General features: G+C 41.4%; 3 protein-coding genes across 5 annotated transcripts; 2 read left to right on the forward strand and 1 right to left on the reverse strand.

The window, feature by feature from the left end:
• The first annotated feature begins 424 nt into the window (after positions 1 to 424).
• Positions 425 to 15,483, forward strand: gtf3c6 (general transcription factor IIIC, polypeptide 6, alpha). 2 transcript variants are annotated; one of them, XM_061916813.1, is made up of 6 exons: positions 425 to 584; positions 701 to 781; positions 6,050 to 6,113; positions 9,105 to 9,149; positions 9,230 to 9,337; positions 14,208 to 15,483. In XM_061916813.1, exons 1-6 carry the CDS (start codon positions 561 to 563, stop codon positions 14,288 to 14,290), a joined length of 405 nt encoding a protein of 134 aa, XP_061772797.1. In that variant the 5' UTR covers positions 425 to 560; the 3' UTR covers positions 14,291 to 15,483. The 2 variants fall into 2 exon arrangements, with proteins under 2 accessions (XP_061772797.1, XP_061772798.1); XM_061916814.1 differs by having other exon boundaries at positions 14,211 to 15,483.
• Positions 15,484 to 18,634: 3,151 nt separating this feature from the next.
• On the forward strand, positions 18,635 to 34,389 carry calub (calumenin b). 2 transcript variants are annotated; one of them, XM_061916812.1, is made up of 7 exons: positions 18,636 to 18,787; positions 24,017 to 24,257; positions 28,467 to 28,660; positions 28,727 to 28,893; positions 28,972 to 29,032; positions 31,357 to 31,556; positions 33,588 to 34,389. In XM_061916812.1, the coding sequence occupies exons 1-7, from the start codon at positions 18,655 to 18,657 to the stop codon at positions 33,690 to 33,692; spliced, it is 1,101 nt and encodes a 366-aa protein (XP_061772796.1). In that variant the 5' UTR covers positions 18,636 to 18,654; the 3' UTR covers positions 33,693 to 34,389. The 2 variants fall into 2 exon arrangements, with proteins under 2 accessions (XP_061772795.1, XP_061772796.1); XM_061916811.1 differs by having other exon boundaries at positions 18,635 to 18,787; positions 28,467 to 28,893.
• Positions 34,390 to 39,153: 4,764 nt separating this feature from the next.
• On the reverse strand, positions 39,154 to 57,494 carry LOC133562963 (cadherin-related family member 5). Its single transcript, XM_061916816.1, has 16 exons — positions 57,284 to 57,494; positions 57,104 to 57,194; positions 56,829 to 57,043; positions 53,847 to 53,903; positions 53,689 to 53,781; positions 53,525 to 53,611; positions 53,345 to 53,455; positions 53,098 to 53,268; positions 50,432 to 50,522; positions 50,259 to 50,365; positions 49,979 to 50,179; positions 49,763 to 49,894; positions 46,423 to 46,501; positions 46,166 to 46,356; positions 46,052 to 46,072; positions 39,154 to 40,399 (listed from the first exon to the last, which is right to left on the reverse strand). Exons 2-16 carry the CDS (start codon positions 57,156 to 57,158, stop codon positions 39,554 to 39,556), a joined length of 2,457 nt encoding a protein of 818 aa, XP_061772800.1. The 5' UTR covers positions 57,159 to 57,194; positions 57,284 to 57,494; the 3' UTR covers positions 39,154 to 39,553.
• Between the last annotated feature and the right edge of the window lie 3,445 nt (positions 57,495 to 60,939).

A 60,939-nucleotide genomic window follows, 5' to 3' on the forward strand; every position in this document is an offset into this window, starting at 1 on the left:
TATATATATATGTATATATATATATATATATATATATATGTATATATATATATATATATATATATATATATATATATATATATATATACATATACTTATTTATTTATTAAAAGTAAATTGAGCAAATTGACTATTTCTGGCATGTTTTTTAAGTGTGTATCAAACTGGTAGCCCTTCACAATAATCAGTACCCAAAAAGTAGCTCTTGGTTTCAAAAGGGTTAGTGACCCCTGTCCTACACTATCTCCACACTCTCAACACTAGTGTGCCGCGCACAGTGGTTGAAAAACACTGTGTTAAAAGGTTCAATTCAATTTTAAGCTACTTTATATCCGTGGGAGGTTTTTTTTTTATTACAGCAGATGGTCCTGAGTAACGTCCTGTAATTCGGTTTTTATGAATATAGTTTTCACAATAAAAGACTAATATGTCATTTCGCGTCTGGCAACCTCACGTCGGCCTCCGTAGACCTTCGCGGAAGTAAGAGATATCCACCATGTTTAGTTTTGTTAGCGAGACTTGCTAATGTTGACGTTGTTTTAAGTAGTGCGACTAGAGATATGGACGATGAATGGGAAGAGGAGGTTCGTCCTTTTGTCCACCTATGTGTGCTTTTAAACTAGTGCAGCGTTTGTAACGGAGCTGCTAACAATGCTGGCGGGTCCACGTGTTGATTATCTTGTTTACTCTTTGTGTGCAGGAGCAGCTTGTTGTTGTGGAGCTCTCCGGAGTGATAAATAACGATATTATGTCCAAACCTGGGGCTACTTGCAAGATACTGGTTCGTTTGGACTATTCTCTTTATATTCAGAGCCCTACTTGCCAACCTTGAGACCTCAGAATTAGCGAGATATTCAAAAGGTCCGCTATATATATATATATATATATATATATATATATATATATATATATATATATATATATATGTATATGTATATATGTATGTGTATATATATATATATGTATGAGATGCGCGGATAGGCAATTATATGATCCGAAACCGCATCACAAAAGTCGTCATCCACCCGCACCAACATTTCATCGAAGCCAAACCCAGCCGCCCGTTGTTATTTATTTAATATAGACGATGCAAGGCATTAGTGAGGTTAGAAAGTGTAATTCCCTCCAAATAGCACAGACACGATGGCTTTATTGAACTGATTTATTTGAAGGCTTTCTTTCCATTCAAATTCACCGTGAAAACTGTAATAAATTAAGCATGTTACAAACGTAAAAATAATAACATGCACAGCATGTGGATCAAACATTTTACCAAGTAAAATACCAACAAATGACAAATACTTCGAGTCGTTGGCCATACCCGGAAGTAGCTTCCATACATCCGCCGACAGACCAAACAAGACACTTCAAAATAAAAGTATGCCCACATACTGTTTCAAAGAGTGCTGCTCGTTTTTTGTATGTGGGTAACAACATTTAACTATTTATAAATGATTGATTTCTATAGGATAGTAAGGTAAAGTGTTGTACCTGACAAGTTTAGGCTACCTTGCTTCTGCACCCTTCATCAGAGGTGTCACGTGATGTTAGCGTGACATTGTCTGTGACGTGTCATATGGATTGTACCATCAAGAGTTGTCAGGTACAACACATTACCTACTAGCCGGTATAAATCAACCATTTATAAATACACGTCAGTAGGCTAAATGAACCTCTTCAACATAACATTTAACTATGTATAATGTAGCGGCTGGCTGTGGGGTGTTAGCCAATGACTTTGGCTGGGGGGCGGGACTTCCGGGAGAGATAGGGAAGTGACGTTGAGTACAGGAAGTGAGAGTTCGAGTTGTCCCGGGAAAAGCGTTAGAGACATGAGAGCTGTTGTGTGGTTGTATTACATCTTGTGCAATAGAGACAAGCCAAACGAAGAAGTTTTATGAGCCTACATTCCTGGGATTATTACAATATATATTTCCGAATTGGTTCAACCGCCACCCGCCCGAATCTATTTAAAATATATTTTTTGGTCATGTCACCCGGCCCGGTCTGCCAATCCAGAGGTACCGCCCCCGATGTCCACGCGATGCTGCAGAGTCTTGTCCACCAAGACAGCCCCACAGCATCCAGAGCCTTAAGGAACTCCGGGCGGATCTCGTCCACCCCCGGGGCCTTGCCACCGAGGAGCTTTTTAACTACCTCAGCGACCTCAGCCCCAGAAATAGGAGAGTCCACCACAGATTCTCCAGGCACTGCTTCCTCATTGGAAGACGTGTTGGTGGGATTGAGGAGGTCTTCGAAGTATTCCTTCCACCTATCCACAACATCCGCAGTTGAAGTCAGCAGAACACCATCCGCACCATACACTGTGTTGATAGTGCACTGCTTCCCCTTCCTGAGGCGGCGGACGGTGGTCCAGAATCGCTTCGAAGCCGTCCGGAAGTCGTTTTCCATGGCTTCCCCGAACTCCTCCCATGTCCGAGTTTTTGCCTCAGCGACCGCTGAAGCCGCACACCGCTTGGCCTGTCGGTACCTGTCCACTGCCTCCGGAGTCCTATGAGCCAAAAGGACCTGATAGGACTCCTTCTTCAGCTTGACGGCATCCCTCACTGCTGGTGTCCACCAAGGGGTTTTAGGATTGCCGCCCCGACAGGCACCAACTACCTTGCGGCCACAGCTCCGATCAGCCGCATCGACAATAGAGGTGCGGAACATGATCCACTCGGACTCAATGTCCAGCACCTCCCTCGTGACATGTTCGAAGTTCTTCCGGAGGTGGGAATTGAAACTTTCTCTGACAGGAGACTCTGCCAGACGTTCCCAGCAGACCCTCACAATGCGTTTGGGCCTGTCAGGTCGGTCCGGTATCCTCCCCCACCATCGCAGCCAACTCACCACCAGGTGGTGATCGGTAGAAAGCTCCGCCCCTCTCTTCACCCGAGTGTCCAAAACATAAGGCCGCAAATCCGATGACACAACTACAAAGTCGATCATGGAACTGCGGCCTAGGGTGTCCCGGTGCCAAGTGCACATATGGACACCCTTATGTTTGAACATGGTGTTTGTAATGAACAAATGGTGACGAGCACAAAAGTCCAATAACAAAACACCACTCGGGTTCAGATCCGGGCGGCCATTCTTCCCAATCAGCCTTCCCGGTAAGGTTTATTCAGGTGTACTGGAGAGGAGGCTACGCCGGATAGTCGAACCTCGGATTCAGGAGGAACAGTGTGGTTTTCGTCCTGGTCGTGGAACTGTGGACCAGCTCTATACTCTCGGCAGGGTTCTTGAGGGTGCATGGGAGTTTGCCCAACCAGTCTACATGTGCTTTGTGGACTTGGAGAAGGCATTCGACCATGTCCCTCGGGAAGTCCTGTGGGGAGTGCTCAGAGAGAATGGGGTATCGGACTGTCTTATTGTGGCGGTCCGCTCCCTGTACGATCAGTGCCAGAGCTTGGTCCGCATTGCCGGCAGTAAGTCGAACACATTTCCAGTGAGGGTTGGACTCCACCAAGGCTGTCCTTTGTCACCGATTCTGTTCATAACTTTTATGGACATAATTTCTAGGCGCAGTCAAGGCGTTGAGGGGTTCCGGTTTGGCGACCGCAGGATTAGGTCTCTGCTTTTTGCAGATGATGTGGTCCTGATGGCTTCATCTGACCGGGATCTTCAGCTCTCACTGGATCGGTTTGCAGCCGAGTGTGAAGCGACCGGAATGAGAATCGGCACCTCCAAGTCCGAGTCCATGGTTCTCGCCCGGAAAAGGGTGGAATGCCATCTCCGGGTTGGGGAGGAGACCCTGCCCCAAGTGGAGGAGTTCAAGTACCTAGGAGTCTTGTTCACGAGTGAGGGAAGAGTGGATCGTGAGATCGACAGGCGGATCGGTGCGGCGTCTTCAGTAATGCGGACGTTGTCCCGATCCGTTGTGGTGAAGAAGGAGCTGAGCCGGAAGGCAAAGCTCTCAATTTACCGGTCGATCTACGTTCCCATCCTCACCTATGGTCATGAGCTTTGGGTCATGACCGAAAGGATAAGATCACGGGTACAAGCGGCCGAAATGAGTTTCCTCCGCTGTGTGGCGGGGCTCTCCCTTAAAGATAGGGTGAGAAGCTCTGCCATCCGGGAGGAACTCAAAGTAAAGCCGCTGCTCCTTCACATCGAGAGGAGCCAGATGAGGTGGTTCGGGCATCTGGTCAGGATGCCACCCGAACGCCTCCCTAGGGAGGTGTTTAGGGCACATCCAACCGGTAGGAGGCCACGGGGAAGACCCAGGACACGTTGGGAAGACTATGTCTCCCGGCTGGCCTGGGAACGCCTCGGGATCCCCCGGGAAGAGCTAGACAAAGTGGCTGGGGAGAGGGCAGTCTGGGCTTCCCTGCTTAGGCTGCTGCCCCCGTGACCCGACCTCGGATAAGCGGAAGAAGAAGATATATATATAGCTGAACCCATCCATCCATTTTCTTCTGCTTATCCGAGGTGGGGTCGCGGGGGCAACAGCCTAAGCAGAGAAGCCCAGACTTCCTTCTCCCCAGCCACTTTGTCCAGCTCCTCCTGGGAGATCCCGAGGCGTTCCCAGGACAGCCGGGAGACAGTCCTCCCAACGTGTCCTGGGTCTTCCCTGTGGCCTCCTGCCGGTCGGACATGCCCTAAACACCTCCCTAGGGATCTGTTACGGTGGCATCCTGACCAAATGCCCGAACCACCTCATCTGGTTCCTCTCGATGTGGAGGCGCAGCAGCTTTACTTTGAGCTCCTCCCGGATGGCAGAGCTTCTCACCCTATCTCTAAGGGAGAGACCCACCACCCGGCAGAGGAAACTCATTTGGGTCGCTTGTACCCGTGATCTTGTCCTTTCGGTCATGACCCAAACCTCATGACCATAGGGGAGGATGGTAACGTAGATCGAACAGTAAATTGAGAGATTTGCCTTCCGGCTCAGCTCCTTCCTCAGCACAACAGATCGATACAGCATCCGCATTACTAATGGCCTGTTGATCTCACCGTCCACTCTTCCCTCACTCATGAACAAGACTCTTAGGTACTTGAACCTGAAGATGGCGCTCCATCCTTTTCCGGGAGAGAACCATGGACTCGGACTTTGAGGTGCTGATTCTCATCCCAGTTGCTTCACACTCTGCTGCGAACCGATCCAGTGAGAGCTGAAGATCCTGGCCAGATGAAGCCATCAGGACCACATCATCTGCAAAAAGCAGAGACCTAATCCTGCAGCCACCAAACCGGATCTGTAATTCTATAATTTCTTTACACATATATATATATATATATATATATATATATATATATATATGTATAAATATTTGTGTATATATATATATATATATATATGTATAAATATTTGTGTATATATATATATATATAAATATTTGTGTATATATATATATATATACATATGTTTATATATACATATATATGTATATATATACACACATATACATATATATATATGTATTTATATGTAAATATATATGTGTATATATATATATGTATATTTATATATATGTATATATATATATATATATATATAATAAATATGTAAACATCCGCAAATGAGATCCGGAATGTTGCTTGCAGATGCCAGCATAGCCATCTTTGACTCGGCATATGTTACACCCTCGGGTCTCCATTTCGCAAGGTGGCCCATAACACTGGCCTGTGACCGGCCTTGTGCTTCTTTGACTGTTCATGTGTGAGTATATCCACTCGGCCACCGTGTTCAATGGAGAAGTCTGATCTACAAAATTTGCAGGCAGCATACCCCTTCCCCTTCGAGCTGTCCTGGATGAAATGAAATGATTTTATCCAATCATTTTGGAACTTGCAAAATGATTGCCGCGCTTGACTTCGAGGTGTAACCGTTAATATTGTCCGGCCGGAAACGGCGCCCAGTGAAGGATGGTTTAGCAATATTGTTGACCGGGTGGAAATCAGGAGAAATTCGTTAGAATTGTGGTCCCAGGAGATTTTCGGGAGGGGCACTGAAATTCGGGAGTCTCCCGGGAAAATCGGGAGGGTTGGCAAGTATGTTCAGAGCTACAATCTGATTAATTTTTACTGTTTTTTTTTTTCAAAGGATATAGACAGTGAGCAGCCTATGATGCAACTGGGCCAGAATGTGTTTGCAGGACAATATGAAGGTAAGAGTTAACTTGACTGCGATGAGGTGGCGACTTGTCCAGGCTGTACCCCGCCTTCCGCCCGATTGTAGCTGAGATGGGCTCCAGAGGCCTCCCCGCGACCCCGAAGGGAATAAGCGGTAGAAAACGGATGGATAGAGGGAGTTAACATGATTAAAATTAGGCTTACACCATCTCAGTAGAGTGATGTCAGTCAACAAAATACAGTAATACCTCGGCTGACAAGAAATGCATTTTATTGGTGCTTGCTACGGAGTCCCTAAAGGGACATGGGGGAGAACATTGTTTTAGAAAAGTATCAAAATCCATCCATCCATCCATCTTCTGCCGCTTATCCGAGGTCTGCTCGCGGGGGCAGCAGCCTAAGCAAAGAAGCCCAGACTTCCCTCTCCCCAGCCACTTCGTCCAGCTCCTCCCGGGGAATCCCGAGGCGTTCCCAGGCCAGCCGGGAGTCATAGTCTTCCCAATTAGTTATGGGTCTTGCCCGTGGCCTCCTACCGGTCGGACGTGCCCTAAACACCTCCCTCGGGAGGCGTTCGGGTGGCATCCTGACCAGATGCCCGAAACTTCTCATCTGGCTCCTCTCCATGTGGAGGAGCAGCAGCTTTACTCTGAGTTCCTCCCGGATGACAGAGCTTCTCACCTCTAAGGGCGGAGGAAACTCATTTGGACCGCTTGTACCCGTGATGTTGTCCTTTCGGTCGTAACCCAAAGATCGTGACCATAGGTGAGGATGGGAGCGTAGATCGACCGGTAAATTGAGAGCTTTGCCTTCCGGCTCAGCTCCTTCTTCACCGCAACGGATCGATACAGCATCCGCATTACTGAAGATGCCGAACCGATCCGCCTGTCCATCTCACCATCCACTCTTCCCTCACTCGTGAACAAGACTCTGAGGTACTTGAACTCCTCCATTTGGGGCTAGATCTCCTTCCCAACTTGGAGATGGGTTAGTTTATGTCTGTTGGTGCTTGCCTCAGTATGCCAGAGTCTTGTTCACAAGTGAGGGAAGGGTAAAATGAAAGCTTACTGTACAATCTCTTCTCTCACTTTGATGACGACTGATAGGATGTCCATATCTTCCTGTTTATATGAACAATTAATCTTGAAGCACACAAAGGGTTAACAAGGAAGTCTCCCTGTAGACTTGTCTTGGTTGTCTCCATCTCCGGGTATATATTGAATGTCACAGATGAACAACTTCTAGATTAATTGATAAATCCTCCTATTATCCAGATGAGAGGCATGATTCATAATCTAGAATAACTTTGAGGAGCTGAGACGTGACGATGCGGTAGCAGCAGGACATGGCTGCCTGCTCCCAGCACAGGGCTACTTAGCTGTTTTTTTTTTTAATGATTGAAACTTTTATTAGTAGATTGCACAGTACAGTACATATTCTGTACAATTGACCACTAAATGGTAACACCCGAATAAGTTTTTCAACTTGTCTAAGTCGGGGACACATTAATCAATTCATTCTGTCTATAATCATTGCGCCGCTAAGATATAGTTTTTTTTGTGTTAGCGCTTACAAGATTATTTTTGGCAGGTTTTGGTTGGTTATTGAGAGCAGTGTTTTCAAACCTCTGTGCCGCGGCACACTAGTGTGCCATGAGATACAGTCTGGTGTGCCGTGGGAGATGATCTAATTTATACCTTTTTGGGTTTTTGCAAACCATTAATTATAATCTGCAAATAATGTGCCGTTGAGTGTCTGTGCTGTCTGGAGATCGGCAGACTTACGACGTTATAGTCTTCCATATAGGTGGCAGCAGGTAGCTAATTGCTTCGTAGATGTCGGAAACAGCAGGAGGCAGCGTGTAGGCAAAAAGGTGCCTAATGCCTAAAGCAAACAAAAGTAAAAGGTGAGTGCCCCTAAGAAAAGGCATTTAAGCTTAGGTAAGGCTATGCAGAACCAAACTAAAACTGAACTGGCTACAAAGTAAACAAAAACAGAATGCTGGACAACAGCAAAGACTTACTGTGGAGCAAAGACAGCGTCCACAAAGTACAACCGTACATGACAATCAACAATGTCCCCACAAAGAAGGATAAAAACAACTGAAATGTTCTTGATTGCTAAAACCAAGCAGGTTTGGGGAATACCATTCAAGGAAGACATGAAACTGCTACAGGAAAATACCAAAAAAAGAGAAAAAGCCACCCAAATAGAAGTGCAAGACAAGAACTAAAACACTACACACAGGAAATCAGCAAAAAAGTCCAAATAATTCAGGGTGTGATGTGACAGCACACCTACTTTGAGACAAGAGCTATATTGATGCATGCTTGGTTATGCTTTAAAGTCATATCCAACAATTGCGACAACGACTTTTTACTGACAACTGAGTTTTGTTTTTTAATGATTTCTACTGGTGGAGTGCATCCGCATTTTTTCTATGAAAAAAATGTGCCTTGGTTCAAAAAAGGTTGAAAAACACTGATTTAGAGGGTTTTGTGGGCAAAATAGAGAGCCCCCATTGACTACATTGTTAGCTGATTTTTTATGTATTTATTTATTTACGATATGCATACAAAAATATTATATAGAGATTGTGAATGGTAGACAGCACATCTTTTAATTGTTGTGTATTTCCAGTATGACTGATATGATACTATGGTCAGAGTGCAGAAGCGTAACTACCGTGACTTCAATCTCTGGAAATAGCCGAAGGTATTCGGAGTGGAATATTCAAAATGGCTGACTGAATTTGTGGCTTTTTGTGACGTTTAAACGGTGTTTTCACATACTTTGCAGATTGTAAATACGATGGGATATGGTTTAATGGATACAACGAAACACAATTAAGCATATAAAGTCAACATCTTTTTCCTCTCTTTGGGTCCTTTAAGCATAATAATTAGTCAAGAGACAGCTCTTATCTCAAAATACTCTTAGGTTGGGGTACTCATAAATTGAGGTACCACTGTATTAAACTTCACATCCAAAAACAATGACTACTTTTTTCTCCCCCTCTCACTGGAAAGATGCTCTTGGAACATGTGTTCTATTTGAGGAGGGGCCAGGCTCAGGTAAAGTGTCAAATTTTTTTCAAGAGTCACTCTGTTTGTGACATTATTGAAACGTTTTGCGTGTGTGTGTGTGTGTACAGGAACCTCCGGCAGTGGACCGGCGCTCAAGTACAAGTGTCACACTGTTAAGAAACTGATGATGCAACGAGTTTTCCTCAGTGACAAAAAGGAAAATGGAGCAGACTCAGGTAAACCCTAAGAGTTAATAATAATAATAATAATAATAATAATAATGGATTAGATTTATATCGCGCTTTTCTATTGTTGAATACTCAAAGCGCTCACAGAGAAGTGGGAACCCAACATTCATTCACACCTGGTGGTGGTAAGCTACATTAGTAGCCACAGCTGCCCTGGGGTAGACTGACGGAAGCGTGGCTGCCAGTTTGCGCCTACGGCCCCTCCGACCACCACCAATCATTCATTCATCATTCATTCACCAGTGTGAGCGGAACCGGGAGAAAAGGGTGAAGTGTCCTGCCCAAGGACACAACGGCAGCGATTTGGATGTCAATAGGTGGGAAGCGAACCTGCAACCCTCAGGTTTCTAAGTTCAAAGAAATATTATTTCACAATGTGCTTCCTAGACTCTGGGGAGGGCGTGGAGCAGTTGAGAGAGTGGCCGTGCCAGCAACCTGAGGGTTCCTGGTTCAATCCCCACCTCCTACCAACCTTGTCACGTCCGTTGTGCCCTTGAGCAAGACACTTCACCCTTGCTCCTGATGGGTCGTGGTTAGGGCCTTGCATGGCAGCTCTCGCCATCAGTGTGTGAATGTGGAAATAGTGTTAAAGTTAAAGTACTAAAGATTCTCACATGTGGTGAAATGTGTCCTCTGCATTTGACCCATCTCCTTGTTCAACCCCTGTGAGCTGAGGGGAGCAGTGGGCAGCAGCGTTAGCCACACCCGGGAATAATTTTTGGTGATTTAACCCCCAATTCCAACCCTTGATGCTGAGTGCCAAGCAGGGAGGTAATGGCTCCCATTTTTATAGTCTTTGGTATGACTCGGCTGGGGGTTTGAACTCACAACCAACCCATCTCAGGGCGCACACTCTAACCACTAGGCCACTGAGTCAGCGCTTTGAGTACCTTGAAGGTAGAAATGCGCTATACAAGTATAACCCATTTACTCTTAATCAGACGTATTTATTTACATAATTGCAGAAAGTCCACGGCCAATTATGAGAATGCGTTTTATTTATTCTCTACATTTTCAAAACCCAAGTAATGATACTTAATTAAACATTTAAGTAGTCGTTAAATAGTTTTTATTCTTACTTCCCTTTTTGAGGCAATCCTTTCATTTGTCCGTGTTTTGGAGAGACAGTGTTCAGCGCCAATGGCTGGCTTGTGGAGCCCTTGACATATATAATTATAATTTTAAGAATCTAACTACGGCCTATAGCCGTTTTGTCTCTAATATTATTTTTTATGGAGACTAAATAATCTGTAAAACCTTTTTTCCAACCATTTTTTAATAAAATCCATCAGTCAATTTAAGTTTAGTTATATAGCCCTAAATCACAAGTGTCTCAAAGGGCTGCACGACATCCTCGGCTCAGAGCCCACATCAGGGCTATGGGATGACAATGAGAAACCTTGGAGGGGACCGCAGATGTGGGGAAACCCCCACATCTACCCACCTCTGCCCCCCCCCCCTTCCCCCGAGTCAAGTCCATAGTGGATCTAACATAATAGTGTGAGAGTCCAGTTCATAGTGGATCTAACATAATAGTGTGAGAATCCAGTCCATAGTGGATCTAACATAATAGTGTGAGAGTCCAGTTCATAGTGGATCTAACATAATAGTGAGAGTCTAGTCCATAGTGGATCTAACATAAGAGTGTGTGATTTCAGTCCATAGTGGATCCAACATAATAGTGAGATTCTAGTCCGTAGTGGATCTAACTAACATAATAGTGTGAGAGTCCAGTCCATAGTGGATCTAACATACCGGTAAAAGTGTGAGAGTCCGGTCCATAGTGGATCTAACATAATAGTGAGAGTCTAGTCCATAGTGGAACTAACATAAGAGTGTGAGAGTCCAGTTTATAGTGGATCTAACATAATAGTGAGAGTCTAGTCCATAGTGGAACTAACATAAGAGTGTGAGAGTCCAGTTTATAGTGGATCTAACATAATAGTGAGAGTCTAGTCCATAGTGGAACTAACATAATAGTGTGAGATTTCAGTCCATAGTGGATCTAACTTAACAGTGACAGTCCAGTTCATAGTGGATCTAACATAATAGTGAGAGTCTAGTCCATAGTGGAACTAACATAATAGTGTGAGAGTCCAGTTCATAGTGGATCTAACATAATAGTGAGAGTCTAGTCCATAGTGGAACTAACATAATAGTGTGAGAGTCCAGTTCATAGTGGATCTAACATAATAGTGAGAGTCTAGTCCATAGTGGATCTAACATAAGAGTGTGTGATTTCAGTCCATAGTGGATCTAACATTATAGTGAGAGTCTAGTCCGTAATGGATCTAACTAACATAATAGTGTGAGAGTCCAGTCCAAAGTGGATCTAACATACCGGTAAAAGTGTGAGAGTCCGGTCCATAGTGGATCTAACATAATAGTGAGAGTCTAGTCCATAGTGGAACTAACATAAGAGTGTGAGAGTCCAGTTTATAGTGGATCTAACATAATAGTGAGAGTCTAGTCCATAGTGGAACCAACATAATAGTGTGAGATTTCAGTCCATAGTGGATCTAACATAACAGTGACAGTCCAGTTCATAGTGGATCTAACATAATAGTGAGAGTCTAGTCCATAGTGGAACTAACATAATAATGTGAGAGTCCAGTTCATAGTGGATCTAACATAATAGTGAGAGTCTAGTCCATAGTGGAGCTAACATAAGAGTGGGAGATTTCAGTCCATAGTGGATCTAACATAATAGTGAGAGTCTAGTCCGTAGTGGATCTAACTAACATAATAATGTGAGAGTCCAGTCCATAGTGGATCTAACATAATAGTAAGAGTCTCGTCCATAGTGGATCTAACATAATAGTGAGAGTCTAGTCCATAGTGGAACTAACATAATAGTGTGAGAGTCCAGTTCATAGTGGATCTAACATAATAGTGAAAGTCTAGTCCATAGTGGAACTAACATAAGAGTGGGAGATTTCAGTCCATAGTGGATCTACCATAATAGTGAGAGATTTCAGTCCATAGTGGATCTAACATAACAGTGACAGTCCAGTTCATAGTGGATCTAACATAATAGTGAGAGTCTAGTCCATAGTGGAACTAACATAATAGTGTGAGAGTCCAGTTCATAGTGGATCTAACATAATACTGAGAGTCTAGTCCATAGTGGAACTAACATAAGAGTGTGAGATTTCAGTCCATAGTGGATCTAACATAATAGTGAGAGTCTAGTCCATAGTGGATTTAACATAATAGTGTGAGAGTCCAGTCCAGAGTGGATCTAACATAATAGTGAGCGTCTAGTCCGTAGTGGATCTAACTAACATTATAGTGTGAGAGTCCAGTCCATAGTGGATCTAACATAATAGTAAGAGTTTAGTCCATAGTGGATCTAACATAATAATGAGAGTCTAGTCCGTAGTGGATCTAATTAACATAATAGTGTGAGAGTCCAGTCCAGAGTGGATCTAACATAATAGTGAGCGTCTAGTCCGTAGTGGATCTAACTAACATAATAGTGTGAGAGTCCAGTCCATAGTGGATCTAACATAATAGTAAGAGTCTAGTCCATAGTGGATCTAACATAATAGTGAGAGTCTAGTCCATAGTGGATCTAACTAACATAATAGTGTGAGAGTCCAGTCCATAGTGGATCTAACATACCGGTAATAGTGTGAGAGTCCAGTTCATAGTGGATCTAACATAATAGTGAGAGTCTAGTCCATAGTGGAACTAACATAATAGTGTGAGAGTCCAGTCCATAGTGGATCTAACATAATAGTGAGCGTCTAGTCCGTAGTGGATCTAACTAACATAATAGTGTGAGAGTCCAGTCCATAGTGGATCTAACATACCGGTAATAGTGTGAGAGTCCAGTTCATAGTGGATCCAACATAATAGTGAGAGTCTAGTCCATAGTGGAACTAACATAAGAGTGTGAGAGTCCAGTTCATAGTGGATCTAACATAATAGTGAGAGTCTAGTCCATAGTGGAGCTAACATAAGAGTGTGAGATTTCAGTCCATAGTGGATCTAACATAATAGTGAGAGTCTAGTCCGTAGTGGATCTAACTAACATAATAATGTGAGAGTCCAGTCCATAGTGGATCTAACATACCGGTAATAGTGTGAGAGTCCAGTCCATAGTGGATCTAACATAATAGTAAGAGTCTCGTCCATAGTGGATTTAACATAATAGTGTGAGAGTCCAGTCCATAGTGGATCTAACATAATAGTGAGCGTCTAGTCCGTAGTGGATCTAACTAACATAATAGTGTGAGAGTCCAGTCCATAGTGGATCTAACATAATAGTAAGAGTCTAGTCCATAGTGGATTTAACATATTAGTGTGAGAGTCCAGTCTGTTAGAAGTCACCCCAGTAGTAAACGGTAGGGAAGCAACGATACTCGGTATAATCCTGCTCGGAACTATCCACCTTTATTGACCTTGATTCTGTGAGTGTGTGTGCGCGCGTGTGTGTGTGTGTGTGTAGTCACCCAGAAAACGTCTATGCGACTCTTTTAGTCCCAACTGGGAGAATTAACACACCTAAAAATGTAATCATAAAATGCGTTGTTATATATAAACATTTTTACTTGTACTTTTTCTTTAGATTGATAGGTCGATTGTTGTTTATTGATTCCTTCAGGAGAGTTCCCTCAGGAAAATTTTGATTCCAGCTGCAGTGTACAAATATTTCAGATTTTTTTTTTTCCCCACTTTTGTCCCCTTTTGTTCTTAAAAACTGCAACTTTACAAAGGTTATGTTTATTCTCCAGGCGGTTTAGTGATGTTTTGCTCGACACGAATCACATTTAAGTGAAAGCCACTACTTTATGAAATATAGCATTTCTGTATATGACAGCATACTTTTTTATTTTGTTGTTTTTTTCATCAGCAGCAGGCGGTGAAGGTGACAAGCAGGGAGACACCGTCTGCCAGTCTGATCTAGAAACTAAAGAAGACTCTGCAAAAGGATGACAACGTGGTCACATGGAGCAAAAGGCGGTTCCATTCTTTCAACTGTGTTGCAGTTCATCTGGGACATTATATGCACCAACAAATTCTAGTTGTTACACATCCCTTTTTTCTGTGTTTGAAAGAAGGGTGAAACATACCAACCTCGATGCTAAACTATGTATCCCTTGATTGAATGACTGATAACATGCTTGGTGACATCATCGACAAAGTATTTCAGTGTACATTCAAGATGTGAGGCATGGAGCCTTTTTAGAGCACCACAAACAGTGATGGTCATGATAAACGAAGATGTGTTGCAGCCTCTAATTCAGTTTTACAATTTTTTTTGAGCCAAGACACATTTTTTTAAGTGAAAAAATGCAGAGGCACACCACCAGCGGAATTTATTAAAAACAGAAAAGCAGCAGCCAATATTGACAGTAAAAAGTTGTTGTCACAATTGTTGGATATGACTTTAAAGTAAAACCAAGCATGCATCACTATAGCTCTTGTCTCAAAGTAGGTGTACTGTCACCACTTGTCACATCACACCCTAACTTAGTTGGAGCTTTTTGCTCTTTTTATGTGTGTAGTGTTATAGTTCTTGTCTTGCGCTCCTATTTTGGTGTTTTTTTCATCTTTTTTTGGTCTTTTCCTGTAGCAGTTTCATGTCTTCCTAGACCGCGATTCCCCACACCTGCTTTGTTTTAGCAATCAAGAATATTTCAGTTGTTTTTATCCTTCTTTGTGTGGACATTGTTGATTGCCATGTCATGTTTGGATGTACTTTGTGGACGCCGTTTTTGCTCCACAGTAAGTCTTTGCTGTCGTCCAGCATTCTGTTTTTGTTTACTTCGCAGCCAGTTCAGTTTTAGTTTCATTTTGCATTGCCTTCCCTAAGGTTCAATGCCTTTTCTTAGGGACACTCACCTTTTGTTTATTTGTGGTTTAAGCATTAGACACCTTTTTACCTTCACGCTGCCTCCCGCTGTTTCCGACATCTACAAAGCAATTAGCTACCTGCTGCCACCTACTGATATGGAAGAGTATTACACGGTTACTCTGCAGAGCTCGAGACCAGTGTTTTTCAACCTTTTTTGAGTTGAGCCAAGGCGCATTTTTTTCATTGAAAAAATGTGGAGACACCACCAGCAGAAATCATTAAAAACTGAAACTCAGCAGCCGATATTGACAATAAAAAGTAATTGTCGCAATTGTTGTATATGACTTTAGAGCATAACCAAGCATGCATCAATATAGCTCTTGTCTCAAAGTAGGTGTACTGTCGCCACCTGTCACATCACACCCTGACTTATTTGGACTTTTTTGCTGATTTCCTGTGTGTAGTGTTTTAGTTCTTGTCTTGCGCTCCTATTTTGGTGGCTTTTTCTCTTTTTTTTGGTATTTTCCTGTAGCAGTTTCATATCTTGCATGACCACTATTGTTTTCACAATCAGGAATATTTCAGTTTTTCTTTGTGGGGACATTGTTGATTGCCATGTCATGTTCGGATGTACATTGTGGACGCCGTCTTTGCTCCACAGTAAGTCTTTGCTGTCGTCCAGCATTCTGTTTTTGTTCACTTTGCAGCCAGTTCAGTTTTAGTTCCGTTCTGCATAGCCTTCCCTAAGCTCCAATGCCTTTTCTTAAGGGCACTCACCTTTTGTTTATTTTGGTTTAAGCATTACACACCTTTTAACCTGCACTCTACCCCCGCTGTTTCCGACATCTATGAAGCAATTGCCACCTACTGATATGGAAAAGTATGACGTGGTAAGTCTGCCGATCTCCAGGCAGCACAGTGACTCAACAACGGCACATTATTATAATTGATTATAATTGCTGGTTTGCAAAAATTATTTTTAACCCCAGTATATGAAATTAAATCATCTCCCACGGCACACTAGTTAAAAAACACTGCTCTATTAATAGCACAAAAACACTGCTCTAATTAATAGCACAGTAGTAATTCGGTGAATATTATACCTCACTTGGTAGAGTGGGCTTCACGGTGGAAGAGGGGTTAGTGCGTCTGCCTCACAATACGAAGTTCCTGCAGTACTGGGTTCAAATCCAGGCTCGGGATCTTTCTGTGTGGAGTTTGCATGTTCTCCCCGTGAATGCGTGGGTTCCCTCCGGGTACTCCGGCTTCCTCCCACTTCCAAAGACATGCACCTGGGGATAGGTTGATTGGCAACACTAAATTGGCCTTAGAGTGTGAGTGTGAATGTTGTCTGTCTATTTGTGTTGGCCCTGTGATGAGAGGGCGACTTGTCCAGGGTGTACCCTGCCTTCCGCCCGATTGTAGCTGAGATAGGCGCCAGCGACCCCGAAAGGGAATAAGCGGTAGAAAATGGATGGATGGACTTGGTAGAGTGACCGTGCCAGCAACTTGAGGGTTTCAGGTTCCATTCCCGCTTTCGCCAACCTAGTCACTGCCGTTGTGTGCTTGGGAGAGACACTTTACCCACCTGCTCCCAGTGCCAGCCACACTGGTTTAAATGTAACTTAAGATATTGGGTTTCACTATGAAAGCGCTATATAAATATACACACCCAGTTTCCATATGAGTTGGGAAATTGTGTTAGATGTAAATCTAAACGGAATACAATGATTTGCAAATCCTTTTCAACCCATATTCAGTTGAATGCACTACAAAGATAAGGTATTTGATGTTCAAACTCATAAACTTTATTTTTTTTTTTGCAAATAATAATTAACTTATAATTTTATGGCTGCAACACTTGCCAAAGTAGTTGGGAAAGTGCATGTTCACCACTGTGTTACATCACCTTTTCTTTTAACAACACAATAAACGTTTGGGAAATGAGGAAACTAATTGTTGAAGCTTTGAAAGTGGAATTCTTTCTCATTCTTGTTTTATGTAGAGCTTCAGTCGTTTAACAGTCCGGGGTGTTCACTGTCGTATTTAACGCTTCATAATGTGCCACACATTTTCGATGGGAGACAGGTCTGGACTGCAGGCGGGCCAGGAAAGTACCCGCAATCTTTTTTTAACGAAGCCACGTTGTTGTAACACTTGTCTTGCTGAAATAAGCAGGGGCATCCATGATAACGTTGCTTGAATGACATGTTTCTCCAAAACCTGTATGGACCTTTCAGCATTAATGGTGCCTTCACAGATGTGTAAGTTACCCATGCCTTGGGCATTAATACACCCCCATACCATCACAGATGCTGGCTTTTCAACTTTGCGCCTATAACAATCCGAATGGTTATTTTCATCTTTGTTGCGGAGGACACCACGTCCTCTGTTTCCAAATATAATTTCAAATGTGGACTCGTCAGACCACAGAACACCTTTCCACTTTGCATCAGTCCATCTTAGATGATCTCGGGCCCAGCGAAGCCGGCAGCGTTCCTGGGTGTTGTTGATAAATGGGTTTGGCTTTGCATAGTAGAGTTTTAACTTGCACTTACAGATGTAGCGACCAACTGTAGTTACTTACAGTGCTTTAATGAAGTGTTCCTGAGCGCATGTGGTGATATCCTTTACACACTGATGTCGGTTTTTGATGCAGGTCCGCCTGAGGGATCAAAAGTCTGTAATATCATCGCTTACGTGCAGTGATTTCTCTAGATTCTCTGAACTTTTTGATGATTTCTACGGACCGTAGATGGTAATATCCCTAAATTCCTTGCAATAGCTCGTTGAGAAATGTAGTTCTAAAACTGTTCAACAATTTGCTTACAAAGTGGTTACCCTCGCCCCATCCTTGTTTGGGAATTACTTAGCATTTCATGGAAGCTCTTTTTATACCCAATCATGGCACCCAACTGTTCCCAATTAGCCTGCTCACCTGTGGGATGTTCCATATAAGTGTTTGATGAGCATTACTTAACTTTATCAGTATTTATTGCCACCTTTCCCAACTTATTTGTCACGTGTTGCTGGCATCAAATTCTAAAGTTAATGATTATTTGCAAAAAGAAACAGTCCGAACATCAAATATGTTGTCTTTGTAGCCTATTCAACTAAATATGGGTTGAAAATGATTTGCAAATCATTGTATTATGTTTTACATTTACATCTAACACAAATTCCCAACTCATATGGAAACGGGGTTTGTAATCAACTTCACTACTACTACACTAATAATGCATCAGTTTCAAGAAGAATGTATTTTGTAAAGTACACAATAAATCAGTTGTTTGGTGGAGTGTGTCGTGTACGTCATTGAAATAGAAATATACACGCGCATCTCGTAATAGGAATATTCCTCACAGTAAAAACAATTAGTGTGTCCGTCCATCCATTTCCTACCGCTTGTCCCTTATTAGTGTATGAATGAACCGAATGTTGTTGACTTTGCGGACGTGGCGGTTTTGGGCCAATCCAATCACAGATGGAGTGAAACGGACCAATGAGCGGGCGACATCGCACTGGCGTCCGCGGCGTCCTATTGGCCGGTCGGCGAGCGGGGAACCGGAAGCATAAGGGTGTGTTTCCGGGGGGCGGGTCCAGCGCCACATCGACGAAGTTCTCCCAAGACGTCGGTAAGTACACCTGGAAAATGTCGCCCTGAGGCGCCCAAATTGTTTGCTTTGAAAGCCGCGCGGCAGTGTTTGCTGTCGGAATACACAATGTAGGAAGCTATTGAAACCGTTACATAGACTTAAGTCGATGTTTAAAATGCTTGGGACGTAACGCTATTGTAACCTGTCTAATGTCGCGCCTGACGTTGGACTTAAGGATATGAACTTAACACCTAATTCACTGAGTCTATAATGTGTTGCCTTTACTACGTTTTACCTTTCTATATTTAAAATTTTTCGCAAATTTGTGCTTTGAAATGTCTTTGTACTCTATGCTCACCCAACGTAATCAAGATGCAAGCAGGCTTCCTGAGCTTTTAAGTGTATGCTGATAATGTCATCATTATAGGAACACATTTACAACATGGACAATTCCAATATTGTTGTCAGTATTTATACAAGACTTCAACTGTGTTTAATTCCAATATTGTTGTCAGTATTTATACAAGACTTCAATATTGTCTAATTCCAATATTGTTGTCAGTATTTATACAAGACTTCAATAGTGTTTAATTCCAATATTGTTGTCAGAATTTCTACTAGACAACTCCAATTGTGTCGTATAATTGCAAATTTGACAATATTTCTACAGGACAATTTCAATAGTGTCTAATTCCAATATTGTTAGTATTTTTACAGGACAACTTTAACAGTGTTGTCTAATTCCAATATTGTTGTCAGTATTTCTACAAGACAACTTCAATAGTGTCTGATTCCAATATTGTTCTCAATATTTCTACAAGACAACTTCAATAGTGTCTAATTCCAATATTGTTGTCAGTATTTCTACAAAACAACTTCAATATTTTTGTCTAATTCCAATATTGTTGTCAGTATTTCTACAAGACAACTTCAATAGTATCTAATTCCAATATTGTTGTCAGTATTTCTACAAGACTACTTCAATAGTATCTAATTCCAAAATTGTCAGTACTTCTACAAGACAACTTCAATAGTGTCTGATTCCAATATTGCTCTCAGTATTTCTACAAGAAAACTTCATTAGTGTTGTCTAATTCCAATATTGTTGTCAGTATTTCTAAAATACTTCAATTGTGTAGTCTAATTCCAATATTGTTGTCAGTATTTCTACAAGACAACTTCAATGTTGTCTAATTCCAATACTGTTGTCAGTATTTCTAAAAGACTTCAATTGTGTTGTCTTATTCCAATATTGTTGTCAGTATTTTTACAAGACAACTTCAATAGTATCTAATTCCAATATTGTCAGTACTTCTACAAGACAGCTTCAATAGTATTGTCTAATTCCAATATTGTTGTCAGTATTTCTACTAGACTACTTCAATTGTGTCTAATTCCAATATTGTTGTCAGTATTTCTACAAGACAACTTCAATGTTGTCTAATTCCAATACTGTTGTCAGTATTTCTAAAATACTTCAATGGTGTAGTCTAATACCAATATTGTTGTCAGTATTTCTACAAGACAACTTCTGTATGTCTATGTCCAATATTGTCAGTATTTCTACAAGACAACTTCAATAGTCTTGTGCAATTCCAATATTGTTGTCAGTATTTCTACAAGACAACTTCAATAGTGTCTAATTCCAATATTGTTGTCAGTAATTCTAAAAGACAACTTCAATATTTTTGTCTAATTCCAATATTGTTGTCAGTATTTTCTACTAGACTACTTCAATTGTGTCTAATTCCAATATTGTTGTCAGTATTTCTACAAGACTTCAATTGTGTTGTCTAATTCCAATATTGTTGTCAGTATTTCTACAAGACAACTTCAATAGTGTCTGATTCCAATATTGTTGTCAGTATTTCTACAAGACAACTTTAATATTTTTGTCTAATTCCAATATTGTTGTCAGTATTTATAAGACAACTTCAATAGTATCTAATTCTAATATTGTCAGTATTTCTACAAGACAACTTCAATAGTGTCTGATTCCAATATTGTTGTCAGTATTTCTACAAGACAACTTCATTAGTGTTGTCTAATTCCAATATTGTTGTCAATATTTCTAAAAGACTTCAATTGTGTAGTCTAATTCCAATATTGTTGTCAGTATTTCTACAAGACAACTTCTATATGTCTATGTCCAATATTGTCAGTATTTCTACAAGACAACTTCAATAGTCTTGTGCAATTCCAATATTGTTGTCAGTATTTCTACAAGACAACTTCAATAGTGTCTAATTCCAATATTGTTGTCAGTATTTCAACAATCAACTTCAATATTTTTGTCTAATTCCAATATTGTTGTCAGTATTTCTACTAGACTACTTCAATTGTGTTTAATTCCAATATTGTCAGTATTTCTGCAAGACAACTTCAATGTTGTCTAATTCCAATTCTGTTGTCAGTATTTCTAAAAGACTTCAATTGTGTTGTCTAATTCCAATATTGTTGTCAGTATTTCTACAAGACAACTTTAATATTTGTGTCTAATTCCAATATTGCTGTCAGTATTCATAAGACAACTTCAATAGTATCTAATTCTAATATTGTCAGTATTTCTACAAGACAACTTCAATAGTGTCTGATTCCAATATTGTTCTCAGTATTTCTACAATACAACTTCATTAGTGTTGTCTAATTCCAATATCGTTGTCAGTATTTCTACAAGACAACTTCTATAGTGTTGTGTAATTCCAATATTGTCAGTATTTTTACAAGACAACTTCAATAGTATCGAATTCCAATATTGTCATTACTTCTACAAGACAGCTTCAATAGTGTTGTCTAATTCCAATATTGTTGTCAGTATTTCTACTAGACTACTTCAATTGTGTCTAATTCCAATATCGTTGTCAGTATTTCTACAAGACAACTTCAATGTTGTCTAATTCCAATACTGTTGTCAGTATTTCTAAAATACTTCAATTGTGTTGTCTAATTCCAATATTGTTGTCAGTATTTCTACAAGACAACTTCAATAGTTTATAATTCCAATATTGTTGTCAGTATTTCTACAAGACAACTTAAATAGTTTTGTCTAATTCCGATATTATTGTCAGTATTTCTACAAGACAACTTCAATAGTTTTGTCTAGTTCCAATATTATTATCAGTTTTTATACATGACAACTCTAATACTGTCTAATTCCAATATTGTTGTCAGTATTTCTACAAGACAACTTCAATAGTGTCGTCTAATTCCTATATTGTTGTCAGCATTTCTACAAGACAACTTCAATATCCATCCATCCATTTTCTACCGCTTATTCCCTTCGGGATCGCGGTGGGCGCTGGAGCCTGTCTCCGCTACAATCGGGCGGAAGGCGGTATACACCCTGGACGAGTCGCCATCTCATCACAACTTCAATAGTGTCTAATTCCATTATTGTTGTCTACAAGACAACTTTAATATTGTTGTCGGTATTTCTACAAGACAACTTCAATTTTGTTGTCAGTATTTCTAAAAGACAGCTTCAATAGTTCTGTCTAATCAGTAGTGAAGTGAATTATATTTATATAGCGCTTTTTCTCGAGTGAATTTAAGCGCTTTACATAGTGAAACCCAATATCTAATTTTTACATTTAAACCAGTGCGGGTGTCACTGAGAGCAGGTGGGTAAAGTGTCTTGCCCAACGGCAGTGACTAAGATGGCGGAAGCGGGGATCGAAGCTGCAACCCTCAAGTTGCTGGCTCGGCCGCTCTACCAACCGAGCTATACACCCCCTTAGTAGTGTTGCCAGTATTTCTATAAGAATTGACTGAAAATCATCGCATGCAAATACAATTTTGCAGCTTCAGTTGACATTTTATTTCGATTTGCGGGATTAAAATTGATTATTTTACAACTGAGTTTTTCAACCTTTTCTGAGCCAAGGCAAATTTATTTCATTGAAAAAATCCGGAAGCACACCACCAGCATAAAGCATAAAAAAATGAAACTCAGTTGCTGATAATGACAATAAAAAGTCGTTCTCGCAATTGTTTGGTATAAATCAAACTATAACCAAGCATGCATGAATATAGCTCTTGTCTCAAAGTAGGTGTACTGTCACCACCCGTCACATCACACCCTGACTTATTTGTACTTTTTTGCTGTTTTCCTGTGTGTAGTGTTTTAATTCTTGACTTGCGCTCCTATTTTGGTAGCTTTTCCTCATTTGTTGGTATTTTCCTTTAGCAGTTTCATGTCTTCCTTTACTGCCATACCCCGCACCTGGTTTGTTTTAGCAATTTAGACTATTTAAGTTGTGCAGATGCTGTCCTTCTTAGTGGGGACATTGTTGATTGTCATGTCCTGCACGGATGTACTTTGTGGACACTGTCCGCTCCACACACTGTAAGTTTTTGCTGTCGTCCAGCATTCTGTTTTTGTTTACTTTGCAGCCAGTTCAGTTTTAGTTTCATTTTGCATAGCCTTCCCTAAGCTTCAATGCCTTTTCTTAGCGGCATTTAGAAGCACTTGCCTTTTGTTTATTTTTGGTTTAAGTGTTAGATACGTTTTTACCTGCACGCTCCCTCCCGCATATTGTAATCACGACAAACCATGTTCCCGACATCTCCAAAACAATTATCTACATGCGGCCACCTACTGATGTGGAAGAGTATTACACGGTTACTCTGCCAAGCTCTAGATAGCACAGACATTCAACAACGGCACATTTGCGGATTATAATTACTGGTTTGCAAAAAATATTTTTAACCCAATAAAGTGAAATTACATAATCTCCCACGGCACACTAGACTGTATCTCACGACACACTAGTGGTTGAAAAACACTTTTGCATAATTTTCCAATATGGGCTTTGAAAGAAAGTGCAGAATATATTATTAACCCAACATTTTTATATTGGCTGACAATTTGTATTCTTTCTCCATTAATATGTATGTCGGGGTCAGATGCTACTTTTTGTGTTTTAGTTACGTACATGTCTACAGTTTTATACAAGTCAATTTCAATCCTGTTAGTATTTATACAAAATCATTGTGTCATTAGTTACTAGCAACTGTTTATAGTACATCCTTACAGTAGCTACAAGCTAAGGGATCGCATCATGCACGAAACTGGAAACAATTAGCTCACAAATCAGCACTTGCTTGATTGATTGATTGATTGAAACTTTTATTAGTAGATTGCACAGTACAGTACATATTCTGTACAATTAACCACTAAATGGTAACACCTGAATAAGTCCACGTTAATAAATTCATGCTATGTTGCGTCATTATGCCGTCAACCAACATTCTCTGCCAATTCTCCAGGGTCTGCATACATGAGCAAGATGGAGCTGCGGCCATTCCTCATGTGCTTTGCCCTCTGCGTGGTTTACGCCACAAGCAAGCCCACGGAGAAGAAGGATCGCATTCACCACGACGAGCCGCTCAGCAACCGAGAGCACGACGACGCCGAGGGCTTCGACTACGATCATGAGGCCTTCCTGGGACAAGAGGAGGCCAAGACCTTTGACCAGCTCACCCCGGAGGAGAGCAAGGAGCGACTTGGGTAAGCCTACTTTGAAATTATTTTCAGGTTCATACATCTAGAAACTACCGTATTTCCTTGAATTAATTGCCGCCGGGCATGTAATATGCGCATGCCTTGAATTACTGCTTCCCAGTAAAACTCGCTTCCCAAAATGATTAGCGCATGCTTACTATTACCGCTGGGTCAAATTCGTGACGTCAGGAGTGACGCGTCCCCTATCATCATTTTCCAAATGGTGGAGGCTTATTTCAACAATTTGGGAAATAGCATAAAGGGAAGGAGATTAAGAGCGATTCAGTAGGATTTAAGGTCCAAGCTATCGAATACCGTTATGCTAAAAAGAACAGTAAGCAGCTTTGTTTAATTAATATACCACCCGTGGAGCTGAAGGTCCGACAGACAGGCAGAGCACGCTAGTTAGTTGTAGCAGCTAGCGATAGCAGCAGCCCTGCTCAAGATACCGGTGAGCAAGCGTAAGAGCGACCTGAATGAGGTTTTATTGAAAAACAAACAAAGTCAAACTGTTCAAGCCATGCCCTTTTGTGGGGGTCCTGGGATAAAGATATTACCCACGGAGCAGAACAGAGGGGGAGTCGCCCACACCCGAGCTAACTGGTAGCAGTGGTCCGATAGCAGCTTTCTGTGAGACTTTTTAAAGCTAAAGAAAGATAAGGAATACTTCTATAAACAAGCCATCGATGCCCCTGATCAAAAGGAGCCGGCATGGATCTCATTTACATGTAAAGGTAGAGGACCGAAAGCAATGGATGTCGAGCGGGTCTCACATGATACTGTGAAAGTTCAATCCATAGTGGCTCCAACACAGCCGCGAAAGTTCAGTTCAAAGCGGATCCAAGACAGCAGCGAGAGTCCCGTCCACAGGAAACCATCCCAAGCAGAGTCGGATCAGCAGTGTAGAGATGTTCCCAACCGATACACAAGCAAGCGGTCCATCCTGGGTCCCGACGAGCGGTCCATCCTGGGTCCAGACTCTGGACAGCCAGTACTTCATCCATGGTCATCGGACCGGACCCCCTCCACAAGGGAGGGGGGGACAGGGGAGAAAAAGAAAAGAAGCGGCAGATCAACTGGTCTAAAAAGGAGGTCTATTTAAAGGCTTTACAACATTAAAACTTGCTACATGGTGGTTTATACTGGAAATCCAAACTGTTGACACACACTGCATGTTGACATGTGTTGCTATACTGACACCTGGCGACGAAAACGCAAAACTGCAATCTGGGGATAACAAACCGTCTCCTTTGTAGATTCATTTAATGGACTTTCATTTCAAGTAAAGTGCTTTGATTTGAGTCATAAAGTGAATTTCACGACCTTGTATTTTATGAATTAAAGACAAATAAAACATCAAATGAGCTATAAAAGGCGGTGCTGAAAATAATAACCGTAAAAACTTTTTTTTTTATTAAATGTGCTTTTCATGATGGTATCCTTACATGACACTCAATTTTTTACTGCATGAGACACTGTGGATGTTCCCACACAGTTATTTGCGCTTAAAAATACATGTTTGTGGTAATAAATATGATTTGAACACTGAAGCATAATGTTTTTATTTAATTACAGCAAGTCTGTTTATCATAACCCTTTCTGCCACTACATTATATACATTATCTCATTTTAAGTTTTTTTGTTGTTTGCACAACAATAATATTGTAGTGTGAGATCTTATCTTTATATCCATAAAGAAAAAGAAAAAAAACATTATACTCCATGCATTGCAGCCTGTCTTGAAACCATGTCACTTCTTAAGAACAGATTGTTCACACAAGATGAATATCTCATATGGCAGAAAGAAGAACAAATAAGGTTCTGTTTTATTTCTGTTAGTTTAACATGACTCATTCAGCTAGGACACGAAAAACGGGTCTTACTAGTACCTGGTCAGCCAGGGTACCAAGCATGCCAAGCGGGTGACCGACACACCTGCCGTGGAGGCTTGAGCCCTTGGCAGAGGAAGACATGGAAGAAACCATGACATTTAACTCCCGCTCTCTACAGTTGATTTTGTGTTTTTGTTAACTGTGAACCGACATAAAATGGTGGATGTTTCCATCATATCCATCACGCAAGTGTTTCTAGAGCTGTCTTAGAGTCGATTATACTTTATTCATACAAACCCCGTTTCCATATGAGTTGGGAAATTGTGTTACATGTAAATATAAACGGAATACAATGATTTGCAAATCATTTTCAACCCATATTCAGTTGACAACATATTTGATGTTCAAACTGATTAACAATTTTTTTTTGCAAATAATCATTAACTTTAGAATTTGATGCAACCAACACATGACAAAGAAGTTGGGAAAGGTGGCAATAAATACTGATAAACTTGAGGAATGCTGATCAAACACTTATTTGGAACATCCCACAGGTGTGCAGGCTAATTGGAACAGGTGGGTGCCATTATTGGGTATAAAAGCAGCTTCCCAAAAAAATGCTGTAAAACCTTAAAATCACATCTTATATGCACAGGAAGCCAGTGCAGGTGAGCCAGTATAGGTATATATATATATATATATATATATATATATATATATATATATATATATATATATATATATATATATATATAATATATATATATAGGTATATAGGTATATATTAGGGCTGTGAATCTTTGGGTGTCCCACGATTCGATTCAATATCGATTCTTGGGGTCACGATTCGATAAAATATCGAATTTTTTTTTCCGATTCGATTCTCGATTCAAAAACGATATATTTCCGATTCAAAACGATTCTGTATTCATTCAATACATAGGATTTCAGCAGGATCCACCCCAGTCTGCTGACATGCTAGCAGAATAGTAGATTAAAAAAAAAAAAAAAACTTTTATAATTGCAAAGGACAATGTTTTATCAACTGATTGCAATAATGTTAATTTGTTTTAACTATTAAACGAACCAAAAATATGACTTATTTTATCTTTGTGAAAACATTGAACACAGTGTGTTGTCAAGCTTATGAGATGCGATGCAAGTGTAAGTCACTGTGACACTATTGTTCTTTTTTATTATTTTTATAAATGTCTAATGATAATGTCAGTGAGGGATTTTTAATCACTGCTATGCTGAAATTATAATTAATATTGATACTGTTGTTGATAATATTCGTTTTTGTTTCAATACTTTTGGTTTGTTCTGTGTCGTGTTTGTGTCTCCTCTCAATTGCTCTGTTTATTGCAGTTCTGAGTGTTACTGGGTCAGGTTTGGTTTTGGAATTGGATTGCATTTTTATGGTATTGCTGTGTAGTGGTTTGTTGGATTGATTAAAAAAAAAAGAGAGAGAGAATCGATTCTGAATCGCACAACGTACACAATTCGATTCGTATTCGAATCGATTTTTCCCCACACCCCTAGTATATGTATATGAGGTATATACAGTATAGGTGTAATATGATCAAACTTTCTTGTTCTAGTCAAAAGTCTAGCAGCCGCATTTTGTACCAAATGTAATCTTTTAATGCTAGACATAAGGAGACATGAAAATAATAGGTTTACAGTAATGGAGACGAGAAGTAACGAACACATGAATAATGATCTCAGCGTCAATAGTGGACAAAATGGAACAGATTTTAGCGATATTACGGGGATGAAAGAAAGCCGTTTTAGTAACACTCTTAATGTGTGACTCAAACGAGAAAGTTGGGTGGAAGACAATACCCAGATTCTTTACCGAGTCGCCTTGTGTAATTGTTCGGTTGTCAAATGTTAAGGTGGTATTAATAAATAGGTGTATTATTGTTTGGTTTTCAAATGTTAAGGTGGTATTATTAAATAGGTGTGTAATTGCTTGGTCCTCAAATGTTAAGGTGGTACTAATAATACCAATACCATAAAGTAATCATATTTTCCCCGTAATTGTTGTCACTTTGTAAAACGTCTCGCTGGCGAGTCGCGGTGCTCTGTTTGTGCTTCCGTGTGTGGGCTGGGGGCCCGCCGAGATAAAGATTGTGAATGACTGAAAAGAGGGATCACTGCCTTCAGTAATTTTTACTCTTTCTTCTTGTTTGAAGCGAGGAAGAAACTCGGGCTCAACAAATCCGATTGGCGAACCAGTCTGTCACTCAGATGACTGCGGAAATTTAAAAAACAACAAAAAAACCTCAGCATCTTGCACTTCTGTAATGGCACTAAATAAAGCCTCCTGGTGCAGTCCTAGTCTGCACTCTACTTTAGAGTTGCCTTGTTCTTCCTGCAGCATGCTGGTGGAGCGCATCGATGAAGATAAAGATGGTTTTGTGACTGTGGAGGAGATGAAAAACTGGATCAAACACTCGCAGAAGAGGTGGATCTACGAGGATGTGGATCGGCAGTGGAAGAGTCACGACCTCAACGGCGACAACGTGGTGTCGTGGGAGGAGTACAAGAACGCCACATACGGATACATTCTCGGTAAGACCACCCAGGCGCGCAAAAAGTCAGCGCGAACGCCGCTGACACTCGCTCATTTGACCTCAGACGACCCCGAGCCCGACGACAGCTTCAGCTACAAACAGATGATGTCTCGTGACGAGAGGAGATTCAAGATGGCCGACCAAGACAATGACCTGATGGCCAACAAAGAGGAGTTCACCGCCTTCCTTCACCCTGAGGAGTACGATCACATGAAAGACATTGTGGTGCTGGTGAGCCATAACTCTGCCTCCTCAAGTAAGTGTTGGGAACTGATGTTAACTCTGTCCTGCATGCTGTCCTCCCTGCAGGAAACTATGGAGGACATTGACAAGAATGGAGATGGTTTGATTGACCTCGACGAGTACATTGGTAAGTGGCCATTTATTATAGCCTGAAAACAGATGAAGAAACTAAAATACTTTGTAATGTAGTTTCTCGTGTTGCACAATATAGACAATTTTAAATATATACTTTGAGTTAGGGCTGGGCGATATGGCCTTTTTTTTTTTTATATATATATCTCGATATTTTTATGCCATATCGCGATACACAATATATATCTCGATATTTTGCCTTAGCCTTGAATGAACACTTGAGGCTTTTAATCACAGTGGTATGATGATTCTATGTGTCTACATTAAAACATTCTTCTTCATACTGCATTAATATATGCTACTTTTAAAGGCCTACTGAAATGAGATTTTCTTATTCAAACGGGGATAGCTGGTCCATTCTATGTGTCATACTTGATCATTTTGCGATATTGCCATATTTTTGCTGAAAGGATTTAGTAGAGAACATCAACGATAAAGTTCGCAACTTTTGGTCGCTAATAGAAAAGCCTTGCCTGTACCGGAAGTCGCAGACGATGACGTCACCCGTTGAGGGCTCCTCACGTCCTCACATTGTTTTTAATGGGAGCCTCCAACAAAAAGAGCTATTCGGACTGAGAGAACAACAATTTCCCCATTAATTTGAGCGAGGAAGAAAGATTCGTGTTTGAGGATATTGATAGCGACGGACTAGAAATAGAAAAAAAAAATCAAGGTTACAAAAAAAAAACGCGATTGCATTGGGACATATTCAGATGTTTTTCGACACATTTACTAGGATAAATCTGGGAAATCCCTTATCTTTCTATTGTGTTTTAGTGAGTTTAATAGTACCTGATAGTCAGGAGGGTGTGCCACAGAAACACGTCATTCATGCCACTCCTTCTTTGTCTCATTTTGTCCACCAAAGGTTTTATACTGTGCGTGAATGCACAAAAGTGTCCGCCTTGAGATCGGTAGGTTGTGAGTTTGAACCCCGGCAGAGTCATACCAAAGACTATAAAAATAGGAGCCATTACCTCCCTGCTTGGCACTCAGCATCAACGGTTGGAATTGGGTGTTGAATCACCAAAAATGATTCCCGGGCGAGGCCACCGCTGCTGCTCACTGCTCCCCTCCCATGGGGTGAAGACGGGTGATGGGTCAAATGCAGAGGACACATTTCACCCTATCTAGTGTGCTTGCGTGCGAAAATCATTGGAATTTGAACTTAACTTGGACAGAGACAAGTGAACGGCCACGTCTTCCAACCCAAGACTATGTTTTCACTGCGGGCAAAATCAGATTTTTTTTTAGATCTGAGTTTTTTTCATGCTGCGCTGTCCGTCAAAATGGAAACATCCTAAAGAATGGTGGCTCAGACAGATTCCCAGTTTGTGTTTTTTTCCTGGCACAAAATGCAACATTTTCGAAACTAAGGTTCAAACTCTGTCCCGTTCTTATCTATTCAAACCAACCTTTTAACTCCACAACATACGTTACTACATTACATTGGCGAGATCCCGTCAGTTGTTGATAAATGGCTTTGGCGGTGGCTTTGCATAGTAGAGTTTTAGCAAAGCCGGCAGAGTTTCTGGGTGTTGTTGATAAATGGCTTTGGCTTTGCAAAGTAAAGTTTTAACTTGCACTTACAGATGTAGCGACAAACTGTAGTTACTGACAGTGCTTTTCTGAAGTGTTCCTGAGCCCAGTGGTGATATCCTTTACACACTGATATCGCTTTTTGATGCAGTACGACTTGAGGGATGGAAAGTCCGTAATATCATCGTTTACTACGTGCAGTGATTTCTCCAGATTCCCTAAACCTTTTGATGATATTACGGAGCGTAGATGGTGACATCCCTAAATTTCTTGTAATAGCCGGTTGAGAAATGTACTTGTACAATTTGCTCAGGCGTTTGTTGACAAAGTGTTGACCCTCGCCCCGTCCTTGTTTGTGATTGAGTGAGCATTTCATGGAAGATGCTTTCATATCCAATCATGGCACCCACCTGTTCCCAATTAGCCTGTTCACCTGTGGCATTTTCCAAATAAGTCTTTGAGCATGCCTCAACTTTCCCAGTCTTTATTGCCACTTGTGCTATCTTTTTTTAAACATGTTGCAGGCATCAAATTCCAAATGAGCTAATATTTGCAAAAAATAACAAAGTTTACCAGTTTGAACGTTAAATATCTTGTCTTTGCAGTCTATTCAATAGAATATAAGTTGAAAAGGATTTGCAAATCATTGTATTCTGCTTTTATTTACCATTTACAGAATGTGACAACTTCACTGCTTTTAGAGTTTGTAGGTGTAAATGTTGAAAGTGTGTAAGCATGCAAACAATGAATGCAGTCTGGTCTTCCTCCCTGTGGCCGCAGGTGACATGTACAACCAGGACAGCGCGGGCACAGAACCTGAGTGGGTGAAGACGGAGAGGGAGCAGTTTAGTGAGTTCAGGGACAAAAACAAGGACGGCAAGATGGACAAGGAGGAGACCAGAGACTGGATCTTGCCCAACGACTACGACCACGCAGAGGCGGAGGCCAAGCACCTGGTCTACGAGTCTGACGCTGACAAAGTAAGTTCAAGCTATGACATTTCAGCAGAGCACCATCGATCCAACTCCACCCTCCTCTTCATCTATCTCCACCCTCCTCTTGATTTTAACTCCACCCTCCTCTTCATCTATCCCCACCCTCCTCTTCATCTATCACCACCCTCCTCTTGATCTTAACTCCACCCTCCTCTTCCTCTTGTACTCAACTCCACCCTCCTCTTCATCAATCAATCAATCAATGTTTTTTTATATAGCCCCAAATCACAATTGTCTCAAAGGACTGCACAAATCATTACGACTACAACATCCTCTTCCTCTTGTACTTAACTCCACCCTCCGTTTGAACTAACTCAACTCTTCTCTTGATCTAACTCCACTCTCCTCTTGATCTAACTCCACTCTCCTCTTGATCTAACTCCACTCCTCTTGATATAACTCCACCCTCCGCTTGAACTAACTCAACTCTTCCCTTGATATAACTCCACCCTCCTCTTGATCTAACTCCACCCTCCTCTTGATCTAACTCCACCCTCCTCTTGATCTAACTCCACCCTCCTCTTGATCTAACTCAACGCTTCCCTTGATCTTAACTCCACCCTCCTTTTCCTCTTGTACTTAACTCCACCCTCCTCTTCATCTATCCCCACCCTCCTCTTGGTCTTAACTCCCCCTCCTCTTCCTCTTGTACTTAACTCCACCCTCCGTTTGAACTAACTCAACTCTTCCCTTGATCTAACTCCACTCTCCTCTTGAACTAACTCCACCCTCCTCTTGATCTAACTCCACCCTCTTGATCTTAACTCCACCCTCCTTTAACTAACTCCACCTCCCCCTTCCTCTTGATCTTAACTCCACTCTCTTCTTGATCTAACTCCACCCTCTTGAACTAACTCCACTCTTCTCTTGAGCAAACTCCACCTTCCTCTTGATCTTAACTTCACCCTCCTCCTGATTAAAACTCCACCCTCCTCTTAACTAACTCCACCCTCCTCTCAAATTATCTCCACCTTCCTCCTGAACTAACTCCACCCTCCTCTTCCTCTTGATTATAACTCCACCCTCCTCTTGAACTAACTCAACTCTACCCTTGATCTATCCCCACCCTCTTCTTGATCTGAACTCCACCCTTCTCTTGATATAACTCCACCCTCCTATTCCTCTTGAACTAACTCCTCTTTTGTTGATCAAACTCCACCTTCCTCTTGATCTTAACTCCACCCTCCTCCTGATTATAACTCCACCCTCCTCTTGAACTAACTCCACCCTTGTATCGAATTATCTCCACCTTCCTCTTGAACTATCTCCACCCTCCTCTTACTTTAACTCTACCCTCTTGAACTAACTCAACTCTACCCTTGATCTAACTCCACCCTCCTCTTGCTCTATCCCCACCCTCTTCTTGATCTTAACTCCACCCTTCTCTTGATCTAACTCCACCCTCATCTTAGTCTTGACCTAAATCCAACCTCCTTTTGAACTAACTAATTTTCTCTTGATCTTAACTCCACCCTCCTCTTGATCGAACTCCACCCTCCTCTTGAACTAACTCCACCCTCCTCTCGAATTATCTCCACCCTCCTCTTGCTCTATCCCCACCCTCTTCTTGATCTTAACTCCACCCTTCTCTTGATCTAACTCCACCCTCATCTTACTCTTGACCTAACTCCAACCTCCTTTTGAACTAACTAATTTTCTCTTGATCAAACCCCACCTTCTTGATCTGAACTCCACCCTCCTCTTGAACTAACTCCCCCCTCTTGATCAAACTCCACCCTCCTCTTGAACTAACTCCACCCTCCTCTTGAATTATCTCCACCATCCTCTTGATCCATCTCCACCCTCCACTTGATCTTAACTCCACCCTCCTGATTATAATTCCACCCTCCTTTTGAACTAACTCCACCCTCCTCTTGATCCATCTCCACCGTCCATTTGATCTTATTTCCACCCTCCTCCTGATTATAACTCCACCTTCCTCTTGATCTTAACTTCATCCTCCTCTATTCATAACTCCACCCTCCCCTTGGTCTGACTCCACCCTCCTGTGTGCAGGACGGCCAACTGACCAGGAGTGAGATCGTGGACAAGTACGATCTGTTTGTGGGCAGCCAGGCCACAGACTTTGGAGAAGCCCTGACTCGACATGATGAGTTCTAAGACATTGGACTGTTCTCTCTCCAGACTCCATGATGAGGTCACTAACTCTGTGGACAAACAATAATTTCTGTGATGTGTCCCACAAAAGACGCTGGTTTGATGGTGCACACCCCCGTGTGTCTGCTGTCAGACTAAAAATCAAATCAAAATACCACAGATGAGAAAGTTAAAGGTCGGGCATGCAGAATTGTTTGGTTCCTTGTTTGCAAGCACTGGACAATAATTCCCTGCCCAAAAAATTAGTGAGATCTCATCCAAACTGAATGTTAGATGTTTGCTCCAAGGGCTGAATGCTCAGCAACATGAGGACTGGAGATGTAGGAAGACCTACATGATGCTCTGTGCTGTCTCATCTTCTAGCTACCATATTTATACAAACACCTCTTTTTGTATTTGTGTGCCCTGCAAAATTCACTCAAGGAAGCTTTTCTCCACCACACTTCTCCTATAAATTCTTTGCTAAGCTTGTATTTTCTCTAACACCATTTAGAACCACTGTTGATCATGTTTTATATTGTATAATGCACATTGAGGTTATTTTGTGTTGGTTTTTTTTACCCGCTCACTTCAGAAAGGCAGCGTTTCACTCGAGACTTAACTGTAAATACGTTTGTCTGCAAACTGAGCTGACGATCAGGTCAAGTTTTTGTGATCGAGAACATCTTAAAAAAATAAATAAAATTAGGGTAAAAATGTCTCCAGTCTTCTTTTGCCCTGATTTCTTCTAGATCATAATTTCAATCAATCGGTCATTCAATGTTTACTTATAGAGCCCTAAATCATGAGTGTCTCAAAGGGCTGCACGAGCCACGACGACATCCTCGGCTCAGATCCCACATCAGGGCAAGGAAAAACTCAACCCAATGGGATAATGAGAAACCTCGGAGGGGACCACAGATGTGGGGAAAGGTGGTATTAAATAGGTGTCATTGTTTGGTTGATGAACGTTGATCTTGAAATGTAAGTGTTAAAAGTAAAAAAAAAAAGATAACGTACGACTTTATGAGTGGGGAACCTTTCGGATCTCAAATATTTTTAGTAGGATTTTATTCAAGTTTTAACTGTGATTACTCAAAAATATTAAATAATTAAAATCAATGGTGTCCTGCATTATTGATCTTTGAGGGCTTTAATTGCTAAATAAAGGAACTCTCCTGAAGGAATCAATAAAGTACTATCCGTCTAAATACTGCATATTTTAGTTTTACTATAAAAAACAAAGTTTTCTTTGACAGAAAAGGCATAAAACCTTATTTGTTTTACTTTATATCAACCTCAAGTTGATATAGAGATTTACTGTAGCATTAAATAAAACATAATTATGATTTGACTTATTTTTAACATGTTTGTGACTGATCCCTTTATGCTTCCCAGGAGCATAAGGATTAAAAAAAAAAAAATCCATATATTTTGTTATGGTTTAAAAATGAAAAACATCAAAACGGCCCCCGCATCCTTACATTTTTCCGTGTGCGGCCCTCTGTGGAAAAAGTTTGGACACCCCTGGCTTTTATGATCAGAGCCGATCTATTCACGTTCACGCGCAGGTACAGCGCGGCGCGCTCCCGTCTCACCTGCTGGTGCGCGAGCCCGCTAATTAGACAGCTGCGTCGAATCAAGGAGAACAGAAGACGTCACCGCAGCGCAGAGTGGACACAAAGTTGACGGAGTTGTGACAAAAGTGTATCGAAACCGAAAAGCTGAACGGACAGCCGGTAAGTTTGCGCTTTATTTCTCTTAAGTGTGTGTGTGTTTGTATTGTTGCGCTGCAGAGACTTTTTTTTTTTCAAATGAGGTCAATTCCTGTTGATGACCTCACTTATCATGGAGCTGCGGTATTTTTACAAAACACCAAAACAATCCTAGCCAATATTTCACAATAATTCCCACCTTTAGAGTAATGTGTATGCAAATTATTGTGATTGACATGCATACTTGCCAACCTCGAGACCGCCGATTTCGGGAGGTGGGGGGGCGTGGTTAAGAGTCAAATATTTAAATATATATAGAATAGAATAGAAAGTACTTTATTGATCCCTGGGGGAAATTCAGCACCACAGTTCGCTCACGATAAACAATAATAATAATAAATAATATATGACATATATACTTAATATATGAATAATACCAAAATATTCTACATATATTCTACAAACCTCCTGTGTCGTTCCGTGTTGCATTTAGGGAGTCTGAGCCGAGTGTAGTGGTTGGCAGGTGTTGTCCATAATGGCTAGGAGTTTTGCTAGACTTCTCCTCTCTGACACCACCGTCAGAGAGTCCAGCTCCAATCCCACCACGTTACTGGCCTTCCCTACCAACTTGTCCAGTCTGTTTGCGTCCCTCATTCAAAAAAAAATAAATATATATATATATAAGAAATACTTGAATTTCAGTGTTCATTTATTTACACATATACACACACATAACACTCATCTACTCGTTGTTGAGTTAAGGGTTGAAATGTCCATCTTTGTTCCTTTCTCCGTCACTATTTTTCTAACCACAGCTAGACTCTCTGGCAGAGGAGAAGTCTAGCAAAATTCCTAGCCATTATGTACAACACCTCCCACCCGCTACACTTTGGACCTTGCGGAGAGAATGAGCACGTTCAGTGGAAGGCTCAGACTCCCTAAATGCAACACGGAACGACACAGGAGGTCCTTCATACCGACAGCCATCAGACTGTATAATGCATATGTTCCTTGACTGCACTTAAATGTAGAATATACGTAGAATATAATTATATTATATATACCGTATTTCCTTGAATAGCCGCCGGGGCGCTAATTAATTTAAAACCTCTTCTCACTCCTGCGCTTATTCAAAGTATGCGGTAAAAGTAAGCCGGCGCTAATAATTTTATAACCTCCTTCTCACCCCTGCGCTTACCAATGGCACGCAGTATAAAATTGAGTGTGATAAAAAATATAAAACAATGAAAAATTATTCTGGCTTCGGTTTCCCGGTAGTTGGGGACCACTGCTCTACAGCATGTCAACACGGCCACTTTTACACCATGCTGTCTGCGTTGCTGTAGGACGCATACATTTAACTGCTTCTTGTACGAGATTGCAACTCATACTTGGTCAACAGCCATACCTTTTACACTGACCTTTGTGATATAAACAACTTTAAAACTCTTACTACTATGCGCCACCCACACCAAGCACATTTCTGGAGAGCATTGGCTCTGTGGCACATAAAAAAGCAGTATAGGGATTACCCATAATGCCGTGTATCCATGACTCTTGGCTATTATACACGCGCCGCCAACCCCGCCCACCTCAACCAACGCACGGGGGGGGCGGAAGGGGGGGGGGTGTTGGTGCCAGCGGGTGTATGTACGGTGTAGCCAGGAGTCGTGGATGCATTGCATTGTGGGTAGGTGTTGTGTTGCGTTTGTGGTGTGTTGCAGGGCATATGTTCTCCAGAAATGTGTTTGGTGTGGGTTCACAGAGTGTGGCGCATATTATTAAGAGTGTTGAAGTTGTTTTATATCAAAACCATTAGTGTGATCTGTATGGCTGTGGAACCAGAACCCTGGTTTACACACTGGCCAGTGTCAAGAAAAATTATTCCGCCGATTTGAAATGACTGCAGGGGAAGGGTCACTCATGACGTCATAAATTTGACCCGACGGTAAAAGTAAGCATGCGCATATTTGATTTGGGGAGCGAGTTTCCCCCAGCCGTATTTCAAGGCAGGCCCCCCGGCGGCCATTCAAGGATATATATTATATAAATTATTTATTATCATTGTTTATTGTGAGCGAACTGTGGTGCTGAATTAAATAAAGTACATTAAATTCTACAGTCTATTCTATGTACAGTAGATGGCAGTATTGTCCTGTTTAAGAGTGTCACAAGTTCACAACATTGGAGCTTTGCAAATCCTTTTCAACCCACATTCAATTGAAAGCACTGCAAAGACAAGATATGTCATGTTCAAACTCAAATTAATTTTTTTTGCAAATAATAATTAACTTAGAATTTCATGGCTGCAACATGTGCCAAAGTAGTTGGGAAAGGGCATGTTCACCACTGTGTTACATCACCTTTTCTATTAACAACACTCAATAAACGTTTGGGAATTGAAGAAACTAATTGTTGAAGCTTTGAAAGTGGAATTCTTTCCCATTCTTGCTTTATGTAGAGCTTTAGTCGTTCAACAGTCCGGGGTCTCCGCTGTTGTATTTTACACTTCATAATGCGGCACACGTTTTCGATGGGAGACAGGTCTGTACTGCAGGCGGGCCAGGAAAGTACCCGCACTCTTTTACTACAAAACCATGCTGTTGTAACACGTGGCTTGGCATTGTCTTGCTGAAATAAGCAGGGGCGTTCATGATAACGTTGCATGGATGACAACATATGTTGCTCCAAAACCTGTGGACCATTCAGCATTAATGGTGCCTTCACAGATGTGTAAGTTACCCATGCCTTGGGCACTAATACACCCCCATACCATCACACATGCTGGGTTTTCAACTTTGCGCCTATAACAATCTGGATGGTTCTTTTCCTCTTTGTTCCGGAGGACACCACGTCCACAGTTTCCAAATATAATTTGAAATGTGGACTTGTCAGACCACAGAACACCTTTCCACTTTGCATCAGTCCATCTTAGATGATCTCGGGCCCAGCGAAGCCGGCGGTGTTTCTGGATATTGTTGATAAATGGGTTTTGCTTTGCATAGTAGAGTTTTAACTTGCACTTACAGATGTAGCGACCAACTGTAGTTTATGACAGCGGTTTTATGAAGTGGTCCTGAGCCCATGTGGTGATATCCTTTACACACCGATGTCTGTTTTTGATGCAGTACCACCTGAGGGATCAAAGGTCTGTAATATCATTGCTTACGTGCAGTAATTTCTCCAGATTCTCTGACCCTTTTGATGATTTTATGGACCGTAGATGGTAAAATCCCTACATTTCTTGCAATAGCTCGTTGAGAAATGTTGTTCTAAAACTGTTCGACTATTTGCTTACAAAGTGGTGATCCTCGCCCCATCCTTGTTTGTGAATTACTTAGCATTTCATGGAAGCTGTTTTTATACCCAATCATGGCAACCACCTGTTCCCAATTAGCCTGCACACCTGTGGGATGTTCCAAATAAGTGTTTGATGAGCATTCCTCAACTTTATTAGTGTTTATTGCCACCTTTCCCAACTTTTTTGTCACGTGTTGCTGGCATCAAATTCTAAAGTTAATGATTATTTGCAAACAAAAAATGTTTATCAATTTGAACATCAAATATGTTGTCTTTGTAGCATATTCAACTGAATATGGGTTGAAAAGGATTTGCAAATTATTATATTCTGTTTATATTTACATCTAACACAATTTCCCAACTCATATGGAAACGGGGTTTGTATTACTCTCCTGTCTCCCTTCCTTGTTTGCGATGTCGACTTCTGACAATAACCTCTCATTGGTTTGGTTTTCCCCTTTTTATTAGCACAAATACATATGAATCTTAATTCCCGCCATCTTTGTGGCCCCCCTAAGAGAGGTAAATGCCCATGTGGTCCAGATCTGAAACCGTATCAGTGTCTCTATGGGTCTACAGTTGGGGATTTCACATACATGTGACTTTTCCATGGAAAACTGTTCGGATCAGCTCGTGTTCATGTTTTGTAGCTTTGTATCCGACCACCAGGACCACAGTTACCACTTGGGCTAAAAGTATGTTTTAAGAGCTCTACAAAAGCGTGCGAGGGTGCAAAAGACAATAAGGCAAAGAAAGAACATTGTCTTTAATTGTAACGTTGATACAGATTACAGATTACTTTTAAAGCCTTCAAAGTCCCGTATTTGTGTTTGCTTCTGTCCCACGCCTGCTAAGAGTCCACGTCCTCCATCACCGAGTGAACGTTACAAAGGTGGTGTTGCATTTCGCCATCACTCTCAGCAGCTCTTCTTCATCGGGATCCAAGCCACCCTCACTGTTCTTGTCCGCGTCTTCATCGCCCAGAAATCCATCGTCGTCCTCATCCTCATCGTGTTCTGGTTGGTCCAGGGACGTGCAAGGCTGGTCCTCCTCTGCGCTCCATCTCTGCTCCGACGGTTCTGGCGATGTGTCGATCATGACCAGCGTGGCCTTCAACGGGCCCTGCTCCGGAGTGGGTGGGGGCGTGCTCGTCTGTCGGGCGAGGGGCGAGGACAGTAACGGGGAGTGCAGAGGGTTCGTGGATGACACGGTGTAAGGTTTGTCTATCTCTGCCGAGGCGATCCGGGCCCGACTGCGTGGAAGGCTAGCTGGGGACGACAATGGGGAGGTGCTGGTACGGGGGTCGTCGCTTGTGTTTCCTCCCGAGTCGAGACACGTGCAAGGGGAAGCGTAGGTGTGACCGGCGCTGTCGTAAGCGGCAGGACGGAAGGCTGCATCCAGTGACGGAGTCACCGAGCTCTCCCCCATATCCTGCGAGGGATTCACGTCCAGAGAGGTCGGGCGGAATGTGGACAAGCAGGAGAGGCTTCTTGTGGGTGTAGAGATGATGTTGTTGAAGGTGCTGGTGCTGCCACACATGGCTTCAGCCAGGCTCAAAGTGGCGTCAGTGGGATCTGACGTGTTGTGGTTAGGCTGCACTGGTCCTTGGCAACATGGAGGGTCTTTGCCTGAGAAGCTAAAGGAAGGGTTGCACCTTCCATAGTCCTGATTGCTGGAGGACATCTCCACCTGTGACGAACCACCGCTCTGATTCACCTGATCGACACAACCACAAGTGAGGACGAGGCAGGGTCATCACTGTCGTTCATCTATTATTAATTAGTCGTTCATCCCTCAGTCATTCATTCATTTATCTATTCACCTGTCAGATCACTCATCCATCATTTGACCATGTCACTCACTTTATCCCTTCATTCTTCCGTCCATCCATTTGCCATTTATCCGTTTTAAGTGACAGTTCCTCCTTTGGACAGTCGTGCATTCACCTTTCAGTTCCTTTTATTCGTCCGTCCATCTATCAGTCATTCTTCCATTGACCCATAATCCATTGTATCACCCATCTGTTTAAGGAGCTGTCCCTTAGTCACTCATCCATCTATCTATTCGTCTATATCAGGGGTCGGCAACCCGCGGCTCTTTGATCCCTGTGGTGTGGCTCAGCTGTTAACTTGCCGGCTTTCCCGAATTTACCGGGAGATTTCTGGCCACAGTGCCTTTCCCTAAAATTGTCCGAGGTCGGACAGCAACATTGAGGTCGGGCCGTGATGGCAATACCCATAACATCTTGTAATATATATAATTGAGCCCGCTGTTACACAACACAATGTGCGTTTGGTGTGATAACTCTGTCACAATCCTCAAGAGATCGCAAGACATACTTGTTCAACAGCCATACAGGTTACACTGAGGGTTGTGATATGAACAACTTTAACAGTCTTACTAATATTTGCCACACTGTGAACTTACACCAAACAAGAATGACAAACACATTTTGGGAAAACATCCGCACTGTAACACAACATAAACACAGCATCATAAATACCCAGAATCCCATGCAACCCTGACTATTCCAGGCAACATTATACACCCCGCCCACCTCAACCGACGCAGGAGGGGGATAGTGGGGGTGTATAATGGAGCCTGGAAGAGTTAGGGTTGCATGGGATTCTGGGTATTTATATTGTGTTTATGTTGTTACAGTGCGGATGTTTTCCCCAAATTGTGCTGTCATTCTTGTTTGGTTTGGGTTCACAGTGTGGCGCGTATTAGTAAGAGTGTTAAAGTTGTTTATATCACAGCCCTCAGTGTAACCTGTATGGCTGTTGAACAAGTATGCCTTGCAACCGCATATGTCCGTCAGCAGAAGCCATATACAACACAAGACCTGACTAGGAAGCTGTGTGTACAAGTTGTGGAGGGCACTAAAGACAGTGCCATCGTAGCACGCCCTTATTTTTGTTGATTGTGTAATACTCAGCAGACCTCCGAGGGAATAGTCACTCTGTAACCCGCGAGTCTCCCGGACAAATCGGGAGGAATTGTATGTGTGATGCTAATAAGGGGCATTCATATAAAACTCACTGGCCGCACTGACATCACATCTTCAAATTTAATTGCGGGCCGCGTGTCTGAGACCCCTGGTTTGTACACAGCACAAAGCAAAACAAACTCTGTATACAGTGTTATTTTGTTATCAATTTCAAGAGTATTGTGGCTCCCATTATTTTCTTTATTTTGTGAAACAGGTAAATATGGTGTGGTAAAGGTTGCTGACTACTGGTCTATATCTATCTATTCACCTGTCAGTTCATCGTCTGTGCATTCATCTATGAATCATCCATTTGTCAGTGGCTCATCCATTCACCTGTTTGTGAATCCACCCATCTATCCGTTAGTTATCCAGACATCCCTCAGTTAAAGTTTAAGTTAAAGTGCCAATGACTGTCACACACATGAGGAATGACTGACAGGTGGATGATTAACTGATGAATGGACAAACAGATGAACGGATGTGTGAATGGATGAACCGATAGGTGAATGGATAGATGGATGACTACTGCATGGATGAACAGACTGATGGCTGTGATTGATTGATTGTCTATATGGATGACTGATGGATGGATGGATGCACACTCTGCATTTGACCCATCCCCACAATGGAGCAGTGAGCAGCAGCGGTGGCCGCGCCCGGGAATCATTTTGTGATTCAACCCAATTTCCAACCCTTGATGCTGAGTGCCCAGCAGGGAGCAAATGGGTCCCATTGTTTTTATAGTCCTTGGTATGACTTCATTTATTCATCCGTCCTTTCACCTAAACCATCAGTTATTCAACCCTAGTAATTCATCCATCTATCTACGCACTCCTTTAATCCACTCATCATTCATGCAATCACCTGTCCGGTCATCCATTTGGCATTTATCCGTTTACATGACAGTTGACCCTACTGTCAGTCATGCATTCACCTGTCAGGTAATCATCCATTCACCTGTCACTGTAAACATCATCTATCAATCAGTCATCCATGTATCAATTAGTCATGAATGTCATTCATCTGTTGACCCATAAGTCATCATCCACCCATCTGTTTATACAGCCCTCAGTCATTCATCCATTTATGTTCATCATATTCGTCAGTGACTCATTCATTCACCTGTCAGTGTATCCATTCATCTATCCAAACATACGTACATTAGTTAGGTGAACGGATGCTAGAATAGATTAACTATCAGTCATCTATTTATCCATCAGTCATTCAACCCGAGTCATTCATTATTCATCTATCCATCAGTTCATCCATCCATCATGCATCCATTTACCCGTCAGTTAATCTGTCTTCCCATTTATTAGTTAATGGGTATCCATCCATCTATCCACTGTCATCCATATATTCATGAGTCAGTTCTCCTTTTTAGGCCCATTCATTAGTTAATCAGCCATCACTCAGTCATTCATCTATCGATTCACCCATTAATTAATTCATTTGTCCAGGTCATCCATCAGTCATTCTTACACGCATTAGTCAGTCCATTTACAAGTTGTTTTATCTGTTTATCCGTCTGTCCGTCCATCCAACCCTTAGTCATTATTCCATTAATCTATTCACCCATCGGTTCCTCCATCCATTCATCTACAGTTCATCCCTCCGTCCATTCATCTGTGAATGGTGTATTATTCGTTCGTTCACCTGTCACTGTTTCCATCCATCCATCAGCCATCCATATATCTGTTCATCTATGCAGTAGTCATCCATCTATCCATTCACCTATCAGTTCATCCATCCGCCATTCATCCATTCACACGTCAGTTCATCTGTTTGTTCATCCATCTGTCAGTCATTCATCAATTCATTTATCACTGCATCAATCCATCCGTCAGTCAGTCCTAGATCCAATAATGATTCATGCGTCATTTATCCAATCACCCCTGCAGTTCGTCCATTCACCCACAAGTCCTTTGGCCATCTATCAGTCATTGATCTATTCATTGACTCATCCGCCCATCAATAAGTTAATCCAATCATTCATTCGTTCACCTGTCACTGTATCCATCAGCCATCCATATATCTGTTCATCTATGCAGTAGTCATCCATCCATCCATTCACCTATCAGTTCATCCATCCATTCACACGTCAAATCATCTGTTTGTTCATCCATCTGTCAGTCATTCATCAATTCATCTATCACTGCATCAATCCATCCGTCAGTCAGTCCTACATCCAATAATCATTCATACGTCTTTTATCCATTCACACTTGCATACATCTGTCAGTTTATCCATTCACACGTCAGTTCATCTGTTTGTCCATTCATCAATTAATCATCCATCTGTCAGTCATTCATCAACTCATCTATCACTGCATTAATCCATCCGTCAGTCAGTCCTAGATCCAATTATGATTCATGCGTCATTTATCCATTCACCCCTGCGGTTCGTCCATTCCCCCACGAGTCCTTCTGGCCATCTATCAGTCATTGATCTATTCATTGACTCATCCGTCCATCAATCAGTTAATCCAATCATTAATTCGTTCACCTGTCACTGTATCCATCCATCCATCAGCCATCCATAAATCTGTCCATCTATGCAGTAGTCATCCATCTAGCCATTCACCTATCAGTTCATCCATTCACACGTCAGTTCATCTGTTAGTTCATCCATCCGTCAGTCATTCATCAATTCATCTATCACTGCATCAATCCATCCGTCAGTCAGTCCTAAATCCAATAATCATTCATACATCTTTTATCCATTCACTCCTGCATACATCTGTCAGTTCATCCAGTCACACGTCAGTTCATCTGTTTGTCCATTCATCAATTAATCATCCATCTGTCAGTCATTCATCAACTCGTCTATCACTGCATCAATCCATCCGTCAGTCAGTCCTAGATCCAATAATGATTCATTTGCATTTATCCATTCACCCCTGCGGTTCGTCCATTCACCCACGAGTCCTTCTGGCCATCATCAGTCATTGATCTATTCATTGACTCATCCGCCCATCAATCAGTTAATCCAATCCTTCATTCGTTCACCTGTCACTGCATCCATCAGCCATCCATATATCTGTTCATCTATGGAGTAGTCATTCATCTATCCATTCACCTATCAGTTCATCCATTCACACGTCAGTTCATCTGTTTGTTCATCCATCTGTCAGTCATTCATCAATTCATTTATCACTGGATCAATCCATCCGTCAGTCAGTCCTAGATCCAAAAATCATTCATGCGTCTTTTATCCATTCACTCCTGTATACATCTGTCAGTTCATCCATTCACACGTCAGTTCATCTGTTTGTCCATTCATCAGTTAATCATCCATCTGTCAGTCATTCATCAACTCATCTATCACTGCATCAATCCATCCGTCAGTCAGTCCTAGATCCAATAATGATTCATGCGTCTTTTATCCATTCACCCCTGCGGTTCGTCCATTCACCCACGAGTCCTTCTGGCCATCTACCAGTCATTGATCTATTCATTGACTCATCCGCCCATCAATCAGTTAATCCAATCATTCATTCGTTCACCTGTCACTGTATCCATCCATCCATCAGCCATCCATATATCTGTTCATCTATGCAGTAGTCATCCATCTATCCATTCACCTATCAGTTCATCCATTCACACGTCAGTTCATCTGTTAGTTCATCCATCTGTCAGTCATTCATCAATTCATTTATCACTGCATCAATCCATCTGTCAGTCAGTCCTAGATCCAACAATCATTCATGCGTCTTTTATCCATTCACTCCTGCTTACATCTGTCAGTTCATCCATTCACACGTCAGTTCATCTGTTTGTTCTTCCATCTGTCAGTCATTCATCAATTCATTTATCACTGCATCAATCCATCCGTCAGTCAGTCCTAGATCCAATAATCATTCATGCGTCTTTTATTTATTCACCCCTGCATACATAAATAATAAATGATAAATGGGTTGTACTTGTATAGCGCTTTTCTACCTTCAAGGTACTCAAAGCGCTTTGACACTACTTCCACATTTACCCATTCACACACACATTCACACACTGATGGAGGGAGCTGCCATGCAAGGCGCTAACCAGCACCCATCAGGAGCAAGGGTGAAGTGTCTTGCTCAGGACACAACGGACGTGACGAGGTTGGTACTAGGTGGGGATTGAACCAGGGATCCTCGGGTTGCGCACGGCCACTCTTCCACTGCACCACGCCTACATCTGTCAGTTCATCCATTCACTTACGAGTCCTTCTGGCCATCTATCAGTCATTGATCTTTTCATTGACACATCTCTGTTAATCCATCCTAGTTAGAATACACAGTATTGAGCTTTGCCTAGTCTACAGTTCAGTTCTGGGCTACAATGAAAGTTGGTATGGTAAGCAGACTTGAAAGAGGCGATCACATGAACAGAACTCACCAGCTGGAACCATCTTAGGCTCTGAGAGAAGATAACAGAAAGAGAGCTCAGGAAAACCAAGCATGCTTTCCAACAGAACGCGACCAAGACCATGATGATGATTCCACATCTCACCACGTTGGGGTGTTTGCCCTGGGCCACGCAGCCTCTCTCCAAGGGGTCCAGCTTCTTCTTGTGTTTCCTCTTGATCCACATGACCAGTATCCCGATGCAGCCCACGACGCTCAGGAAGACCGTGCTAAGAAACAGGGCTTTGCCCAGGGTGCAGCCAATCACACGGTCGTCCGCCAGCGCGCTGGGAGGAACTGTGGCGTTAAAGCATACACGTACTGTAAGGTACCGCATCCACTTTGAGACCAGGCATTTCTTACTTGTTTGACTTTCTGACAGCACCTCCACGACCACAGTGGCCATGGCTGTGTCACCGGACTCCCGGTCTCTCGCCATTACCTAATGCATGTTGACAATGAAACATGGTTTTATGACAATGTTAAGTACAGTATAATAAATGCTCCATTTAGGGCTGGTCTTGTTCACGAGTGAGGGAAGAGTGGATCGTGAGAATCGGTGCGGCGTCTTCAGTAATGCGGACTTTGTACCGATCCGTTGTGGTGAAGGAGTAGCTGAGCCGGAAGGCAAAGCTCTCAATTTACCGGTCGATCTACGTTCCCATCCTCACCTATGGTCATGAATATAGTTATATTATATATACCGTATTTCCTTGAATAGCCGCCGGGGCGCTAATTAATTTAAAACCTCTTCTCACTCCTGCGCTTATTCAAAGCATGCGGTAAAAGTAAGCAGGCGCTAATAACTTTATAACCTCTTCTCACCCCTGCACTTACCAATGGTACGCAGTATAAAATTTAGTGTGATAAAAAAATATAAAATAATAAAAAATTGGTGCCAGTGGGTGTATGGACGGTGTAGCCAGGAGTCGTGGATGCATTGCATTGTGTTGCAGGGCATATGTTCTCCAGAAATGTGTTTGGTGTGGGTTCACAGAGTGTGGCACATATTATTAAGAGTGTTGAAGTTGTTATATATCACAACCATTATTGTGATCTGTATGGCTGTGGAACAAGAACCCTGGTTTACACACAGCCAGGGCCAAGAAAAACTCTTCCGCCGATTTGAAATGACGGCAGGGGAAGGGTCACTCATGACGTCATAAACTTGACCCGATGGTAAAAGTAAGCATGCGCATATTGATTTGGGGAGCGAGTTTTCCCCAGCCGTATCTTAAGGCAGGCCCTTATTACATACCCGACGGCCATTCAAGGAAATACGTACCGATCCGTTGTGGTGAAGGAGTAGCTGAGCCGGAAGGCAAAGCTCTCAATTTACCGGTCGATCTACGTTCCCAACCTCACCTATGGTCATGAGCTTTGGGTCATGAACGAAAGGATAGGATCACGGGTACAAGCGGCCGAAATGAGTTTCCTCCGCCGGGTTGGTGGGGCTCTCCCTAAGGGTGAGAAGCTCTGCCAACCGAGAGGAGCTCAAAGTAAAGCCGCATCATTGATAGGATCCAGATGAGGTGGCTTGGGCATCTGGTCAGGATGCCACTCTACCCCCTCCCTACGGAGGTGTTTGGGGCACGTCCAACCGGTAGGAGGCCACAGGGAAGACCCAGGACACGTTGGGAAGACTATGTTTTCCGGCTGGCTTAGGAACGCCTCGGGATCCCCCGGGAAGAGCTGGACGAAGTGGCTGGGGAGAGGGAAGTCTGGGTTTCCCTGCTTAGGCTGCTGCCCCCGCGACCCGACTTCGGATAAGCGGAAGATGATGGATGGATGAATGCGATGTATATTACGATGTTTTGCCTTAGCCTTGAATGAACACTTGATGCATATAATCACAGCAGTATGATGATTCTATGAGTCTACATTAAAACATTCTTCTTCATACTGCATTAATATATGCTACTTTTAAACTTTCATGCAGAGAGGGAAATCACAACTAAGTCAAATGACCAAAAGTGTATTTATTAAAATTATTAAGCAATGGCACAAACATTCAAGTCATTTCCAAAACATAAATTGCAAGACTGTCAGAGACATTTTAAGTGTTAAATAAAAATGAGCTGCATAATAGGAAATCAAATAATATTCGTCCTTCACTATGTGGTATGTTACTAAGGTTATGAAATTATCTTCAGTCTCTAGCGAGTGACTTTTCAAATAATACATATTAGCAGTAATGCTACTTTTTATAGCAACGCTTTTTCCCCCGACACTTGACAAATTACGGCTGTCTGTTCGACATATTCCCACTTGAAGCTGAACCACCGCCAGACGATGGAAACCCTGCTGTTTTTATTGGGAATCAAGTCTTCCTACATTTGTTACCAGATCCCCACCATCTTTCTCTCGTACGGCTACCTTAGCAGCTAACGTAGCCCAGTATGCTACCTCTCTGCTCTGCGAGGGCGGACACGTTTGTGACGTATGATGTGACAGTATGTGACGTATGTAATAATGTGCGCCTGCTTGTCTGTGAGAAGGAGAGACAGGAAAGAGCGAGGTGAGCCTGAAGTGTACGCCCGCAGCTAAAAGCAACTGCGTGAGAACGTATACTCGAATATTACGATATAGTCATTTTCTATATCGCACAGAGACAAACCCGCGATATATCGTATACATCGATATATCGCCCAGCCCTAGCTCCAAAGAACACCTATAATCAGTTAACCACAGAGTGTTTTGGCATTGGATCGACCTGGGAATATACAGTGGGGCAAAAAAGTATTTAGTCAGCCACCGATTGTGCAAGTTCTCCCACTTAAAATGATGACAGAGGTCTATAATTTTCATCAGAAGTACACTTCAACTGTGAGAGACAGAATGTAAAAAAAAAACAGGAATTCAAATTGTAGGAATTTTAAATAATTTATTTGTAAATTATGGTGGAAAATAAGTATTTGGTCAACCATTCAAAGCTCTCACTGATGGAAGGTTTTGGCTCAAAATCTCACGATACATGGCCCCATTCATTCTTTTCTCAACACGGATCAATCGTCCTGTCCCCTTAGCAGAAAAACAGCCCCAAAGCATGATGTTTCCACCCCCATGCGTCACAGTAGGTATGGTGTTCTTGGAATGCAACTCAGTATTCTTCTTCCTCCAAACACGACGAGTTGAGTTTATACCAAAAAGTTCTATTTTGGTTTCATCTGACCACATGACATTCTCCCAATCCTCTGCTGTATCATCCATGTATCCATTTTGGTATAAACTCAACTCGTCATGTTTGGAGGAAGAAGAATACTGAGTTGCATCCCAAGAACACCACACCTACTGTGAAGCATGGGGGTGGAAACATCATGCTTTGGGGCTGTTTTTCTGCTAAGGGGACAGGAATATTGATCCGTGTTAAGGAAAGAATGAATGGGGCCATGTATCGTGAGATTTTGAGCCAAACCCTCCTTCCATCAATGGTTGACCAAATACTTATTTTCCACCATAATTTACAAATAAATTCTTTAAAATTCTTACAATGTGAAGTCCTGGATTTTTTTTTCACATTCTGTCTCTCACAGTTGAAGTGTACCTATGATGAAAATTACAGACCTCTGTCATCATTTTAAGTGGGAGAACTTGCACAATCGGTGGCTGACTAAATACTTTTTTGCCCCACCGTAGCTGTTCTATCTAGTCTTTAAACGTGAACTGAGAAAGTAAAACCTTTTCTAAGACAACCAAATGTCACCTGAAGCAAGTGCTTTTGTCGTGGTTTGAGCTGATTGGCCCTGGCGATGAGAAGCCCCTCCTGTGTGACTCTGTAGATGTCCGTGTGATTGGAGGTCGGACAGAAGGTGAAGTAGATCATAGGATTAAATCCCTGCGGAGAGGAAAGGTAGGCAATGAAACAACTGCGTTTAATGACTTTGAAGCAAACGTGGTGTGTGGCGTTGTTTGTACCTACATGTTTAAAGTCCTGGTCCTGCACGTGTAACATCAACGCCCTGTTACCATAGGTGTAAACCAGAGAAGCAGGACTCTTCCCGGCTGTCACAAAGCCGTAGTACTCGGTCATGTCGAACACCGGATTAAACCGGTTCACTGCAACGACACGGACCATCACTGTGGCAACAGTGTACTTCCTGGGGTCATCGTCCTGGTAGGCCTGTGTGTAGGACACACACACGGTAAGTCCAACGGGAAGTGTTTTGTCAACCGTGCATGTAGGTCCCGTCACTCCATACCATGACTTGAAGGTGAAGCGCTGGTGTCGCCAGTCGGTCCTTCACTGCTCGCATTAATCTCACCTCGCCTGTCTTTCTGTCCATCAGGAAACGTCCGTGGTTGTCTCCTGTAGTGGAAACCAATTTTGAGATTACAAGCACAGTTCTGTGAAGCCTTATCTTGACTGAACTACCTGAGAGGATGGCAAAGCTGACTGGGGCTCTGAGACCTCGGTCTCCATCAACTGCTTGAATGGGACCGGGAGAGAAATCCAGAACCAAATCCTGCAGCACACGACAATATCGAGTAAGGTGAGAGACAATGTTTGGGAAAAGAATCCTTGCATGTGGAATGAAAGTGATACAGTATATCTTGTTTAGGAAGGAAACAATAGAACCACCATGTTGTCCCTACCAAAACCTATGACAAAAAGGATTTATTCATGAAAGCTTTTTTTCCTGTCACACACAAACCAGTAAGTCCTGCCAAAAAAAGGGTCTCATAGGCCTGTAGCTTACGAATATTTTAATAGTGATTTTTTTTCTTAGTCAATTATTCAAACAATTATTGCTCATGATCCGCTGTTCTTGTTTAGACTTTGACAGCGAGTCTGTGACTTTAAAAAAAACAAAAAAACAATTGGAACAGAAGAAACATGGATTACTGAGAAAGTTACACAAAGTATATAACCACAATGAAACATTCAAAAAGTAATTGTATCCAGGACTGTTAGGGTGACTTAGCTGCAACCTGCGACTATTGACTTAAAGGGGAACATTATCACAATTTCTGAAGGGTTAAAACCGATAAAAATCACATCCCAGTGACTTATTTGATTTTTCGAAGTTTTTCTCAAAATTTTACCCATCACACAATATCCCGAAAAACGGCTTCCAAGTGCCCGATTTTCACGATCGGTACATCCACCCGTCCATTATCCTGTGACGTCACAGCGTGAAACCACCAGAAACAAACATGGCGGATAGCACAGAAAGGTATAACGATAGTAACTCGGATTTCAGCGGCGTAAGCGATTCAACAGATTACGCATGTATTTTAACGGATGGTTGTAGTATGGAGGCAGGTAGCGAGAACGAAACTGAAGAAGAAACTGAAGCTATTGAGCCATATCACGACAGACAGCGGCACGGGAGAAAGCGAGGACGAATTCGGCGATTGCCTGCTAACCAACGATTGGTATGTGTTTGTTTGGCATTAAATGTGGGTGGAGGGAAAGGCTGGAGGCAAATATAGCTACAAATGAGGCATAATGATGCAATATGTACATACAGCTAGCCTAAATAACATGTTAGCATCGATTAGCTTGCAGTCATGCCGTGACCAAATATGTCTGATTAGCACACTCCACATAAGTCAATAACATCAACAAAACTCACCTTTGTGCATTCATGCACAGCGTTATAAGTTCGGTGGACAAAATGAGACACAAAAAGAAGTGGCATAAAACAATTAGACATCCAGGGGGTTTACCTCGCTCGTCTGCGGGAAGAAACTGCCGTCGTCCCTGAATAGCTCACACACTCAGGCAGATTCAGTGGTTGTGTCAGGCTTTCCCCTGACAGTTTGTCTATGTTTTAGTTTTTTCCTCTGCATTTGTCTGTTTCCTCTGTGTTTAGTATCTCCTGTCAAGTGCTCTTATTTTGTCAGCTTCCTGTCTTGTTCCCTGAGTGCTGTGTTCCTCCTCAGCTGCGGCTGATTGGCACCTGGCCAGACCTTTTGCCAATCAGCCTGCTCCTATTTGTACCTGCTTTGTCTTGTGTCAGTTGCTGGATCACTGTATTGTCGTTGCCACACATTACTCTTGTCGTGCTACCTGTGGTGTCGTTTTGTTACAGCTACTACCTGTCATGCTACATTTTGTCCTGGTCGTCGTAGCTTTTTTTTATCTATCCACTAGCTTCCATGCTAAAGTCCCTTTTTGTTTTCTAGCTTCCAGTGCTAGCTCCCTTAGTTTGTTATTCCGCCCACGTGCGTGCTTTTTGTTTGTTCTTGTTTAGTTTTAATTAAATCATGTTTTCATATTCTATGCCTACCTCCGTCTCTGCATCTTGGGGTTCAACAACAACAAATACCTCTGACAGGTTGTCTATTTTCCAATATTGCAGCTTTCTTTGACTTTATCGTTGGAAATGCATCTGCTTTGAGTGTCGCAGGATATCCACACATTCTTGCCATCTCTGTCGTAGCATAGCTGTCGTCGGTAAAGTGTGCGGAACAAACGAGGGACTTTCAGATCTTTTGGCCACTGGTGCAACTTGAATCCGTCTCTGTTTGTGTTGTTACATCCTCCGACAACACACCCAAGAGGCATGAGGTCTCCAAGGTACGGAAAAAACGGAAAATAACAGCTGATTTGACTTGTGTGTGTAATAAGATTGAGGAAACGGCGGATTGCTTCATGTTGTGACGTCACGGGTGAAAGTTCATCGCTCCGACAGGCTATCAATTGAAAGGCGTTTAAATCGCCAAATTCACCCTTTTAGAGTTCGGAAATCGGTTAAAAAACATATGGTCTTTTTTCTGCAACATCTAGGTATATATTGACGCTTACATAGGCCTGGTGATAATGTTCCCCTTTAAAGGGATAAAAGTGTAAACATGAGCATTCTTGGCAAACAATGAATTAAAATGTTATTGACCGCAACAATTTTTTATCGATTAATTTGATGCAACTAATCGGTGCATCCTTGGTCTCAGAGGTTCGCGAGTATAATCAAGGTGTCGTCTTACATTCATGTCAATAATTCAATGCAGATCCAAACCGTGATTATAACCCAAGTGTAAGAGGTAATACCCCAAAACATTTTGCAAGGCAAACCGTATTGGACCGTAACCGACCTCCTGTCCCTCTGTGACGTTGACGGTGTACACAGGACTGGTGCAAATTCGATTAGTGTCATCTTGAAACAGCAGCGTGCAGGGCAGGAACTGAGGGTACTGATCGTCTCCATCCTGGACGCTGATGGTGACGTTGGTGCTGGTGTTGAAGTGCTCGTCTGTGTCCATTTCCTGTCGGGACAACAAGCGTGAATTGGACGGATGGATTGTCAGTTGGAGTCAAACATGGCCACGGAGTAGAGCTTACAGAGGCATGGATGGTTAGAAAAAGCTCCGTTTTGGTTTCATAGTCTAGAGCTTTGACGAGCATCACCTCACCACTGTTTGGTAGATCTATTCTGAAGTACTCTCCATCAGGCTGCAGAACACACAAGCATATTGTTATTATTGACAATAATGGTTGTTTTTTTCTTCTTCTTATACTTACTGAAGATTGGTCAATAGAGTAAAAGATCTTGTCGTTGTCTTCATCAGTTGCCCGAACTTTAAATGCAACTGTATTCACTGGAGTGAGCTGGAGAGTACAGCACATGACAGGAACAGTTTTACTAATCCTGTATGTTGAACTAGTCCGAGTCCAGAGTGACCTACCTCACTGATGACAACAAAGTAGACCGCGTTGTCTGCAAACTCCGGTAAGTTGTCGTTGTCATTGAGAACCTCCACCATGACTCTGGAAACACTCTGGAACAACAATGGTAGAGCTTGGTTCACTTTGGGTAAAGTACAGTGAGGACTGCAAAGCATACCTGAAGCACATCATCCTCATAACACGACAATTCTGCCATCAGGATGGAGCCCTGCATCTGAAAGACAGGAAGTAACGTTAAGGTTTACAGTCTGGTAGAAGGTTGGATAGTGTTTTTAACATCTTGCTGCCTTGGTCAGCTTTTGTTAGTTGGCTGTTGGAGGTTGGTTGACATGGTGGTCATTGATTGTTTGTTGGTGTCATTGTTTGTTGACCACCCGTGTTGGCTTGTTCATGGCGTTTTATTTAACTGTTTGGTTTATTAGTTGCTTCTTTGGTTAGTCTAGCCCAGGGGTCACCAACGCGGTGCCCGCGGGCACCAGGTCGCCCGCTGGCCTGTTCTAAAAATAACTCAAATAGCAGCACTTACTAGTGAGCTGCCTCTATTTTTCAAATTGTATTTATTTACTAGTAAGCTGGTCTCGCTTTGCTCGACATTTTTAATTCTAAGAGAGACAAAACTCAAATAGAATTTGAAAATCCAAGAAAATATTTTCAAGACTTGGTCTTCACTTGTTTAAATAAATTCATTAATTTTTTTACTTTGCTTCTTATAACTTTCAGAAAGACAATTTTTGAGGAAAAAAATACAACCTTAAAAAGGATTTTAGGATTTTTAAACAAATTCCTTTTTACCTTTTAAATTCCTTCCTCTTCTTTCCTGACAATTTAAATCAATGTTCAAGTACATTTTTTATTTTTTATTGTAAAGAATAATAAATACATTTTAATTTAATTCTTAATTTTAGCTTCTGTTTTTTCGACGAATAATATTTGTGAAATATTTCTTCAAACTTATTATGATAAAAATTCAAAAAAATTATTCCGGCAAATCTACAAAATCTGTAGAATCAAATTTAAATCTTATTTCAAAGTCTTTTGAATTTCTTTTAGAATTTTTGTTCTGGAAAATCTAGAAGAAATAATGATTTGTGTTTGTTAGAAATATAGCTTGGTCCAATTTGTTATATATTCTGACAAAGTGCAGATTGGATTTTAACCTATTTAAAACATGTCATCAAAATTCTAAATTTAGTCTTAATCAGGAAAAATTACTAATGATGTTCCATAAATTCTTTTTTACATTTTTTCAAAAAGATTCAAATTAGCTTGTTTTTCTCCTCATTTTTTTCGGTTGAATTTTGAATTGTAAAGAGTCGAAACTATGTTTCAAAATTAAATTTTTTTTTTTTTTCTGTTTTCTCCTCAGGCTTCACGGTGGCAGAGGGGTTAGTGCGTCTGCCTCACAATACGAAGTTCCTGCAGTCCTGGGTTCAAATCCAGGCTCGGGATCTTTCTGTGTGGAGTTTGCATGTTCTCCCCGTGAATGCGTGGGTTCCCTCCGGGTACTCCGGCTTCCTCCCACATCCAAAGACATGCACCTGGGGATAGGTTGATTGGCAACACTAAATTGGCCCTAGTGTGTGAATGTGAGTGTGAATGTTGTCTGTCTATCTGTGTTGGCCCTGCGATGAGGTGGCGACTTGTCCAGGGTGTACCCTGCCTTCCGCCCGATTGTAGCTGAGATAGGCGCCAGCGCCCCCCGTGACCCCGAAAGGGAATAAGCGGTAGAAAATGGATGGAAAATGGATGTTTTCTCCTCTTTTAAACCGTTCAATTAGGTGTTTTTTTTATAATTTATTCTCTACAAAAAACCTTCCGTAAAAGGAAAAAAAATGTACGACAGAATGACAGACAGAAATACCCATTTTATATATATATATATATATATATATATATATATATATATATATATATATATATATATATATATATATATATATATATATATATATATATATATATATATATATATATATATATATATATATATATATATATATATATGTGTATATATATTTATTAAATGTAAATTGAGCAAATTTCTGGCAATTTATTTAAGTGTGTATCAAACTGGTAGCCCTTTGCATTAATCAGTACCCAAGAAGTAGCTCTTGGTTTCAAAAAGGTTGGTGACACCAGGTCTAGCCTCTGGTTGATTTGTCATTGCTTTTTTGGTTGGTTGGTTAGTTGGTTAGATAATTGTTAGTTCTGTTGTTTGTTGGTAGTTACTTGTTCGGTTTGTTGGTTAAATATTTGATTGGTTAGTCAGTTGGTTACTTGCTTTTTCATTCAATTATTTGATTGGTTGGTTATTTGGTCTATTTGTTGGATTGCTTTGTTAGTTACCGGTTTGTTAATTGCTTTTTTGTAACGGGCACTTGTTCGGTTGGTTGGTTGTACGGTTTGTAAATTACTTTTTTTGGTTAGCTGGTTGGTTCGTAAGTTACTTCAGCTCCTTGTTTTTTTTTGCTTTGATAGTTAATGTATTGTTTGCTTTGTTATTTGGTTAGTTTAGCTGTTCATGGGACAAGCGGTAGAAAAATGGATGGATCGATGGTTTGTCAGCTGTTGTTTTTTGTTAAATGGGTGATTGATTGATTAGGTTTTTGATGTACTGTTGGGTGAGTTTGTTCGTTAGGTTTTTATGAGTGTTTGTTATTGTTTTATTGCTTGGATTGTTGTTTATTGATTTGTTTCTTCAGTTGGTCAGGTGATTAAATATTACACTAACTCTGCCAAACACATTTCTAAAAACTGTTAAGTTACATTCTGTTTTTAACCACTCAGTCAATCGACTTGCCCTTAAATTCCACACTTTATGAACAATTCTTTGATTTGTACATACATTGAACCCAAACAAAACAACAATGAACTCTACCCAATAAAAGACAAACGCTACATTTCTATTGCCCTGCAAGTTGTTTGATTCTTGCCTTCATCTTAAATCTCTGACTGATTAAGAAAGAAAGAGTGTCAGTTAATCTAGTTGACCTTTCACTTCAGTGTCAACAAGAAACCGACTGCGAGGAGGATAAGAGATTGGGTTCAGTCCAAAGATGGCTTTAACCGCTGATGTTTTGTCATAGGTGAATGTACATAGTTGGAGGTGTTAGGGTAAGAACGCTTGAAAGAGGAATACCTCTCGGTCGAGGACCTTCTCGGGCGATGTGTTCAAACGTATGATTCCTCCGTCTAAGAAGAACCAATCAGCATCTTTCCCTTGCAGACTCCAGTGAATTCCCTCCACTGGGGTGTCGGCCAAAAGGTCAGCCACCACTTCTCCACAGAGGCTGTTTTCTCTGATGCTTGCGTACACATCCTGACCGTCCAAACATCCGCCCCATCCGGACATTCCTGTGTGCGACACAGGCGGCTAAGAAGTGTGCTCACGCCACAGAAACCCGCGTGACTTACCTGTGACGGCGTGTAGACACAGGACCAACATCAGCTTCAGTTCGGTGATGGCCATCCCTGAGCTCAGACAGGCTTCAAGATCTCGAGGAACCTTTGGTTGACCGGGAATAATCTGCTCGTCATGTCTCTTCCACTCAATATGACAGACTCACTATCTACCCCTCCTATTGGATGACTCACCTGCTGCGGTCAAATCCTCTGCAGCTTGTGTGTCAGACTCCACACCCTGCGGCCGTGCGGCGACGGGGGCCGCATGGCTGCGTCACAAACCCACCGTAAGGACCCACAAGCTGGACGAACACACAACAAAGTGGCAAGGGGACACACGAGCACTCCTCCGGCCCAGATACATTAAAAAGCAGACAGCAGCTTATGGAGTGTATCCAGGGATAAACGTCAGCTCAGGGGCTAAAGCCTCAGGGGGGCGGGGTTTACCTGGTCAGGGGGTAAAATGGAGCCAATCAGATTAGAGCTGGCAAGAAGCTGGCACTGGGGGCCCAGACTGTTGCCACAAGTGAATTTAGGAGATTTGTCTGGGCCGAAGACATTTAACCGGCATCAATGCTTTGTTTTGCAATGAGCACACTCCGGCGGTTCTCTTTAGCGATGTGCAAAACAACACAAGTGGCTGCTGGATTTGTTCTGTCTGTGATGCAAACCCACTAACGAGGCCTGACAGGGGATTAGCTATCAAACATCCTACTGTGCCCTCTGAAGATTAACCCACATCCTTTTACGCACCCGTCGCAACACGCAGACTCTTCAAAGACAGGTGATGAAAGCAGAACTTGTTTTGGTTAGGCCAGACGTGTTTTATTTTGTTGTTTTTGCAACAGCGAAGCCTACACAATACCCCCGGACCAGGATCATACCTGTGGCTGTGTATTTATGACACACCTTATCACTGACCTTTGTGTGACCAATAATTACAAACTTTGTGCACTTTTGTTTTATCTGACAGCATCGAGCTGCAGTGTTGTGCATCATGGTGCTGTGATGCAAGATGTCCACTAGATGTCGTCAGATAACGGTATAGTAGTTTTAAATCAGGGGTCACCACCTTACTACCTGCCCAGATGAGTCACCCGCTGGCCTGTTCTAAAAATAGCTCAAATAGCAGCACTTACCAGTGAGCTGCCTCTATTTTTAAAATGTTATTTATTTACTAGCAAGTTGGTCTCGCTTTGCTCGACAATTTTAATTCTGAGACAAAAATCAAATAGAATTGGAAAATCCCCAAAAATATTTCAAAGACTTGGTCTTCAATTGTTTGAATAAATTAATTTATTTTTTAATTTTGCTTTTTATAACTTTCAGAAAGACGATTTTAGAAAAAAATACAACCTTTAAAATGATTTTAGGATTTTTAAACACATACACATTTTAAATTCCTTCCTCTTCTTTCCTGACAATTTAAATCAATGTCAAAGTATTTTTTATTGTAAAGAATAATAAACATTTTTTAATTTAATTCTTCATTTTAGCTTCTGTTTTTTCGACAAAGAATATTTGTAAAATATTTCTTCAAACTTATTATGATTTAAAATAAAAAATATATATATTCTGGCAAATGTAGAAAATCTTTAGAATCAAATTTAAAGTCTTTTGAATTTCTTTTAAAATGTTTGTTCTGGAAAATCTAGAAGAAATAATGATTTTTCTTTGTTAGAAATATAGCTTGGTCCAATTTGTTATATATTCTAACAAAGTGCAGATTGGATTTTAACCCATTTAAAACATGTCATCCAAATTCTAAAATTAATCTTAATCAGGAAAAATTACTAATGACGTTCCATAAATTATTTTTAAAATTTTTTCCAAAAGATTCCAATTAGCTAGTTTTCCTCTTCTTTTTTTCGTTTGAATTTAGAATTTTAAAGAGTCGAAATTGAAGATAAAGTATGTTTCAAAATTAAATTTTCTTTTTTTTTTTTCCTGTTTTCTCATTTAAATCGTTCAATTAAGTGTTTTTTTATTTATTTATAATTTATTCTCAACAAAAAATTTTCCGTAAAAGGAAAAAAAATGTACGACGGAATGACAGACAGAAATACCCATTTTTTTAATATGTACTTAGATTAATTTATTAAAGGTAAATTGAGCAAATTGGCTATTTCTGGCAATTTATTTAAGTGTGTATCAAACTGGTAGCCCTTCACAATAATCAGTACCCAAGAAGTAGCTCTTGGTTTCAAAAAGGTTGGTGACCCCTGTTTTAAATGATTCCAACCGGCAACCTAAAATGTTGAAAGAGCCAAATTGGACCAAAAATACAAAAACAAATATGTCTGGAGCTGCAAAAAAATAAAAGCCATATTACATAGAGATAGTATCATGAGATATAAATTGAATTATTAGGACTTAAAGGAAACTAAATGAGCTCAAATATAGCTACAAATGAGGCATAATGATGCAATATGTAAATACAGCTAGCCTAAATAGCATGTTAGCATCGATTAGCTTGCCTGATTAGCACCCCACACAAGTCAATAACGTCAACAAAACTCACCTTTGTGCATTCATGCACAACGCTAAAAGTTTGGTGGACAAAATGAGACGGAAAAGAAGTGGCATAAAACACGTCCTAGAAAGTCGGAGAAAGTTCTACATGTAAACAAACTGCGGTGAGTTCAAGGACCGCCAAAATTAGTAGGACAACGGCGCTCGCCAAATACTCGAATCAGTGAAGCATGTTTAATAAAAACAGAGTGCTTTATAACAATTAGGGAGGTTTGTGTCATATTCGTCCTCCGACATAAACTATATTAAAACAAAAAATTAATTTTTCCCCCCCTCATCTTTTTCCATTTTTCATACATTTTTGAAAATGTATGAAAAATGTGGCTAAAGAGCCGCATGTGGCTGTGGAGCCGCGGGTCGCCGACCCCCGCTTTAAGGATTTATTGAAAATGTCAAATTGTTTTCATCAGTAACTGTTAGTAGTATTGTTTATTTTTACGATGTTTAGTCACGTTTTGTGTCAGCAGCATCTTAAAAAGTCACTTTTTCACTGAAGAACACATTGCAAGAGACATCAGTCAATACAAAGGGTGGATAATGTCATGCAAAATTCTATTAATATGTAATAAAATAATGTATACACAATGGTATATATTATTATACTATATTTGTCAGTGTTTTTCTACCTTGTTTGAGCCAAGGCACATTTTTTTCATAAAAAATGAAAAGGTTAAAATATGAAACTCCACCAGGTTATCGTGCCTTATTTTGAGTTTGTTGTTTCCTGCGTGTAGTGCTTTACTTCCTGTCTTGCGCTGTTAATTCGGTGACCCTTCCTGTTTTGTTGGTAGCAGCGTTACACCTTCCTTTGAGTTCCATTGCCCGCACCTGCTTTGTTTTCGCAAACAAAACTATTTCAGTTGTGCATACGCTATCCTTCTTTGTGGGGACACTGTTGATTGTCACGTCATCTACGGATGTACTTTGTGGACGCCATCTCCCTGCTCAACATGCTGTAAGTTTCTGCTGTCGTCCAGCATTCTGTTTTTGTTGACTTTGTAGCCAGTTCAGTTTTAATTTTGTTTTGCCTAGCCATCCCTATGCTTCAGTGCCCATTCTTAGTGGAACTTGCCTTTTGTTCATTTTGGTTTAAGCGTTACATACCTTTTTTACATACCAAAAAAGATTGGAAAAACACTGCACTAGAGAATGGCATATTATTATAATTTTTGACTTGCAAAAAAAATTTTTGGGGACTAATTGGGTGAAGTTGCATAATTTCCCATGGCACACCAGACAATGTCTAGTGTGCTGCGGCACAGTGGTTGAAAAACACTATGTGTAAATATATATACATTTATTTCTATACTATGTAT

The sequence above is a fragment of the Nerophis ophidion genome, linkage group LG12 (genome assembly GCF_033978795.1).
Source record: "Nerophis ophidion isolate RoL-2023_Sa linkage group LG12, RoL_Noph_v1.0, whole genome shotgun sequence".
NCBI lineage: Eukaryota > Metazoa > Chordata > Actinopteri > Syngnathiformes > Syngnathidae > Nerophis > Nerophis ophidion.

What these genes read in the sequence shown, in the direction of transcription:
- gtf3c6 (XM_061916813.1), top strand. Translation starts at nt 561, where the DNA reads ATGGACGATGAATGGGAAGAGGAG. An exon ending in GGGCTACTTGCAAGATACTG is followed by an intron (nt 782 to 6,049) that starts GTTCGTTTGGAC and finishes TTTTTTTCAAAG; the next exon opens with GATATAGACAGTGAGCAGCC. An exon ending in GGAAAATGGAGCAGACTCAG is followed by an intron (nt 9,338 to 14,207) that starts GTAAACCCTAAG and finishes TTTTTTCATCAG; the next exon opens with CAGCAGGCGGTGAAGGTGAC.
- calub (XM_061916811.1), top strand. Translation starts at nt 18,655, where the DNA reads ATGAGCGGGCGACATCGCACTGGCGTCCGCGGCGTCCTATTGGCCGGT. An exon ending in GAAGTTCTCCCAAGACGTCG is followed by an intron (nt 18,788 to 24,016) that starts GTAAGTACACCT and finishes CCAATTCTCCAG; the next exon opens with GGTCTGCATACATGAGCAAG. An exon ending in ACGAGTCTGACGCTGACAAA is followed by an intron (nt 31,557 to 33,587) that starts GTAAGTTCAAGC and finishes TCCTGTGTGCAG; the next exon opens with GACGGCCAACTGACCAGGAG.
- LOC133562963 (XM_061916816.1), bottom strand. Translation starts at nt 57,158, where the DNA reads ATGGCCATCACCGAACTGAAGCTGATGTTGGTCCTGTGTCTACACGCC. An exon ending in GACAAAAGCACTTGCTTCAG is followed by an intron (nt 46,502 to 49,762) that starts GTGACATTTGGT and finishes AACATGCATTAG; the next exon opens with GTAATGGCGAGAGACCGGGA. An exon ending in AGGGCAAACACCCCAACGTG is followed by an intron (nt 46,073 to 46,165) that starts GTGAGATGTGGA and finishes ATCTTCTCTCAG; the next exon opens with AGCCTAAGATGGTTCCAGCT.